Here is a 72,089-nt window from a genome sequence, read left to right on the forward strand (position 1 = left end):
CACACCAAAATTCTTCCAAAGAAGCAGAGAGATTCTAATCAAGGGGAGAGATTTAATGGTTGCCAGCATGTGATGGCATTTTTCTGCCTTTGAGGACCAATGAATTCATCTTCAGGCTGTAAAGGTAAGTGGGTCTTATTTCCTGTAGTTCCATATGAGAGTGTTAACAGCCTTGATAGGGAGGCCAGAGGTCCCCAAGCAGCAGGAGGAAATAAACTGCAAGCGCAGAAGTTTTCCCGTTTCTATTGACTACACCTGGTTCCACCTGAACTTAACTTTTCTCAAACCTTGAGCTAACCAATGCGTTTTTCTTACGGAAATGTTTTCCTTAAGCTTTGTTAATGAAGCTCTGTATTTGCTTTGGAATCTGCCTTTCTTCAAATCAGATTCTGCCTAAGACTAACATTTTTCCTTTTCTCAAACCTTGGGCTCATGATGGCTCAACAAACCAGCATTCATGTCAAATGTTTTATGGCCAGAGATGACACACCTTGTGCCATCCTATCTCAAAAATGCATACTGTGAGAGAGTAGACTCGTGAAACTCCCTCAGCCTTGAGGTATCTCTTTTATCTGATTACCAGCTCGCTAACAGACATAAAACACCTTGCTAAAAACTACCAAGCAGGCATTCTTTCTGTCCTCTTCTGATGTCTATGTCAGAATCTTTCCCCATCTCTACTACACTTTAATAAAAGTTTGCTATACAAAAGCTCTGAGCAGTCAAGTCTGTCTCTGGCCCCAGATCGAATTCCTCTCCTCTGGAGGCCACAAATCCTGGTGTAGCACATGACTTGCAACCGCAAGCTTTCACATAGAGAAAAGTTTCTTTAGATACTCTGGGAGTACGGAGAATGCAAATGAATGGGATTGGAGGAATCAACCTGACTGACTTCAGGCTCTACTACAAAGCCACAGTCATCAAGACAGTATGGTACTGGCACAAAGACAGAAATATAGATAAACGGAACAAAATAGAAAGCCCAGAGATAAATTCACACACCTATCAACAAAGGAGGCAAGAATATACAATGGAGAAAAGTCAATCTCTTTAACAAGTGGTGCTGGGAAAACTGGTCAACCACTTGTAAAAGGAAGAAACTAGAACACTTTCTAACACCATACACAAAAATAAACTCAAAATGGATTAAAGATCTAAACATAAGACCAGAAACTATAAAACTCTTAGAGGAGAACATAGGCAAAACACTCTCTGACAGAAATCATGACAGGATCCTCTATGACCCACCTCTAAGAGTACTGGAAATAAAAGCAAAAATAAACAAATGGGACCTAATTAAAATTAAAAGCTTCTGCACAACAAAGGAAACTATAAGCAAGGTGAAAAGATAGCATTCGGAATGGGAGAAAATAATAGCAAATGAAGCAACTGACAAACAACCAATCTCAAAAATATACAAGCAACTCGTGCAGCCCAATTCCAGAAAAATAAACGACCCAATCAAAAAATGGGCCAAAGAACTAAACAAACATTTCTCCAAAGAAGACATACGGATGGCTAACAAACACATGAAAAGATGCTCAACATCACTCATTATCGGAGAAATGCAAATCAAAACCACAATGAGGTACCATTTTACGCCATTCAGAATGGCTGCTATCCAAAAGTCTAGAAGCAATAAATGCTGGAGAGGGTGTGGAGAAAAGGGAACCCTCTTACACTGTTGGTGGGAATGCAAACTAGTACAGCCACTATGGAGAACAGTGTGGAGATTCCTTAAAAAACTGGAAATAGAACTGCCTTATGACCCAGCAATCCCACTGCTGGGCATACACACCAAGGAAACCAGAATTGAAAGAGACACGTGTACCCCAAAGTTCATCGCAGCACTGTTTATAATAGCCAGGACATGGAAACAACCTAGATGTCCATCAGCAGATGAATGGATAAGAAAGCTGTGGTACATATACACAATGGAGTATTGCTCAGCCATTAAAAAGAATACATTTGAATCAGTTCTAATGAGGTGGATGAAACTGGAGCCTATTATACAGAGGGAAGTAAGCCAGAAAGAAAAACACCAATACAGTATGCTAACACATATATATGGAATTTAGAAAGATGGCAATGATAACCCAGTATGCGAGACAGCAAAAGAGACAGAGATGTATAGAACAGTCTTTTGGACTCTGTGGGAGAGGGCGAGGGTGGGATAATTTGGGAGAATGGCATTAGAACATGTATAATATCATATAAGAAATGAATTGCCAGTTTAGGTTTGATACAGGATACAGGATGCTTGGTGCTGGTGCACTGGGATGACCCAGAGAGATGGTATGGGGAGGGAGGTCAGAGGGGGGTTCAGGATTGGGAACATGTGTACACCCGTGGCAGATTCATGTTGATGTATGGCAAAACCAATACAATATTGTAAAGTAAAAAAAATAAAAATAAAATAAAATCTGAAAAAAAAAAAAAGAATTCTATGGGCTAATTTTAAAAATCTCTATCTTTAATTCTGTCCTATTGACTCTCCTATAAAACCTAATTAGATAATTTTCCATTTGATATTCTCCCCAAATCTTATGTGCCTTGTTGTCATCTCATTTTGATGCCTAATGAGTAGGATTGGGCTCATACTTATCAGCTGGTCTTCTTGCGGTCTGCAAAGCCATCTCTAGGGTGAAAAATCACAGGTAACAGTCCCAGTAAGGAGAATGAGTGTAACTTTCTTCTAAAAGAACCAAAAGCAGTAGCCTGGGTTACATTTGCTTTGGATTAGTTCTTGTTTTCAGCCTCTAAGACAATGATGTCTTATGATAAACAAATATATAATAACAGCAATTTTAAAAAATAAAAAAAAAAAACCCAAAAAACAAAACAAAACAAGAAGTAGTCTATCCAGTGTGCTAAAAGCCTTGGAAATGACCCAAATGACAACACAAATTAGATTATTAAAATTGCTTCTTCTTTTGCATTTTAATTAGTGTGACCTACTGAGCCAAGGGAACATTTCATGCACGGATGGGCTTGATAAAAGGACAGAAATGGTATGGACCTAACAGAAACAGAAGATAGTAAGAAGAGGTGGCAAGAATACACAGAAGAACTGTGCAAAAAAGATCTTCATGACCCAGATATTCATGATGGTATGAACACTCATCTAGAGCCAGACATCCTGGAATGTGAAGTCAAGTGGGACTTAGAAAGCATCACTACGAACAAAGCTAGTGGAGGTGATGGAATTCCAGTGGAGCTATTTCAAATCCTGAAAGATGATGCTGTGAAAGTGCTGCACTCAATATGCCAGCAAATCTAGAAAACTCAGCAATGGCCACAGGACTGGAAAAGGTCAGTTTTCATTCCAATCCCAAAGAAAGGCAATGCCAAAGAATGCTCAAACTACCACACAATTGCACTCATCTCACACGCTAGTAAAGTAATGCTCAAAATTCTCCAAGCCAGGGTTCAGCAATATATGAACCGTGAACTTGCAGATGTTCAAGCTGGTTTTAGAAAAGGCAGAGGAACCAGAGATCAAATTGCCAACATCTGCTGGGTCATGGAAAAAGCAAGAGAGTTCCAGAAATACATCTATTTCTGTTTTATTGACTATGCCAAAGCCTTTGACTGTGTGGATCACAATAAACTGTGGGGAATTCTGAGAGAGATGGGAATACCAAACCACTTGACCTGCCTCTTGAGAAACCTGAATGCAGGTCAGGAAGCAACAGTTAGAACTGGACATGGAACAACAGAATGGTTCCAAATAGGAAAAGGAGTACATCAAGGCTGTATATTGTCACCCTGCTTATTTAACTTACATGCAGAGTACATCATGAGAAATGCTGGACTGGAAGAAACCCAAGCTGAAAACAAGATTGCTGGGAGAAGTATCAATAACCTCAGATATGCAGATGACACCATCCTTATGGCAGAAAGTGAAGAGGAACTATAAAGCTTCTTGATGAAAGTGAAAGAGGAGAGTGAAAAAATTGGCTTAAAGCTCAACATTCAGAAAACTAAGATCATGGCATCTGGTCCCATCACTTCATGGGAAGTAGATGGGGAAACAGTGGAAGACTTTGTTTTTTGGGGCTCCCAAATCACTGCAGATGGTGATAACAGCCATGAAATTAAAAGACACTCCTTGGAAGGAAAGTTATGACCAACCTAGTTAGCATATTAAAAAGCAGAGACATTACTTTGCCAACAAAGGTCTGTCTAGTCAAGGCTATGGTTTTTCCAGTGGTCATGTATGGATGTGAGAGTTGGACTGTGAAGAAAGCTGAATGCTGAAGAATTGATGCATTTGAACTGTGGTGTTGGAGAAGACTCTTGAGGGTCCCTTGGACTGCAAGGAGATCCAACCAGTCCATCCTAACGGAGATCGGTCCTGGGTGTTCATTGGAAGGACTGATGCTAAAGCTGAAACTCCAGTATTTTGGCCACCTCATGCGAAGAGTTGACTCATTGGAAAAGACCCCGATGCTGGGAGGGATTGGGGACAGAAGGAGAAGGGGAAGACATAGGATGAGATGGCTGGATGGCATCACTGATTCGGTGGACATGAGTTTCAGTGAACTCTGGGAGTTGGTGATGGACAGGGAGGCCTGGCGTCCTGTGATTCATGGGATTGCAGAGTCAGACACGACTGAACGACTGAACTGAACTGAATGAGCCTATTAGAAGCATTTGAAAAGGCAGACTGAGTAAGGTATATGAACATCCAATAAAGTCACAAGGTCAGACTGCATTTGCCTTTGTTTTGGCATCCTTTGTCTGTCAATCTCAGTTTTACTACCAACTACTTGGGTGGGGGAGTTCATCTTCCCCTTTTTGTTTGTAAAATTCCACTCTTCAATTCCAGAGTTACCCAAATTCACGTTAGCTAAGTCAGTCAAATTACTGCATGCCTTCTCACAATGAAGATGAGTTTTATCTGGGTCAAATGTTCACCCATGAGATATCTTTAGATGATTGCTGAGGCATATGAGCTAGGGGCAAATGTTCTTTCCACTGGATTAGAATTTAAAAATAAGCAATGTAGCCCTATAGGTTGTTGTAGCCATGTTGCCCTCATGTGAATACTAAGCATGGTTTTAACATCTAGACCAGAGAAGGCAATGGCACCCCACTCCATACTCTTGCCTGGAAAATCCCATGGGCGGAGGAGCCTGGTGTGCTGCAGTTCATGGGTTCGCTAAGAGTCAGACACAACTGAGCAACTTCACTTTCACTTTCATGCATTGGAGAAGGAAATGGCAACCCACTCCAGTGTCCTTGCCTGGAAAATTCCAGGGACAGGGGGGCCTGGTTGGCTTCCATCTATGCGGTTGCATAGAGTCGGACACGACTGAAGCGACTTAGCAGCAGTAGCAGCAACATCTAGACAGCAGATTCAAGAAATAAGGAGGAAGAAAGATTTCTGGGAAAATCATTGAATCAATTCTCACCTGATTTTCCTATGAATATTTTAATTATGTAAGATAACCAATCCTTTCTTGCTTAAGCCACTTTGGATTATGTTTTCTGTTACTTGTAAGCCAGTAAGGCCTAAATATTCAGATCTAAATGGCCACTATTCATGCTGAAAGGGACTGAGGGATGATGCTCCCCACAGTTTATTTCTAGAAGGCATAAATGTTGGGCATTGACTTGGCACCATTCTGGTGGTAGAAGTATATCTAGCCTCTGGGTCTTTTTCCTTTCCTACCTTTAAATGAATAACTAGATCCATCAAGAGGAGATAAGACACATTCAAGGAAGTCACTTAATCTTTTGAATTTATTCTTATTCAAATATGCCAGTTCTGCTGTCAGTTTTTAACTTTTATATTTTAAAATAAAATTACAACTGGCTTTTCAACTAAGACCTATAAACAGGGGCTTCTCTGGTGGCTCAGTGGTGAAAGAGTCCAGTTGCCGGAAGACATGGGTTCCATCTCTGATCGGGGAGGATCCCACATAGTGGAGCAACTAAGCCCGTGTGCAACAAAACTACTGAGCCTATGCTCTAGAGCCTGGGAACCTCGATTACTGAGCCCACGTGCCACAACTGCTGAAGCCTTCATGCCCTAGAGCTCATGCTCTGCAACAAGAGAAGCCACCACAGTGAGAAGCTTGCACACCACAGTGAAGAGTTGTCGCACTTGCCGCAACTAAAGAAAAGCCTGTGGAGCAATGAAGACCCAGTACAGCCCAAAACAAATAAATAAAAATGAAAACACACAAACAAAAGACACATAAACAAACAAAAATAAGAGTCACCATAACAAGCCCTTGGCTTATCAATCTGAGTTGAAATATATATAACATCCTTTGTGGCTGTGTGATGGGCCTGGGATAACCCTGGCCTCTGTTACCTGGTACCCGACTCCAGTTCTCTTTTGCCTGGAAAATCCCATGGATTGAGGAGCCTGGTAGGCTTCAGTCCATGGGGTTGCTAAGAATCAGAAATGACTGAGCGACTTCACTTTCACTTTTCACTTTCGTGCATTGGAGAAGGAAATGGCAACTCACTCCAGTGTTCTTGCCCGGAGAATCCCAGGGACAGGGGAGCCTGGTGGGCTGTCGCCTATGGGGTTGCACAGAGTCGGACACGACTGAAGCGACTTAGCAGCAGCAGCAGCAGCTGTTACCTGGTTAGTGGTTCCATGTTGCCTATTAGCATCAGACAACCTGACTTTGACCCAAACTCCTGCATGAGTTCTAATCGGCCTAACCTCTGAGATCTAGGGACAGAGCCACATCCCATTTTTCCTGGAGTCAGTTTCTGTTCAAGGAGACTTCTCCCCAGGGTTGATTCTAAGTCATATCTCTGGTCACCCTTTCTGTCTACTCCTCACTGAACTCTCTCTTTCTCTTTTGGACTTTAAATGTGGCCTGAACTCTGTTCATCATATAAACTCAGCTTCTGATCCCTTCTGCCTCATTAAAGGACATCTATGGATTTATGGTGTTTTTCCACTCAAATGACTCCTGGGACGCCTCTGACTATGTTCCTTGGGATGACTGGAATATTTCTTTTTAGGAAATAAAAAGTAAATAAGAACTTTTTTTAAGAAATAAAAACTGCTATGCTTAGTTTCTCAGTCATGTATGACTCTTTGTGACCCCATGGACTATAGCCCACCAGGCTTCTCTGTCCATGGAGATTCTCCAGGCAAGAATACTGGAGTGGGTTGCTGTGCCCTCCTCCAGAGGATATTCCCAACCCAGGGACTGAATCCAGGTCTCCCACATTGCAGGTGGATTCTTTACTATTTGAGCCACCAGGGAAGCCCAAAGAAATAGAGCAATTAGCCTATTTGCTCAGAAGACTTTAGCTAGTACTGAGGTCCTGAGGGCTTAACTAAATTTACAGACTTAAGAAAAAGTAATTATGAGGCAATATTTAAAAACCTGTAGGATTTATGTCAGAAGTATGCACTTCTAGACTAGTCCTAGGAAAATTAGATGATCTGGCAACAATAATTTCCTATTTCATATTTCATAACTATAAGAGCCTGTGCCACAGTCCCTAGCATCCCTGTTATATTGCTTCCAGTTCTGTCATGGATTTAACTTTTATGCCTGTCCAGTATTTCTATTTGAGTTTGGAACCTCTTCCCAAGTTTGACCTTTCTAACTCTGCTCTCATCTAAATTATGTATTATGAGTGTCTTTATTCTCAAGAAATATGTGCTTTTAATAAAAATATAGTTGATTTACAATGTTGTATTATTTTCAGGTGACAGTACTGTGATTCTTTTATTCTTTTTCAAATTCTTTTCCCTTATAAGGTTATTACAAGTTATGACTACAGTTCCCTTCAGTTCAGTTCATTTCAACCACTCATGTCCGACTGTTTGCGACCCCATGAATCGCAGCACGCCAAGCCTCCCTGTCCATCACCATCTCCCGGAGTTCACTCAGATTTATGTCCATCGAGTCAGTGATGCCATCCAGCCATCTCATCCTTGGTTGTCCCCTTCTCCTCCTGCCCCCAGTCCCTCCCAGTGGGTCTATTACTATTTTGTAAATACATTTATTTGAATCTTTTTTGTTTTACTTTTGCTAAATTCCACATATAAGGATGTGCTCAGTGCTCAGTCACTTCAGTCGTGTCTGACTCTCTGCGACCCCATGGACCACGGCCCGCCAGGCTCCTCTGTCCATGGGATTCTCCAGGCAAGAATACTGGAGTGGGTTGCATTTCCTTCTCCAGTGATAAAGTATGAAGTGAGTGAGGTGAAGTCTCTCAGTCGTGTCTGACTCTTTGCAATCCCATGGACTGTAGCCTACCAGGCTCCTCCGTCCATGAGATTTTCCAGGCAAGAGTACTGGAGTGGGTTGCCACTTCCTTCTCCACATATAAGTGATATCATATGATATTTGTTTTTTTCTGTCTGGCTTATAAATGAGATATGCTTTTGAAGTTGCATGTACAATTTCCATTGTGAATATATTCATTTTACTTATTCTTAGCCTGTTGTTTATTAAAGAGATGCAAATATCAGACCATCTTACCTTCCTCCTAAGAAACCTATATGCAGGTCAAGAAGCACCTGTTAATGGACTGGTTCAAAATTGGGAAAGGGGTATGTCAAGTGTGTATATTATCACCCTGTGTTTTAAACTTATATGCAGAGTAATTCATGTGACATGCCAAACTGGATATATTACAAGCTCAAATCAAGATTTCTGGGAGAAATAACAACCTCAGATATGGGCTATGAGTCTATCATTATCCAGAAGGCTGGCCTGATCTTGTTTACCTGGTGGCTTGGCAGGATTCCAAGAGAAATAGTGTAAGGTCTCTGGAGACAGGCTCAAAAGTGGCACAGTGTCACTTCTGCTCTGTATTCTTGACTAAAATAAGTACAAGTTATCACCTTGCAAACGGATGTGGATGCAGGGAGGCCATATTTGTAAACAATCTACCCAATATCCTTCTGTGAGCAGGCAGAGCCCACTATATAGAAATTTAACTCCTCTTCTTGTGGGTACAACCTGTCCAGGCACTCACTGAGTGAGTCAGTGGCAACATGGTGATCACACTGATACTTTATGGTGAACAGTGTTGGATTCATGATTTTTGAAGATTTACCTTCGGGACCAGGGGCCAGGCTTGATCACTCAAGAGCCTTTGTATAGCAGAGTTTTATTAAAGTGAGAAAGGGACAGAGAAAGTTTCTGACACAGACATCAGAAGGGGGACAGAGAGTGCCTCCCTTGCTAGAGTTAGGTTTTTAATTAGTTATTACAATAAGTCAAAAGAATGTCTCAAGTTTATAATTCAGTTCAGTTCAGTCGCTCAGTCATGTCCGACTCTTTGCGACCCCATGAATCGCAGCATGCCAGGACTCCCTGTCTATCACCATCTCCTGGAGTTCACTCAGATTCACGTCAATCAGGTCCGTGATGCCATCCAGCCATCTCATCCTATGTCGTCACCTTCTCCTCCTGCCCCCAATCCCTCCCAGCATCGCAGTCTCTTCCAATAAGTCAACTCTTCGCATGAGGTGGCCAAAGTACTGGAGTTTCAGCTTTAGCATCATTCCTTCCAAAGAAATCCCAGGGCTGATCTCCTTCAGAATGGACTGGTTGGATCTCCTTGCAGTCCAAGGAACTCTCAAGAGTCTTCTCCAACACCACAGTTCAAAAGCATCAATTCTTCAGTGCTCAGCCTTCTTCACAGTCCAACTCTCACATCCATACATGACCACAGGCAAAACCATAGCCTTGACTAGACGGACCTTAGTTGGCAAAGTAATGTCTCTGCTTTTCAATATGCTGTCTAGGTTGGTCATAACTTTTCTTCCAAGGAGTAAGCATCTTTTAATTTCATGGCTGCAGTCACCATATACAGTGATTTTGGAGCCCAAATATTTATTTTGGAGCCAAAATAAAGTCAGCCACTCTTTTCACTGTTTCCCCATTTATTTCCCATGAAGTGATGGGACCAGATGCCATGATCTTAGTTTTCTGAATGTTGAGCTTTAAGCCAACTTTTTCACTCTCCTCTTTCACTTTCATCAAGAGGCTTTTTAGCTCCTCTTCACTTTCTGCCATAAGGGTGGTGTCATCTGCATATCTGAGGTTGATATTTCTCCTGGCAATCTTGATTCCAGCTTGTGTTTCTTCCAGTCCAGCATTTCTCATGATGTACTCTGCATAGAAGTTAAATAAGCATGGTGACAATATACAGCCTTGAGGTACTCCTTTTCCTACTTGGAACCAGTCTGTTGTTCCATGTCCAGTTCTAACTGTTGCTTTCTGACCTGCATACAGATTTCTCAAGAGGCAGGTCAGGTGGTCTGGTATTCCCATGTCTTTCAGAATTTTCCACAGTTTATTGTGATCCACACAGTCAAAGGCTTTGGCATGGTCCATAAAGCAGAAATAGATGTATTTCTCAAACTATCTTGCTTTTTCCATGATCCAGTGGATGTTGACAATTTGATCTCTGGTTTCTCTGCCTTTTCTAATTCCAGCTTGAACATCAGGGAGTTCACGGTTCACGTATTGCTGAAGCCTGTCTTGGAGAATTTTAAGCATCTTTACTAGCATGTAAGATGAGTGCAATTGTGTGGTAGTTTGAGCATTCTTTGGCATTGCCTTTTCTTTGGGATTGGAATGAAAACTGACCTTTTCCAGTCCTGTGGCCACTGCTGAGTTTTCTAGATTTGCTGGCATATTGAGTGCAGCACTTTCACAGAATCATCTTTCAGGATTTGAAATAGCTCCACTGGAATTCCATCACCTCCACTAGCTTTGTTCGTAGTGATGCTTTCTAAGGCCCACTTGACTTCACATTCCAGGATGTCTGGCTCTAGGTGAGTGATCACACCATCGTGGTTATCTGGGTCGTGAAGATCTTTTTTGTACAGTTCTTCTGTGTATTCTTGCCACCTCTTCTTAATATCTTCTGTTTCTGTTAGGTCCATACCATTTCTGTCCTTTATCGAGCCCATCTTTGCATGGAATGTTCCCTTGGTATCTCTAATAATCTTGAAGAGGTCTCTAATCTTTCCCATTGTGTTGTTTTCCTCTATTTCTTTGCATTGATCACTAAGGAAGGCTTTCTTATATCTTCTTGCTATTCTTTGGAACTCTACATTCATTCAGATGCTATATCTTTCCTTTTCTCCTTTGTTTTTTGCCTAAATATTAGCAGGAACCAGTATCCATCTATCTATCATCATCATCTATTAATATGTGTCTATCATCTATCTAATATACCATAGAAGATCTTCACTGACACATTGTAATCACCCAAAGTCCATAGTTTACACTAGAATTCATTCTTGGTGCTGTACATTCTATAAGTTTGGACATGTATCTTTTTAACATCAGACAGACTATTTTCACTGCCCTAAAAATTCTCTAAGGTTTGCCTACTCATCTGGATTTTGATCATTCTAAGTATGTAGTGATATTTCATTGTCAATTTTACTTGAATTTCCCTGGTGCCTTTTGATGTGGAGCATATTTTCTTACCCCTGGGTTGGGAAGATTCTCCTGGAGGAGGACCTGGCAACCCACTCCAGTATTCTTGCCTGGAGAATCCCATGGATAGAGAAGCCTGGCAGGCTATCATCCATAGGCTTACACAGAGTCAGAAACAACTGAAGCGAGTTAGCACTTGCATATATTTTCTTATGTTATCTGCCATCTTTATATCCTCTGTTTTGAGGTGTTTATTGTGATCTTTCCCTCCCTTTTTAATTGGATTGTTTTCTTACTGTTGAATTTTAAGTGCTCTTTGTACATTTTAAATAACTGTCTTTTATCAAATATGTATTTTGCAAATATTTCCTCCAGGTCTGTGACTTACATCCCAATTTTCTTGATATTGTCTTTTACAGAGCAGAAGTTTTTGATTTTAATGATGTCTAACTTAATAATGTGAAGAGGAACTAAAAAGCCTCTTGATGAAAGTGAAAGTGGAGAGTCAAAAGTTGGCTTAAAGCTCAACATTCAGAAAACGAAGATCATGGCATCTGGTTCCATCACTGTATGGGAAATAGATGGGGAAACGGTGGAAACAGTGTCAGACTTTATTTTTTTGGGCTCCAAAATCACTGCTGATGGTGACTGCAGCCATGAAATTAAAAGATGCTTACTCCTTGGAAGAAAAGTTATGACCAACCTAGATAGCATGTTGAAAAGCAGATACATTACTTTGCCAAAAAAAGTTCATCTAGTCAAGGCTATGGTTTTTCCAGTGGTCATGTAAGGATGTGAGAGTTGGACTGTGAAGAAGGCTGAGTGCCGAAGAACTGATGCGTTTGAACTGTGGTGTTGGAGAAGACTCTTGAGAGTCCCTTGGCCTGCAAGGAGATCCAACCAGTCCATCCTGAACTGAACTTATTATATTCATTGATTAGCTCTAACAATTTTCTGGTGGAGTCTTTAGGGTTTTCTATATAGAGGATCAGTCATCTGTAAACAGTGAGAGTTTTACTTCTTCTTTTCCAGTTTCAGTTCAGTTCAGTTCATTTCAGTCACTCAGTCATGTCCGACTCTTTGCAACCCCATGAATCGCAGCACTCCAGGCCTCCCTGTCCATCACCAACTGCCGGAGTTCACTCAGACTCATGTCCATCGAGTCCATGATGCCATCCAGCCATCTCATCCTCGGTTATCCCCTTCTCCTCCTGCCCCCAATCCCTCCCAGCATCAGGGTCTTTTCCAGTGAGTCAACTCTTCTCATGATGTGGCCAAAGTACTGGAGTTTCAGCTTTAGCATCATTCCTTCCAAAGAAATCTCAGGGTTGATCTCCTTCAGAATGGACTGGTTGGATCTCCTTGCAGTCCAAGGGACTCTCAAGAGTCTTCTCCAACACCACAGTTCAAAAGCATCAATTCTTCAGTGCTCAGCCTTCTTCACAGTCCAACTCTCACATCCATACATGACCACAGGAAAAACCATAGCCTTGACTAGATGGACCTTAGTCGGCAAAGTAATGTCTCTGCTTTTGAATATGCTATCTAGGTTGGTCATAACTTTTCTTCCAAGGAGTAAGCATCTTTTAATTTCATGGCTGCAATCACCATCTGCAGTCATTTTGTAGCCCCAAATAATAAAGTCTGACACTGTTTCTACTGTTTCCCCATCTATTTCCCATGAAGTGATGGGACCGGATGCCATGATCTTCGTTTTCTGAATGTTGAGCTTTAAGCCAACTTTTTCACTCTCCTCTTTCACTTTCATCAAGAGGCTTTTTAGCTCCTCTTCATTTTCTACCATAAGGGTGGTGTTATCTGCATATCTGAGGTTATTGATATTTCTCCCGGCAGTCTTGATTCCAGCTTGTGTTTCTTGCAGTCCAGCGTTTCTCATGATGTACTCTGCCTATAAGTTAAATAAGCAGGGTGACAATATACAGCCTTGACGTACTCCTTTTCTTATTTGGAAGAAGTCTGTTGTTCTATGTCCAGTTCTAACTGTTGCTTTCTGACCTGCATACAGATTTCTCAAGAGGCAGGTTAGGTTGTCTGGTATTCCCATGTCTTTCAGAATTTTCCACAGTTTATTGTGATCCACACAGTCAAAGGCTTTGGCATAGTCAATAAAGCAGAAATAGATGTTTTTCTGGAACTCTCTTGCTTTTTCCATGATCCAGTGGATGTTGACAATTTGATCTCTGGTTCCTCTGCCTTTTCTAAAACCAGCTTGAACATCAGGGAGTTCATGGTTCATGTATTGCCTAAACCTGGCTTGGAGAATTTTCCTTTTATTTCTTTTTCTGCTCTGATTGCTATTGGTGAAACTTCCAAAACTATGTAGAATAGTAGTCATGAAAGTGAGCACCCTTGTCTTGTTCCTGACTTTAGGGGAAATGCTTTCAATTTTTCACCACTGAGGATAATGTTTGCTGTGGGTTTGTCATATATAGCTTTTATTATGTTGAGGTATGTTCTTTCTATTCCTGCTTTGTGGAGAGTTTTTATCATAAATGGATGTTGAATTTTGTCAAAGGCCTTCTCTGCATCTATTGAGATAATCATATGGTTTTTATTTTTCAATTTGTTAATGTGGTGTATTACATTGATTGATTTGTGGAATTTGAAGAATCCTTGCATCCTTGGGATAAAGCCCACTTGGTCATGATGTATGATCTTTTTAATGTGTTGTTCGATTCTGATTGCTAGAATTTTGTTAAGGATTTTTGCATCTATGTTCATCAGTGATATTGGCCTGTAGTTTTCTTTTTTTGTGGCATCTTTGTCATGTTTTGGTATTAGGGTGATGGTGGCCTCAAAGAATGAGTTTGGAAGTTTCCCTTCCTCTGCAATTTTCTGGAAGAGTTTGAGTAGGATAGGTGTTAGCTCTTCTCTAAATTTTTGGTAGAATTCAGCTGTGAAGCTGTCTGGACCTGGGCTTTTGTTTCCTGGAAGGTTTCTGATTACAGTTTCAATTTCCGTGCTTGTGATAGGTCTGTTAAGATTTTCTATTTCTTCCTGGTTCAGTTTTGTAAAGTTGTTCTTTTAAAGAATTTGTCCGTTTCTTCCAAGTTGTCCATTTTATTGGCATATAATTGCTGCTAGTAGTCTCTTATGATCCTTTGCATTTCTGTGTTGTCTGTTGTAATCTCTCCATTTTCATTTCTAATGTTATTGATTTGATTTTTCTCCCTTTGTTTCTTGATCAGTCTGGCTAATATAGTAAGTCTTGAAGTTGGGTAGTGTCAGTCATCCAAATTTGTTCCTCTCTTTCAATATTGCATTGGCTGTTTTGAGTCTATGCCTCTCTCTATAAACTTAAGAAACAGTTTAATTACTGTAAAATAACTTACTGGGATTTTGATCAGGACTTGATAATGTAATATTTCTACTCTTGAACATGGAACATGACCCCGCTTATAGTTTTTCTTTGATTCTGTTCATCAAAGCTTTGTAGTTTTCTTCATACAGATATTGTACTTATTTTTGTTGAATTTATTCCTACTTCATTTTGGAAGGTGTTAATGTAAATAATATTGTGTTTTTAATCTTAAATTCCAGTTGCTCATTGTTGATATATAGGAAAACAGTCAAATTTTGTAGAACATTTTTTTAAATTTTAAAATTAATTTTGTAAAAATATGTTGTTGTTTAAAACGGAATTAAATTGGAAATCAATCACAGAAAGAAGTTTGGGAAACTCACAAGCATGTGGAAATTAACCAACATTCTGAAGTAAACAATGAATCAAAGAAGAAATCACAGGGCAAATTAAGACTAGTTTGAGATGAATGAAAATGAAGATGCAACATACCAAATATTGAGATGCAGCTAAAGTAATACTTAGAAGGAAATTCATAGTTATAAAATGCCTGTATTAGGAAAGAATAAAGATCTAAAATCAATAACTTAACCTTTAAGGCACTGGGAAAAAGAGAAGAACAAACTAAACCTAAACAAGAAAAAGAAAAGGAATAATAATGATTAGAGTGGAAAGTGAAAGTGAAGTCGCTCAGTCGTGTCGGACTCTTTGCGACCCCATGGACTGTAGCCTATCAGGCTCCTCCATCCTTGGGATTTTCCAGGCAAGAATACTGGAATGGGTTGCCATTTCCTTCTCCAGGAGATCCCAGGGATTGAACCTGGGTCTCCCGTATTGTAGGCAAACGCTTTACCGTCTGAGCCACCAGGGAATGATGAATAGAGTGGAAATGAATGAAATGAAAGCCTGAAAAACAGTAAGAAAAATCAACAAAACCAAAATTATTTTTTAAAAAATCAACAAAATAGGCAAAATTTAGCTATTGACCAGGAAAAAAAGGGAAGACTCAAATTACTAATGTCAGAAATTAAAAAAGAGACATTATTACTGACTGTCTTAGCTCAGGCTGCTATAATAATAAATTATTGTGTACTGGGTGGCTTATCAAATGTCAACATTTACTTCTTACTGTTCTAAAGGCTGGGAAGTCTGAGGCCAGGGACTCATGTGACCAGGTTTTGGTGAGAGTACTTCAGTGGGCTGCCGATGACTGACTTCTTACATCCTCATCTGGTGGAAAGAGACTGTGCTAGCTCTCTGGCCTTTCTTATAAGGGCACTAATCCCATTCATGAGGGTGTTTCCTTCTTCATCTAATTACCAAAAGCCCTACTTCCAAGTATCATCACATCAAGGATTGGATTTCAAGTGAATTTTGCTGGGACACAATATTCAGCTTTAAACACCTGTCATAAATTAAAAAAATAAAATAAAAATGGTAAAGGAATACTGTGAACAGCTGTATGCCAATAAGTTAGATAACTTAGAGAAACTGCAATCTGTAGAAAGACACAAATTATCAAAATTAAGTCAAGAAACAGAATGTCTGAATAGGCCTATAATAAAGTAAAGAGATTGAATTTGTAGTTTAAAAAAATACAAAGAGAAAAATGATTTCACTGGTGAATTCTACTGGACATTTGTAGAATAATTAATACTGTTTGTGTGTGTGTGTGCAAATTCTTCCAAGAAATAAAAGAGGAACATATGATTAATACAACCTACTTTTTCAGTTCCCAGGCCTACACTTCAGTCCTGCGTTTATGATGCATCCCTTGCACCTGGGCTTTCTAACACCACTTCAGTTTTTCCTTGGAATCCTTAACTGAACTGCCAGTGGAGAAATCTAATGAGGTAAAGCCCAAAATTCTAGAGATATTCCTGACTTTTCCTGTCTTGGACCTCAGAGAACAGACCTGGTTGAGCTCAAATGCTATCCCTCTTTATCAATTCCACTGGTTAAGAAATGATTTAACCAAGCAGGAAACACAGGGACTAGGCTCTACTCTGTCATGCCTCTGATTGTGTTTAAGCCAATCAACAGGGTACAGACTCCCTCAGAACACGTGACAACTGATTCTGTGTCAATTTCCATCCAGAATCTGTCTGGTAGCACCAGGTCAAAGGATGGGGTACCACAAGGGTGTGTGAACACCTGTCTAGATTTAGCCTTTTCCAGGAAAATGACCCATCTTCAAGAGGTTCTTGACCTCAACATGCAGGACATTTCAGTGGCTGTTTCTGGCTTTATGGTCTATATCGAAGCTTCTTGGAGTATATTAAATCATAGGAAGGACTTATAACAATGTCTAGGATGTAAAAACCCTCAGTAAATATTAACCACTGTTGTTCATTGCTTTCATGATGCCTGGTGCTTAATGGAGACTCAGTTCAGTTCAGTTCAGTTCAGTTGCTCAGTCGTGTCCAATTCTTTGCGACCCCATGAATCACAGCACGCCAGGCCTCCCTATCCATCACCAACGCCCGGAGTTCAAACAAACTCATGTCCATCGAGTCAGTGATGCCATCCAGCCATCTCATCTTCTGTTGTCCTCTTCTCCTCCTGCCCCCAATCCCTCCCAACATCAAAGTCTTTTCCAATGAGTCAATTCATCACATGAGGTGGTCAAAATACTGGAGTTTCAGCTTCAGCATCATTCCCTCCAAAGAAATTCCAGGGCTGATCTCCTTCAGAATAGACTGGTTGGATCGCCTTGCAGTCCAAGGGACTCTCAAAAGTCTTCTCCAACACCACAGTTCAAAAGCATCAATTCTTCAGCACTCAGCCTTCTTCATAGTCCAACTCTCACATCCATACATGACTACTGGAAAAACCATAGCCTTGACTAGATGGACCTTAGTTGGCAAAGTAATGTCTCTGCTTTTCAATATGCTATCTAGTTTGGTCATAACTTTTCTTCCAAAGAGTAAGAATCTTTTAATTTCATGGCTGCAATCACCATCTGCAGTCATTTTGGAGCCCCCCAAAATAAAGTCTGACACTGTTTCCACTGCTTCCCCATCTATTTCCCATGAAGTGGTGGGACCGGATGCCATGATCTTTGTTTTCTGAATGTTGAGCTTTAAGCCAACTTTTTCACTCTCCTCTTCCACTTTCATCAAAAGGCTTTTTTGTTCCTCTTCACTTTCTGCCATAAGTGTGGTGTCATCTGCATATCTGAGGTTATTGATATTTCTCCCGGCAGTCTTGATTCCAGCTTGTGTTTCTTCCAGTTCAGCGTTTCTCATGATGTACTGTACATATAAGTTAAATAAGCAGGGTGACAATATAGAGCCTTGACATACTCCTTTTCCTATTTGGAAGAAGTCTGTTGTTCCATGTCCAGTTCTAACTGTTGCTTCCTGACCTGCATACAGATTTCTCAAGAGGCTGGTCAGGTGGTCTGGTATTCCCATCTCTTTCAGAATTTTCCACAGTTTATTGTGATCCACATAGTCAAAGGCTTTGGCATAGTCAATAAGGCAGAAATAGATATTTTTCTGGAACTCTCTTGCTTTTTCCATGATTCAGTGGATGTTGGCAATTTGATCTCTGGTTCCTCTGCCTTTTCTAAAACCAGCTTGAACATCAGGAAGTTCACGGTTCACCTATTGCTGAAGCATGGCTTGGAGAATTTTGAGCATTACTTTACTAGCATGTGGGATGAGTGCAATTGTGCAGTAGTTTGAGCATTCTTTGGCATTGCCTTTCTTTGGGATTGGAATGAAAACTGACCTTTTCCAGTCCTTTGGCCACTGCTGAGTTCTCCAAATTCACTGGCATATGGAGTGCAGCACTTTCACAGCATCATCTTCCAGGATTTGAAACAGCTCAACTGGAATTCCATCACCTCCACTAGCTTTGTTCGTAGTGATGCTTTCTAAGGCCCACTTGACTTCACATTCCAGGATGTCTGGCTCTAGATGAGTGATCACACCATCGTGATTATCCGGGTCATGAAGATCGTTTTTGTACAGTTCTTCTGTGTATTCTTGCCACCTCTTCTTAATATCTTCTGCTTCTGTTAGGTCCAGACCATTTCTGTCCTTTATCGAGCCCATCTTTGCATGAAATGTTCCCTTGGTATCTCTAATTTTCTTGAAGAGATCTCTAGTCTCAGTCAATGACAATTTATTATTAACAGTAATTCATGCTAACCTTCATATCCCATAGAATTTACATTATATCAAGAAGAAAATAATTCTGTGGGCTGTTAGTAATCTGAAAGGCATGAAACAAATGCAAGGGGAAAAATTCCTGGAAATGGCTGAGTGCGTGATTTTCAAAGAATTATAAGAAAAAATAGTATAGACATGCATGAAAGTATTTGACTAATTGATTGTTACAAAAGGTCAGACAACACAATACCTTTAGTGGTACCTGACCTTAGCCCTGCTGTGGAATTAAAGATTCTTAATAACAACTAATGTGTGTGTGTGTGTGCATGCGTGTGCGTGCATGTGCTTAGTCCCTCAGTCATGTTCGACTCTGTCATGGACTGTAGTTTGCCAGGCTCCTCTGTCCATGAAAATTTCCAGGCAAGAACACTGGAGTAGGTTGCAATTTCCTACTCCAGGATATCTTCCTGACTTAAGGATGGAACCCATTTCTTGGATTCTTTACCACTGAACCACCTGGGAGGCCCACAGTTTCTATATAAGCACGGATTTATCATATGTTGATAGACATTCTAGGATATGTACTTTGAGACAATTCACAATCATTATTCCTTACATTTTCTTTCTCATATCTTGTTAGACTTGAGAAGATTGTTTTTGAACTTGAAATCTACATAAAAAGAATAAGATTCCCACCGATTTTTAGTCAGTCAGTCAGTTTAGTCCCTCAGTTATGTCCGACTCTTTGTGACCCCATGAACCGCAGCACCCCAGGCCTCCCTGTCCATAACTCCCAGAGTCCACCCAAACCCATGTCCATTGAGTCGGTGATGCCACCCAACCATCTCATCCTCTGTCATCCCCTTCTCCTCCTGCCCTCAATCTTTCCCAGAATCATGGTCTTTACAAATGGGTCAGCTCTTCGCATCATGTGGCCAAAGTATTGGAGTTTCAGCTTTAACATTAGTCCTTCCAATGAACACTCAGAACTGATCTCCTTTAGGATGGACTGGTTGGATCTCCTTGCAGTCCAAGGGACTCTCAAGAGTCTTCTCCATCACCTCAGGTCAAAAGCATCAATTCTTCAGTGCTCAGCTTTCTTCACAGTCCAACTCTCACATCCATACATGACCACAAGAAAAACAATAGCCTTGACTAGACAGACCTTTGTTGGCAAAGTAATGTCTCTGCTTTTCAATATGCTATCTAGGTTGGTCATAACTTTCCTTCCAAGGAGTATGTGTCTTAATTTCATGGCTGCAATCACAATCTGCAGTGATTTGGAGCCCCCCAAAATAGTCTGACACTGTTTGCCCTGTTTCCCCATCTATTTCCCATGAAGTGATGGGACCAGATGCCATGATCTTTGTTTTCTGAATGTTGAGCTTTAAGCCAACTTTTTCACTCTCCTCTTTCACTTTCATTAAGAGGCTCTTTAGTTCCTCTTCACTTTCTGCCATAAGGGTGGTGTCATCTGCATATCTGAGGTTATTGATGTTTCTCCCGGCAATCTTGATTCCAGCTTGTGCTTCTCCCAGCCCAGTATTTCTCATAATGTACTCTGCATATAAGTTAAATAAGCAGGGTGACAATATACAGCCTTGACATAATCCTTTTCCTATTTGGAACCAGTCTGTTGTTCCATGTCCAGTTCTAACTGTTGCTTCCTAACCTGCATACAGGTTTCTCAAGAGGCAGTTCAGGTGGTCTGGTATTCCCATCTCTTTCAGAAGTTTCCACAGTTGTGATCCACACAGTCAAAGGCTTTGGCATAGTCAATAAAGCAGAAAGAGATGTTTTTCTGGAACTCGCTTACTTTTTAGATGATCCAGCAGATGTTGGCAATTTGATCTCTGGTTCCTCTGCCTTTTCTAAAACCAGCTTGAACATCTGGAAGTTTACAGTTCATGTATTGCTGAAGCCTGGCTTGGAGAATTTTGAGCATTAATTTACCAGCGTGTGAGATGAGTCCAATTGTGTGGTAGTTTGCACATTCTTTGGCATTGCCTTTCTTTGGGATTGGAATGAAAAGTGACCTTTTTCCAATCCTGTGGCCACTGCTGAGTTTTCCATATTTGTGGGCATATTGAGTGCAGCACTTTCACAACATAATCTTTTAGGATTTGAAATAGCTCAACTGGAATTCCATCACTTCCACTAGCTTTGTTAATAGTGATGCTTTCTAAGGCCCACTTGACTTCACATTCCAAGATATCTGGCTCTAGGTGAATGATCACACCATCATGATTATCTTGTTCGTGAAGGTCTTTTTTGTACAGTTCTTCTGTGTTTTTTTGTCACCTCTTAATATTTTCTGCTTCTGTTAGGTCCATACTATTTCTGTCCTTTATTGAGCCTATCTTTGCATGAAATATTCCCTTGGTATCTCTAATTTTCTTGAAGAGACCTCTAATCTTTCCCATTGTGTTGTTTTCCTCTATTTCTTTGCATTGATCACTGAGGAAGGCTTTCTTATCTCTCCTTGGTATTGTTTGGAACTCTGCATTCAAATGGGTATAACTTTTTCTTTTCTCCTTTGCTTTTTGCTTCCCTTTTCTTTTCACAGCTTTGTAAGGCCTCCTCAGACAGCCCTCTTGCTTTTTTGCATTTCTTTTTCTTGAGGATGGTCTTGATCCCTGTCTCCTGTACAATGTCAGGAACCTCTGTCCATAGTTCATCAGGCACTCTGTCTATCAGATCTAGTCCCTTAAATCTATTTTTCACTTTCACTGTATAGGCATAAGGGATTTGCCCACACTGCAGCATAAGAGGAAAAAGCTAAAGGCGGATTTTGTGGTGGTAGAAAAAGCTAAAGGAAGACTGAGAGGACTGAGACCAGAACCAGGGATTTCAAGAACACTTGTGAGGAAACCAAGATCTCACCCGGGTATCTTCCCAATCCAGGGATTGAACCCAGGTCTCCTGCATTGCAGACAGATTCTTTACCAGCTGAGCCACAAGAGAAGCCCCCATTGTTTTTAATGTACCCTAAATACTCCAGGCAAAGTCAAAGTCAGCCAAAGGTAAAGAATATTTTATAAAAATACCTCCAAATGAGTTTGTTCTCTCTCACCTCTGCCCCCCACCTGTCTGGTGGGATCTTGGTTTCCTCACAAGTGTTCTTGAAATCCCTGGCTCAGGTCTCAGTCCTCTCAGTTCCCCACCATCACCAAATAAATCTTCCCTTAGCTTTTTCCTCTCATGCTCCAGTGTGGTGTGGTGGCTTCCTCCAAGCCCTGTCCTTCTCCCCAGGAGCTATTGCTACCTCAGTGGTGCCAATCCCTATCCAAAACCACCAACACTTACCCAGGGTGTCCTGTAACCATAGAAACTATTGCTACTCATGTAGTCTTTATGGCCCATGGAGATCATAGGCAAAAAAGTCTGTACTTGCTCACTAGTTTATTCAACCTTCCCTTTCCATGAATCAGACATGAGTCTACAGAGGTTCTGGAACAATCCTGGGAATGACCTGCTCTTCTCATAAGCAGAACAGAGCGCCTCCACCCCTCACAGCCTGGGTCCTGCCCTTGAACCACACTGCCCCTCCTCCTTGCCTCCCTCCCCTTTGTCATAGCACACTTCAGATGTTCCAGCAGCCCAAATGCAACAGCAAACACACCTTGGGGCAAGTCTCAGACACCGGTTGTCACTAATGAAGTACAACTGGTAACTGATTTTTAAAATCAAACAGATCATTTTCTTTGAAGAAGTGAGCACCTTAAAAAGAAGGTGATATAGTTCTTATTTCCAGAAGACCCCTCACAATTTGTTAACAAAGATTTCCAAATAGCCCCATGGGTAAGTGTTACACCAGACATGAGTCCTGAAGTCACTCTGTATTTGAATCTTATCTCTGCCATTTAATTAGTTGTATATGGGACTTCGCAGCACTGATTAAGTCTGGATGTTGGTCAAAACCCAGTTTGGTGATGTATTCTCTGCTCTTTACATTTCTCTTCTTTAATGTTAGTATGTTGAAAGTAAGATAGATAATTCTCTAATAAATATCTGTGTTATTTATTTATATATAATGAGTGGCTTATTTTGTTAACAAATCCTTTGAACCTGAGATGAAAGTGAAAACTTTCAGCAAAACAGAATCTCCATACTGTACGGACTGTCTCAGTACAAAATGACTGATCAGTTTACATTCCTACCAACAGTGCAGAAGGGTTCCCTTTTCTCCACATGCTCTCCAGCATGTATTGTTTGTAGATTTTTTTTTGACGATGGACATTCTGATTGGTGTGAAGTGATACCTCATTGTAGTTTTAACTTGCATTTCTCTGATAATGAGTGATATTGAGCATCTTTTCATGTATCTATTTGTCATCCATATGTATTCTTTGGAGAAATGCCTGTTAAGGTCTTCTCCTCATTTAAACAAATTTATTTATTTTTAATTGAAGGCTAATTACTTTACAGTACTGTGTTGGTTTCTGCCAGATATCAACATGAATCAGCCATAGGTACTCATATGTCCCCTCCCTCTCTCACCTCCCTCCCCATCCCACCCACATAGGTTGTTACAGAACTCCAGTTTGATTTCCCTGAGTCATACAGCAAATTCTCACTGGCTATCTATTTTACAAATGGTAGTGTATATTCGATGTTACTCTGTCCATACATCCCACCCTCTCCTTCTATCTCACTGTGTCCATAAATCTCTTCTCTATGCCTGTGTCTCCATTGCTATCCTGCAAATAATTTCATTAGTACCATCTTTCTGGATTCTATACATATGAATTAGTATATGATATTTGTTTTTCTTTCTGACTTACTTCACTCTGTATAATAGACTCTAGGTTCATCCACCTCATTAGAACTGACTCAAATGCATTCCTTTTTATAGCTGAGTAATATTCCATTGTATGTATGTACCACAGCTTCTTTATCCATTCATCTGTCAATGGACATCTAGGTTGCTGCCATGTCCTAGTTGTTGTAAAAAGTGCTGCAATGAACACCGGGGTTTTGGTGTTTTGGTTTCCTCTCAGGGTATATGCCCAGCAGTGGGATTGCTGGGTCATGTGGTGGCTTTATTCCTAGTTTTCAAAGGAATCGCCACACTGTTCTCCATAGCGGCTGCACATTCCTACCAACAGTGCAAGAGGGTCCCCTTTTCTCCACACCCTCTCCAGCATTTATTGTTGGTAGGCTTTTTGATAATGGCCATTCTGACAGGTGTGAGGTGATATCTAATTGTAGTTTTGAGCTGAATTTCTCTAATAATGAGCAATGCTGAGCATCTTTTCATGTGTTTGTTAGCCATCTGTATGTCTTCTTTGGAGAAATGTGTGCTTAGGTCTTTTCCCCACTTTTTGACTGAGTTGTTTGTTTTTCTGGTATTGACTTGTATGAACTGCTTGTATATTTTGGAAGTTAATCCTTTGTCAGTGGTTTCCTTTGCTATTATTTTCTCCCATTTTGAGTGTATCCTTTCACTTTGTTTATAGTTTCCTTTGCTGTGCAAAAGATTTTAAGTTTAATTAGGTCCCATTTGTTTATTTTTGTTTTTATTTCCATTACTCTAGGAGGTGGGTCAGAGAAGAACTTGCTGTGATTTATGTCATAGAGTGTTCTGGTTATATTTTCCTATAAGAGCTTTATGGTTTTTGGCCTTACATTTAACCCTTAATCCATTTTGAGTTTATTTTTGTATACAGTGTTAGGAATGTTCTAATTTCATTCTTTTACACATAGTTTCCGAGTTTTCCCAGCACCACTTATTGAACAGACTGTCTTTTCTCCATTGCATATTCTTGCCTCCTTTATAAAAGATAAGGTGTCCATAGGTGTGTGGGTTTATCTCTGTACTTTCTATCTTGTCCCATTGGTCTATATTTCTGTTTTTGTGCCAGTATCATATTGTCTTAATGACTGTAGCTTTGTAGTATAATTTGAAGTCAGGAATCAATCTTCCTGATTTGGGTATTTGGGGTCTTTTGTGTTTGCATAAAAATTGTGAAATTTTTGTTCTAGCTCTGTGAAAAATGCCTTTGGTAATTTGGTAGGCATTGAATCTTTAGATTGCTTTGGGTAGTATAGTCATTTCAACAATATTCATTCTTATACTCCAGGGACATGGTATATCTCCCCATCTGTTTGTGTCATCTTTGATTTCTTTCATCAGTGTCTTATGGTTTTCTGCATATACAGGTTTTTGTCTCTTTAGTTAGTTTTATCCTACATATTTTATTCTTTTTATTTCAATGAGATTGTTTCCTTAATTTTTCTTTCTAATTTCTCATTAGTGTATATGACTGCAAGGGATATCAGTGTATTAATTTTATATATTGTGATTTTACTAAATTCATTCATTCATTCATTAGTTCTAATAGGTTTTTGGTGGCATTTTTAGAGTTTTCTAAATGTATAGAATCATTTCATTCACAAACAGTGAGAGTGTTATTTCTTTTCCAATCTGGATTACTTTTATTTATTTTTCTTCTCTGATTGCCATGGCTAGGATTGCAAAATACTCTAGCTGTGAGAGTGGGCACCTTTGTCTTGTTCCTGATCTTAGAAGAAATACTTTCAGCTTTTCACTTTTGAGAATGTTTGTTTTGGGTTTGTCATATACAGCCTTTATTATGTTGAGGTAGGTTCCTTCTATACTGATTTTCTGGGAAGTATTTTTTTTTTTATATCATAAATGAGTGTTGAATTTTGTCAAAAGCTTTCTCTGCATCTATTGAGATGATCATACGTTTTTTATCTTTCAATTTGCTAATATGGTATATCACATTGATTGATTTGCATATGTTGAAGAATCTTTGGATCCCTAGGCTTAATCCCACCTGATTATGGTATATAATTCTTTAAATGTGCTGTTGGATTCTGTTTGGTAGAACTTTGTTGAACATTTTTGCACCTGTATTCTCAGTGACATTGGCCTATAATTTTCTTTTTTGTGATATTTTTATCTGTTTTGGTATTACGGTGATGGTGGCTTTGGAGAATGAGATTGGGAGTTTTTCTCCCTCTACAATATTTTGGAACAGTTTGAGTGGGATTGGTGTTAGCTCTTCTCTGAATTTTGAATAGAACTTGCCTGAATTTTGAATAAAATTCACCTAGACTCTGTCCTTGTACTTCTGTTGGTTGGAAGATTTTTGATCACAGTTTGAATTTCAGTACTTGTGATTGATCTGTTCATATTTTCTACTTCTTCCTGATTCAGTACTGGAAGGTTGTACTTTCCTGAGAATTTTTCCATTTCTTCCAGGTTATCTACTTATTTGGCATATGGTTGCTCATAGTAATCTCTTTCTTTTGTATTTCTGTGTCTCTATTGTAATTTCTCCTTTTTCATTTCTAATTTTATTGATTTTAGTCTTCTCCCCTTTTTTCTTGGTTAGTCTGGCTAATGGCTTGCCTTTTTTGTTTATCCTCATAGAACCAGCTTTTAGTTTACTGATCTTTGCTACTATTACTTTCATTTGTTTTTCATTTATTACTGCTCTGATCTTTGTGATTTCTTTCCTTCTACTGACTTTGTGGGGTTTGTCTTTTTTTTTTTTTTTCTAGTTACTTTAGGTTTAAGTTAGGTTGTTTATTTCATGTTTTTCTCATTTCTTTAGGTAGGTTTGTATTGGTGCAAACTTCCCTCTTGGCACAACTTTACTGAATCCCATAGGTTTTGAGTTGTGTTTTCATTGTCATTTTTTGTAGGTATTTTCAAATTTCCTCTTTGATTTCTTCAGTGACTTCTTGAGCATTTAGAAGTATGTGGTTTAGCCTTCATATGTTTGTGTTTTTCACAGTTTTTTTTTTTTCCCCTGTAATCGATATCTAATCTTATAGCATTGTGGTAAAAAATCATGCCTGATCAGTTCAGTTCAGTCACTCAGTCGTGTCCGACTCTTTGTGACCCCATGAATCGCAGCACAGCAGGCCTCCCTGTTCATCACCATCTCCCGGAGTTCACTCAGACTCATGTCCATCGAGTCCGTGATGCCATCCAGCCATCTCATCCTCTGTCGTCCCCTTCTCCTCCTGCCCCCAATCATACCTGATACAGTTTCAATATTTTTAAATTTACCAACGCTTGATTTGTGACCCAAGATGTGATCTATATTGGAGAATGTTCCATGTGCACTTGAAAGAAAAAAAGTGTATTCTGCCATTTTTGGATGTAATGTTCTATAGATATCAATTAGGCATGTCTTGTCCAATGCGCCATTTTAGGTTTGTTTTTCTTATTAGTTTTTTGGCTGCATGAACTGTCCATTGGTGTGAGTGGGTTGTTAACTACCTCCACTGTTATTGTGTTACTGTTGATTCCTCCTTTTATCGTTGTTATCATTTGCCTCATGTATTGAACTGCTCCTATGTTGGGGGCATATATATTTATAATCATTTTATCTTCTTCTTGGATTGATCCCTGAATCATTGTGTAGTATCCTTCCTTGTCTCTTGTAATGATCTTTATTTTAAAGTCTATTTCATCTAATATTATCATTGCTACTCCTTCTTTCTTTTGATTTCCATTTGCATGGAATATCTTCTTTCAGTCCCTCACTTTCTGTCTGTATATGTCTCTAGGTCTGAAGTAGATTTCTTGTATACAGCATATATAGAGGGTCTTGTTTTTCTATCCATTCAGCCAGTCTGTATCTTTTTGGTTGGGACATTTAATCCATTTACATATTAAGGTAATTATTGATGTGTGCACTTACTTTATTTTTTGGTGTTTGTTTTGTCTTTTCTTTCTCTTGTGTTTCCTGACTAGGGAAGTTCTTTTAATATTTATTGTAGAGCTGGTTTGGTGGTGCTGGATTCTCTTAACTTTGGCTTATCTGTAGAGCTTCTGATTTCTCCATCAAATCTAAATGAGATCCTTGCTGAGTAGAGTAATCTTGATTGTAGGTTTTTCCCCTTTTATCTCTGTAAGTATATCCTGCCATTTCCTTCTAGCTTGCAGAGTTTCTGCTGAAATAGCAACTGTTAACATCATGGGGATTCCCTTATATGTTACTTGTTGCTTTTCCCTTGCTGCTTTTAATAATTTTCTTTGTGTTTAGTTTTTGTTAGCTTGATTAATATGAGTCTCAGTGTATTTCTCTTTGGGTTTACCCTGTGTGGGACTCTGGGCTTCTTTGATATTCGTGGCTATTTCCTTTCCCAAATTAGGTAATTTTTCATGTATAATCTCCTCAAATATTTTCTCATACACTTTCTTTTTCTCTTCTTCTTCCGTGACTCTTATAATTTAAATGTTCATGCACTTCATGTTGTTTCAGAGGTCTCTGAAACTGTCCTTATTTCGTTTTTTTTTCTCTATGCTTCTCTGCTTCAGTTATTTTCAACCATTCTATCTTCCACCTCACTTATCCATTCTTCTGCCTCAGTTATTCAGCTATTGGCTCCCTCTAGTGAATTTTCAGAAAACGAAGATCATGGCATCCGGTCCCATCACTTCATGGGAAATAGATGGGGAAACAGTGGAAACAGTGTCAGACTTTATTATTTGGGATTCCAAAATCACTGCAGATGGTGACTGCAGCCATGAAATTAAAAGATGCTTACTCCTTGGAAGAAAAGTTATGACCAACCTAGATAGCATATTCAAAAGCAGAGACATTACTTTGCCGACTAAGGTCCGTCTAGTCAAGGCTATGGTTTTTCCTGTGGTCATGTATCGATGTGAGAGTTCGACTGTGAAGGCTGAGCGCCAAAGAATTGATGATTTTGAACTGTGGTGTTGGAGAAGACTCTTGAGCGTCCCTTGGAGTGCAAGGAGATCCAACCAGTCCATTCTGAAGGAGATCAGCCTGGGTGTTCTTTGGAAAGAATGATGCTAAAGATGAAACTCCAGTACTTTGGCCACCTGATGTGAAAAGTTGACTCATTGGAAAAGACTCTGATGCTGGGAGGGATTGGGAGCAGGAGGAGAAGGGGACGACAGAGGATGAGATGGCTGGATGGCATCACTGACTCAATGGACGTGAGTCTGAATGAACTCTGGGAGTTAGTGATGGACAGGGAGGCCTGGCATGCTGCAACTCATGGGGTCGCAAAGAGTCGGACACGACTGAGTGACTGAACTGAACTGAGTGTATTTTTAAATTTTAGTTATTATGTTGTTCATTGTTGATTGTCTGTTCTTTATTCTAGGTCCTTGTTAATATTTCTTGTATCTTCTCAATCAGAGCTCGCATTCTACTTATCTGTATCACTATTTATTTCTGAGGTTTTGAATCACCTTTGCTATCATTATTCTGAATTCTCTTTCAGGTAGACTGCCTATTTCCTCTTCATTTGTTTAGTCTGGTGGGTTTTTATCATGCTCCTTCATCTGCTGAATGTTTCTCTGTCTTTTCATTTTGTTTCCTTTACTGTGTTTTGGGTCTCTTTTTCAGATGCTGCAAGGTTGTAGTTCTTCTTACTTTTGAAGTCTACCCCCAGTGTGTGTGATTGGACAGCACTTTGTGAAGATTTCTTGGTGAGGGGGGATTAGTTCTTTGTCAGGGTACATTTAACAGGAGAATTCCTGCATGCTGTTTTCTATTTCTCAAGGATTCTCTCTTCCATTATCAGTTCCTATTCCAAGAATGAGTAAAGCTGCATGCAGTTCTCAGGACTGAGGTCATGGGATGAGACATGCAGTGACTCTTTTCAGTGTCAGAGACCTTGTATGTATTAGACTATCCATATTGTGGCTATTGATAAAATTTCACCCTGTGTAATAGCTGAGTAATCATCTTACTAAAGATATATAAGCCTGCATTTCTGCTAATAAAGCACCTTTGTTCCATCAGAGCTTGGGTCCCCATGTCTTTCTTTCTTTGCTTCTTTCTCTCTATCTCAGTGTCCTTGGCTGATTCTTTGGAGCACAGAGACCCATCTGGCTCACTCTCCTGCCCGGGCTTCTAAGACTCTCTCGAGAAGGTGCCCTGTGTCTTCACCCACCTCAAGACGGCACCCAGTGCCTTCGTGAGAGATGCAAGTCCTGTGTTGAGGGCATTATTGGTTTTCTGCGTAAACCAGGGAGTATCAGCCTCTCTCTCTCTCTCTTTCACTTTCTTATCGTTGCCTCCAGATCGCCAGGTCCTGGTCCATTAAAGGACTCCAACTGGTGGCCCCCCCGAACAAGGACTCTGGTATATGTGGCATTTCAGTCAGAGGGACTTGGGACCTATTGAGGTCGGTAAGTACTAAGACATGGGTCAAATGGCTGGAAAGCCTCATCATTTCTCTACTTTACTTCACCGTTTGTTTAAAGTTCAGGGACTTTTGTTTTCACAAATGAATAGAGGCTTGCTCTCAAAAAGTAGTTAAATGTAATCCTTGGTTCCCTGATAAAGGCAGTTTTGATTTATAAATTTGGCACCAGGTCAAAGAAAATGTTGAATGAGCTGCCAAGCAAGGAAAAAAAATATTCCAACTGATTTCTGGCCATTTCAAGGTAAATTCTAGCCCTCCTAATATTGAACAACAGACAGAACACTTATTGCATGAATATGAATTAGATGATGAAACTTTACAAAAGGCCCAATTAGAACAACATAAAATATTTCGTAATTTTCTTACTAGCCCTGCCCCGGCTGCTCCATATGCTCCTCCTCTGCCAACAGGCACAACTCCAAAGGTCTCTCCTTTGTTGGAACCTAATGAAAGTTATGCTAATTTTTTGCTAGATTAGAAACTGCTATTTCTCATACTGTAATCATAGAAGAAACCAAGAAACAGCTAGAGAAATTACTTGCTTATGAGAATGCAAATCAGGAATATCAAAGAGCTATCGCTGCAATTCGTGAGACTGGGACTATTATTGATTATTTGAAAGCTTGTCACAATCTAGGATCAGAAACTCAAAAGATGCAAATGCTAGCTAAAACAATGCTACTGCCTTTAAAAAGGGTAATGAAAGATGCTTTACATGTGGAGATAAAAACCACTTAAAAGGGGACTGCTCTAAGAAAGCTAATAAAAAACCTTCAAGAATTTGCCTTCACTACTGTAGAGGAATGCATTGGGCCAAAGATTGTAAATTTAAATTTGATATTGATGGAAAACCTATTCCAGGGAACTTCAAACAAGGGAACCCCCAGGTCCCCTACAACAAAAACCAGGGGCAAATTCTATCCTTCCCCTCAAACCCTCAACATCCGGCAATGTTACTGTTAATATACCAGCCCTAGGTGATTTTTTCCTTTACCCTTAAGTAGTCTCTTCTAGAGTACCTACCAAACTTTTTGGACTCCTGCCCCCACAAACCTTCAATCTTTCATTTGGCCGATCTAGTTTGGCTTCTAAAAGAATTACTGTTCACCCTGGAATAATTGATTCAAATTATAAAGGAGAGATTCAAATTATGATGTCATCTCAGATTCTATGGAAATTCAAAAAGGGGGACAAAATTGCTCAATTACTTCTTTTGCTTTACATTTCTATTTACTCCTCTAATAATGTATGGACAGGCAGATTCAGCAGTACAGATCAAAAACAATCCTTATGGATATCATTGGTATCTGAATATGCCTGACCAAATATAAATATCAAAATTAATAATAAAAGATTTTCTGGTCTCCTCGACACTGGATCTAGTATTACTATTTCCAAACACTTATGGCCTATACACCTGGCCTATACAAAAGGTCTCTTGCCAAATTGCAGGAATTTCTCAAACCAAAGTACAAAAAATTTATCAAAATGTTTAGATCTACCCATAGGAAGGACCAAAAGGCCAACTTACAACGTTAAGACCTTATGTGATAAATGCACTGCTTAATCTAATAGAAAGAGACTTATTTATACAATGGCAAACTCAGATATACATCCCACATTTTTCCTAAGGGCCACTGCTCATTTAACAAACAAAGCAATTATTAAAATAACTTGGAAGAATGACGAGCCTATTTGGACAGAGCAATGGCCCCTTATGAAAGATAAATTTCAGGCTACTAAAGAACTTATAGACACACAATTAGAATACAAACATATCAGGGAATCTTACTCTCCTTAGAACTCTCCAATTTTTTTTATAAAAAAGAATTCTAACAAATGGTGTCTCTTAACAGACCTTAGAAAAGTCAATGCATTTATAAAACCTATGGGTTCATTACAACTAGAGATCCCTTCATCTATTACTATTCCTCAAAATTGGCACATTATTATTACTGATTTACAAGATTGCTTTTTAAATATACATTTATACCCTTTAGACCGGGAGAAATTAACTTTCTCTCTCCCTTATCCTAATCATATCGGGCCTCATAAAAGATTTCAATAGACTATATTACCTCAAAATATGCCTAACAATCCTAATATTTGTCAAAAATTTTGTAGCCAAATTTTACATCCAATGTGACAGCAATTCCCTCATGCATATATCATTAATAATATACTGTACTATAAAAAGGAGAAATGATATTTTTGACACTGAATGGCCATGATATTCTTTGACTTCAGAGAAAACTAATTAAAATAAAATCTGTTTTGAAATTGCAAAACCAGTTCTGACACACGCAGTTAGGAAAAGGTTAACTTGTTAAAATACTGTTTTGGAGCTCCAATTCTGCCTGAGAAACAAAACAAGCCTAAGAAAAAACCTAAAGTTAACTCTTATCATGTCCTTGAGATACACAACCCACTCTATCTGGGACTGCAGCCATAAACAAAATTGGTGAAAAAAAAATTTTTTTAACGGGAAAGATATTTCAAACGGAAAACTATGCCTACCTATCTATGTCTCAATGTATGTATTTGTTTTTGGATAATCCCAAAGAAAGGCAATGCCAAAGAATGCTCAAACTACCACACCATTGCACTCATTTCACACGCTAGTAAAGTAATGCTCAAAATTCTCCAAGTCAGGCTTCAGCATTACATGAACCGTGAACTTCCAAATGTTCAAGCTGGTTTTAGAAAAGGCAGAAGAATCAGAGGTCAAAGTGTCAACATCCGCTGGATCATAGAAAAAACAACAGAGTTCCAGAAAAACATCTCTTTCTGCTTTATTGACTATGCCAAAGCCTTTGACTGTGTGGATCACAATAAGCTGTGGAAAAATCTGAAAGAGATGGGAATACCAGAGCACCTGACCTGCCTCTTGAGAAACCTATATGCAGATCAGGAAGCAACAGTTAGAACAGGACATGGTACAACAGACTGGTTCCAAATAGGAAAAGGAGTATGTCAAGGCTGTATATTGTCACCCTGCTTATTTAACTTACATGCAGAGTCCATCATGAGAAACGCTGGGCTGGAAGAAGCACAAGCTGGAATCAAGATTGCCAGGAGAAATATCAATAAACTCAGATATGCAGGTGACACCACTGCTATGGCAGAAAGTGAAGAGGAACTAAAAAGCCTCTTGATGAAAGTGAAAGAGGAGAGTGAAAAAATTGGCTTAAAACTCAACATTCAGAAAACGAAGATCATGGCATCTCGTCCATCACTTCATGGGAAATAGATGGGGAAACAGTGGAAACAGTGTCAGACTTTATTTTTGGGGGCTCCAAAATGACTGCAGATGGTGACTGCAGCCATGAAATTAAAAGACGCTTACTCCTTGGAAGAAAAGTTATGACCAACCTAGATAGCATATTCAAAAGCAGAGACATTACTTAGCCAACAAAAGTCCGTCTAGTCAAGACTATGGTTTTTCCTGTGGTCATGTATGGATGTGAGAGTTGGCCTGTGAAGAAAGCTGAGCGCTGAAGAATTGATGCTTTTGACCTGAAGTGTTGGAGAAGACTCTTGAGAGTCCCTTGGTCTGCAAGGAGACCCAATCAGTCCATCCTGAAGGAGATCAGTCCTGGGTGTTCTTTGGAAGAAATGATGCTAAAGCTGAAACTCCAGTACTTTGGCCACCAGATGCGAAGAGCTGACTCACTGGAAAAGACCCTGATGCTGGGAGGGATTGGGGGTGGGAAGAAAAGGGACGACAGAGGATGAGATGGCTGACTCATCACTGACTTGATGGACGTGAGTTTGAGTGAACTCTGGGAGTTGGTGATGGATGGGGACGCCTGGCATGCTGCGATTCATGGGGTTGCAAAGATTCAGACATGACTGAGCGACTGAACTGAATTGAACTGAATATGAAGTTAATGAGCTCTATTTAAATTTAGGTTCACGTGAACTGAAAAATATTCAATATTAAATATAATGTTTATTTAAATATAAATATAATTTAAATATAATTGTTTGCTAATCTAATTAATACATGTCTTAAATCATCAACACTATGGAATACTTTTCTTATGCTTAGGGTTAAGGTAAACTAAATTTGTCAACAAAAGGGTAACTCTATATATATGATGAAAACTTTTGGATAAACTTTATTAAAAATAATTATGTTTTTAATAGGATAATCTAATATTATAATCTAAAGTAATCTCAGGATTGGGGTAACTTAAGTTTCTGGAGTTATACTAAACTAAATAATAAAAGTTTATTAAATAGCTAAGTCATTTCCAAATGAAATAAGATTTTAAAACATTAATTACTGAACATTAACTTCCTCTTACAAAAAGTTTTTCTTATAGAAAAACTAAAGAGATTTTAGATTATTAATAAATATATAGATTATAATATATAATATGATATAATAAATATATTCACCAATCTATAAAATAGTAACATACAAGACACTTCATAGTTGCTAAAGAAAAATAAAATGTATACTTTTAATTAAAGGATATAAGATATGGCAAATAAAATGATGAATACAAAAATACAAAAAAGGTTTATGACAAATGAAAGATAATTTTATGACAAACGGGTTTAACTCATTACCCTGAACTTTCTTCCTCTTCCGTCTTACTTGTCTCTATCAATACAAATTCTTTTATATGGGCCATGCCTCTCCAAGGTGAAACTACACAACATGTTATAACCTACCTATCAAGTTACTTTGCAATAATGAGAACACCTTATTCTATAAAAACAGACAATGGCCCTGCTTATATGTCTAAGCAAATTCAAGCAATTTTTACATTCATTCTCTATTAAACAGATTACAAACATTCCTTACAATCCACAAACACAAGACATAATTAAACAAACACATTACACACTCTAACTGCAAATAAAAAATTAAATAAGAGGATATATACAGGAACACTTTTATCTTCCTTATCCAGAACAAACTTTACCAGATTCTAATGCAATATAGTCTTTAAGCCTATAACTATTATTAATATAGCTTTATTTATGTTTCCAATCTGTAAAATTCTTAAAACAAAATAACATCAACATCAATGCCTATTTTGCAATATAAAACAAAAACAACATAAAAAAGACACCATTTGCCAAATAAGTTATTTGTTCCTAAGAGTATCAAAAGTGCAAAATATTCACCTTTTCAGGTCTGTCTTGAAAATATACTCATCTTCCTTGACACACTGAACAGAGAGATTCAACAGCTACCAGGCTGCATTTCTTTTCCAAGGACAGGGTCAAATATATTTAGATATGAGCAACATTTCATTTATCAAGTTGTTCTGCATCAACTTTTCAATAATTTCACTTAGGAAAAAATGTTTGAATGTTTGCTCCTAATCCTTTGCCCCAAATAACACAAACCACTTAAAACACAGTCAGATCCCATTTCTTTTTATATCAGGAAAAATGTATATACTGAATGAAGAGAAAGTCAAACCATTAATTCAAAACCACAGCCAAATACCAGTCCCAAACAGATTTCTAGATGATTTTTTTTCTTTTGGGCTGAAATATTTCCTAAGAATGTTTTCATCATTGTCACTTTCCTTTCTTTCTATAACTATTGTTAATATAGCTTTATTTATTTTAAATTTTTTTAACTTACTGCAAGGAGATAATTTGACAAGAGCTGAAAAACATTTTGAAACATTAAAGGACACCTCCCTTCCTTTGCCCATTTGATATCAAGACGGGTTAACTAATCTATGGAAATCTAAGAAACTAATCTTACAGGGAAAGGGATACGCTTATATTTCTCCAGATGGATCCAACGAACTCATATAACTTCCTCTTCAGAAGAATCAACCTAAGGGAGACCCCAACATTCAGACTAGAAACGATACAACAAAAACCTCAGGAGGAAGGAATTCCAATACAAGCCATGGCGACTTTAAAAATTTCCAAAAAACACCACACACAACATCATCGACCTTATGACTTCCTTACTTGGGGACAGATAAAAACCCTTACTAATCAAACTGAAAATCTGATTTCTCAGCAGGGAATGCCTTGGAATCCTGAAAGTATTTTTCTTTGCTATGCTTGCTTTGTTTGCTTTTGCTTCCCCTGCTCAGGCTGACTTGATTGATCACACTTAATGGGCTTATGTACCTAACCCCCCTTTTTTATTGTAGGTTATAGAATGGACAGATATAGGACCAATCGTATCCACTAATGACTCAACACATAAGCCCCCACCTTGGAATTTGGAGGGGTCCTCTCATCCTGAAAAAGAAGAAAAACTAATTAATATCTCTCTAGGTTATGAAGTCCTTCCTTTGTATATGGGCCCAACAGAATTATGCATAAATGTTAGCCGACAAATTTGGGCTTTAGCCCTAGCATCTAAAAGAGGACTTTTGGACACTGCTTGGATTATTTACTGCCTTTCTTTGTCCATGAACCATGTTTATACTACTGAAACTTTAGGGAAGAATTAGGGAAAGAACAAAGAACACTATGCAAAGGGTTTACTAATAAGAACTTTAAATATATTCTTATTCATTGGGACAAATGTCAGGCCAAATCAGGAAAATTAGCGTTAATGGCTAATCATAAAATTGCTGTTTGGGGACCCCATAATATATGATTATCTAACTGCTCAAATGATATTAACAACACTATATGTGACTATAAATTACTCAAATAACATAGAAGGTTACTAATACTACAATGGAACATTACCGTGACAGAGGACTTCTTGGCTGACTTGACAGTGGGATGACTCCCCCTCATCCTCGAATCGTCCTTTATAAAGAGATTGGGACTAAACAATGAGACATCTGGAAACTTGCTGCGAGCACCGAGGAACTTAGGACTTGGACTGGACAGTTCACAGGGACCAATCGTAGTCATAGAAACTATTTCTTTCGTTATAATTATTTTTTATACAAGCTTATACAATTTATACAATCATATTGTATACAAGCCTATGTTCCACTTCCTTTTGTTGTAGCTATAGGAAATTAACAATTCAATAAGACTTTACGTTCTGTAACTTGCATATATTGTAAATTATATACTTGTCTTAACTCCTCTGTTTCCTTGAGAAATGACTCCCTTTTGATTCTTCGATCTCGACATAGTCTGTGGTTACCAATAAATCTCCAGCAGCCCTGGGAAGAAGGTCCCATGGCTGGACTTGCTTCCTGGTTATGCATTAAATTGCTCCGGTGATCTAAATGATTCATTGGATGGCTGATTTTTGGCATTTTGGGATTAATAGCTATTTGCACCACTGCTGCTATCACTGGTGTTGCTTTACAAACCTCAATTCAAACACATAATTTTATTCAAAAGTGGACTAAAGATGCCCATACTATGCAGGCCACTCAGGCTCAGATAGATGAGGATATTCAAGATGAAATACAGGAACTAAAAACAGCCATTAAATGGGTTGGAGATCAATTAATAGATGTACAAAAACAGGTGATGCTAAAATATGATTGGAATTCTACTCAATTTTGTGTTACTCCTGTTCATTTCAATAATAGTGCCTACAAGTGAGAACAAATCAAATTTCACTAACAAAACATACGTGATAATGCCTCTGAATGTACAATTATTACAAAAAGAAATTTTTGAAACCTTTTCTAAATATCTGTCCTCTTCCACCAATTTTAAAACTTTAGCTGAACAACTAGCTGATCAATTATTTGCACTAAACCCATGCAGACGGTTTCAAAGCATTACTCACAGCATCGGGTCTGGAATTGTAATTTTGTTGATTGTCTTAACAGTTATAGTTGTCATCTACCGTTGCCTTCATGCCAAGATTGTTAAAACTAAACAAACTCTAATGGTCAGAATTCTTTTTACAAATATTATAAATAAATAAGGGGGAATTGTCAGGGAGTGTTTAACAGGAGGATTTCTACGTGCTGTTTCTCACAAGTCCTTTGTTTCTTCTAAGTGGAACAGCAGGCTGCTCCCAAGAACTGAGGTCATTGTGTGAGACAGGCTTGAATTTCCTTTAGTAAACATTCTCTATATGACAAACTCAATTAATCAAGACCTTTTTTGCAAATATAATAACTAAGGGGAGATTGTCAGGGAACATTTAACAGGAGGATTCCTGCATGCTGTTTTCTATTTCTCAAAGATTCTCTGTTCCTTATCAGTTCTTATTCCAAGAATGAGTAAGTAAAGCTGCATGCAGTTCTCAGGACTGAGGTCATGGGATGAGACATGCAGTGAATCTTTTCAGCGTCAGAGACCTTGTATGTATTAGACTATCCATATTGTGGCTATTGATAAAATATCATCCTGTACATTATACAGGATGTAATAACTGAGTAATCATCTTACTAAAGATATATACTCCGGGAATTGATGATGGACAGGGAGGTCTGGCGAGCTGCAATTCATGGGGTCGCAAAGAGTCGAACACGACTGAGCAACTGAAGTTAACTGAACTGAAAGATATATAAGCCTGTATTTCTGCTAATAAAGCACCTTTGTTCCATCAGAGCTTGGGTCCACGTGTCTTTCTTTCCTTCCTTCTTTCTCTCTCTCTCTACTTGGCTGATTCTTTGGAGCACAGAGACCCGTCTGGATCACTCTCCTGCCCGGGCTTCTAAGACTCTCTCGAGAAGGCGCCCTGTGCCTTCACCCGCCTAGAGAGGGCACCCAGTGCCTTCGTGAGAGACGCAAGTACTGTGTTGAGGGCTTTACTGGTTTTCTGCGTAAACCAGGGAGTATCAGCCTCTCTCTCTCTCTCTTTCACTTTCTTATCGTTGCCTCCAGACCGCCAGATCCTGGTCCATTAAAGGACCCCAACAGTTCTTGTGTTTTGGTGGGTGAAGTTGTATCTTTTATCTCTAAAGGGCAGTGCTGTCCCTAGTGGTGTATTATGACATGTTTGTGAGCTTAGTATGACTTTGGGCAGCTTATCTGCTAATGTGTAGGGTTATGTTCCTATTTTGCTAGTTGTTTGGAATGGGGCATTCAGCACTAGAGCTTGCTGTCCTCTGGGTGGGGCTAGATCTAATGTTGAAATGGAAGCCTTTGTGAGAGCTCTTACTGATTGGTATTCCATGGGGTCAGGACTTCTCTAGTGGTCCAACATCCTGGACTCAGGTTTCCCACCTTGGATGTTCAAGCTTGACCCCTTGCTGGAGCACCAAGATACCATAAGCTGCACAGAAGAAAAAAAGAGGAAAAGAAATGGGGAATCAAGCCAACATACAAACAAACAGACAAAACCCCAACACAAATGGTAAAGCAACACTAACCAGATAGGAACAAACAAAGAAACTCAAAACTCACACTAATGAAGAGAATAAAAAAGGAAAGAATGAAGAGAGGAACCAAAAAGAAGAGAGAAATCAAACCAATAAACAAACCCATAAATGAAAACAAATGCTAAAAATTAGAGTAGCAAAAATACAAAGCCAAAAACATGGAAAAAATTGTAATACAACAAAAATTTGTTGTAGAAATAGGAAAAAATAAAATGAATTTATTTAAAAATAAAAGCATTAAAAAGGAAAAGGAAATAAAAATAAATATTAAAGGATTAATGAAAAGGAATAACAATAGAACAAAATGACAAAGGAAAAAACATAAAAATATATATATATATATATATATATATATATATATATATATAATGTATTCTAATCACTGCAGATGGTGACTGCAGCCATGAAATTAAAAGATGCTTACTCCTTGGAAGAAAAGTTATGACCAACCTAGATAGCATATTGAAAAGCATAAACATTACTTTGCCAACAAAGTTCCGTTTAGTCAAGGCTAAGGTTTTTTCAGTGGTCATGTATGGTTGCGAGAGCTGGACTGTGAGGAAAGCTGAGCACCAAAGAATTGATGCTTTTGAACTGTGGTGTTGGAGAAGACTCTTGAGTCCCTTGGTCTGCAAGGAGATCCAACCAGTCCATTCTGAAGGCGATCAGCCCTGGGATTTCTTTGGAAGGAATGATGCTAAAGCTGAAGCTCCAGTACTTTGGCCACCTCATACAAAGAGTTGACTCTTTGGAGAAGACTTTGATGCTGGGAGGGATTGGGGTCAGGAGGAGAAGGGGACGACCGAGGATGAGATGGCTGGATGGCATCATTGACTCGATGGACGCAACTCTGAGTGAACTCCGGGAGTTGGTGATGGACAGGGAGGCCTGGCGTGCTGCGATTCATGGGGTCACAAAGAGTCGGACACGACTGAGTGACTGAACTGAACTGAACTGAACTGAACGTAACGTAACCTGCAGAGAGAGAGAGAAACAGTGGTAGTAAGAAGCATGGGGCTTCCCTGGTGGCTCAACGGTAAATAATTCACCTGCCAATGCAGGAAACTTGGGTTCAATCCCTGAGTTAGGAATATATCCTGGAGAAGGAAATGGCAACCCACTCTAGTATTCTTGCTTGAAAAATTCCATGAATAGAGGAGCATGGCGGGATCGTGGGGTTGGAAAAGAGTCATAAATGACTTAGCAACTAAACAACAAAGTAAGAAGAATATTATCCTGTGATGACAGTTGTCCTCACCACATAGTGAGCTACAGCCAATCTGCCTAACTCAGAAAGTCCTCTAATATATTTAGGAATGTCTCTGGGCCTGGTGTGGGCACTGTGGGGTCAGCTCCTACTGGCCTTACTCCAGCTTGTTCTTTCTTCCAAAGTCCACAGTTGCCCCCAAAGTCCACAGTCTCAGGTTAATTTTCAGGGATTTAATTCACTGCATCTGTGGCTGCAGGAGTGAATTCCCTTCCTCTTCTTTGTTCACACAGCCTCTGGTCTTCAGTTTTTGTTTTGGCCCCACCTCTGCTTCCAGGCTGCCTTCCAGTGTCTGTTCCTTGCACAGATAAGAGGTGGTGAGGGCTGAGGCTTATTAGGGCTCACTTGCTCAGTTGGACTGGGGAGAGAGGGGTATAGCAGCCACAGTTTGGGTATTTGGGGAGTGCCTGTGGTGGTAGAGACCTGTAGGAAGTTGCTACATTCTGAGGCACGTCATACACTTTCCCAGGGGAATTGGCCCCAGGTTGAGGGTCCCTTAGAAGTGTCAAAATTCATTGCCAGGAAGTTTTTAGCAGTGACTTGCATCTGCTCACAGCTTGGTGGCCACTGCAGTGGTCATCATGCCCATCTCTGGGGTCTTGGACCACAGCCCCATCTCACCCCCTGTCTCTGGCACTTGTGCCAGCCTTGACAGCGGCAGGTCCACAAGCATGCCCACCTCTGGGATTGCAGATTGCAGCCAGCTTGTTCCATCCATGGCACTCAAGGAGCTGTGTCCTGTTGTCTGCGAGTACACAGAATCTCCATGACAACGATCTCTTCCCTCTCTGGCTGACCCAGGCTTTTCCCTGGACCCCCTCAGCTGTGTTGTACTAGCCTCCTCAGAGTATCTTCAATGCAGTTAACACCAGGCCTCTCCTTGGGGTCCAACCCCCAAAGCCTGAGCCTTGGCACCTAGTCCCCTCTTGTCATGGCAGGTGTGCAAATAGCTTCTCAGTTGGGAAGTACTGGTCAGCACTGGTCTCTGTGCTGACTCTGTTTGTCTTCCATGCACTTGTTGCTGTGCTCCCTTCTAAGGTTCTGAAGCTCCTCACCATCTCTGCCTGTAAGAGGTTTCCAAGTGTGATGAAACTTTTCCTCTTTCACAACTCCCTCCCAGAGGGTCAGGGCCTGTACTATGTTGTCTCTTTTTTGTCTTGTTGCTTTTTCCCTACCACTTTATGTGGAGTTTAGCTTGCCTTTTTGGAAGTCTGAGGTCTTCTGCCAGTGTTTAGTAGGTATTCTGTAGGAGCTGTTCCACGTGCAGATGTATTTTTGATGTATTTGTGGGGAGGAAGATGATCCCCACGTCTTATTCCTCCACCATCTTCAACCTCTCTCAAGGAGGTTTTAATATTTTTGTAAATTCAAAGGAAAGACAGAAAAGAAGATATCTCAGGCCAAAGTGTATGACCTGAAAATAACATTCAATAATAAGAATATTAATATTTATGACAAAAAAATCTATTTTCCTTAGGCAAAGGATGGGAAGAGGGATATAACTAGTTGAGGTGGGACAAATAAGCTAACTGCTGCCACTTTCCTCTTTTAGGAGGTACACTTAGGGTTGCCAGAGGTAGCAAAGAAAAATAAAGGATACCAAGTGAAGTTTATATTTCAGAAAAGCAACTAATAATTTGTTAAAATGGGTAGTGACCAAATATTGCATGAGCATCCTGTATTTTGCCTGGCAATCCTAAATCCAATTATAAAACCTTCTACCTCTTCTCTTGAGATCCTGGCACCATCAAGCTTTCTGCTCTGGACATTTTACCAGACATTTTGGTAATGAGTTTGTCTGTCTGTGTCAGAAGATCAGCAGTTACCCTGAATTACAGAGCTCATATATCAAGGCTGCTCTGTTTAATCAGTGAGGAGATGCTGGCTTGAAGGCTTCTGCCTGGCTCAGACCTTGAGAATTATCCTAATCCATTGCCCTTAAATATGCAGCTCAGAATATATGTGCCTTTGAGGCTGAAGCTAGCCCCCAAAACACTTGGTAAATGATGGTAGTTATTGTGATCCATATCAGGGTGGATCTGCTGATCACTTGGCATCATCTGCTCTAGCTCCACTGTGTGAGGAGTCTTGACGGAAATGCCTGTGCATCACAGCTGGGGCTCTGGGGAGTAGGATTTGTGGCAGTTACTTGATAATGTATGTTTGAGAAGGATTCCCTGTTGGCTCAGTGGTAAAGAATCCACCTGCAACACAGAAGAGGCAGGTTTTATTCCTGGGTCAGGAAGATCCCCTAGGGAAGGAAATGGCAACCCACTCCAATATTCTTGTTTGGAAAGTCCCATTAACAGAGGAGCCTGATGGGCTACAGTCCATGGGGTCACAAAAGAATCCGACATGATTAGAGATTAAAGAACAACAATGCATTTGAGATCTCTAGATCTCTAGATCACAATAAACTGTGGAAAATTCTGAAGGAGATGGGAATACCAGACCACCTGACCTGCCTCTTGAGAAACCTATATGCAGGTCAGAAAGCAACAGTTAGAAATGGACATGGAACAACAGACGGTTCCAAATAGGAAAAGGAGTGTGTCAAGGCTGTATATCATCGCCCTGCTTATTTAACTTCTATGCAGAGTCCATCATGAGAAACCCTGGGCTGGAAGAAGCACAAGCTGGAATCAAGATTGCTGGTAGAAATATCAATAACCTCAGATATGCAGATGACAGCACCCTTATGGCAGAAAGTGAAGAGGAACTAAAAAGCCTCTTGATGAAAGTGAAAGAGGAGAGTGAAAAAGTTGGCTTAAAGCTCAACATTCAGAAAACGAAGATCATGGCATCTGGTCCCACCACTTCATGGGAAATAGATGGGGAAACAGTGGGAACAGTGTCAGACTTTATTTTGTGGGGCTCCAAAATCACTGCAGATGGTGACTGTAGCCATGAAATTAAGACGCTTACACCTTGGAAGAAAAGTTATGACCAACCTAGATAGCATATTGAAAAGCAGAGACATTACTTTGCCAACAAAGGTCCATCTAGTCAGTTCAGTTCAGTTCAGTCGCTCAGTCATGTCCGACTCTTTGTGACCCCATGAATCGCAGCACGTCAGGCCTCCCTGTCCATCAGCATCTCCCAGAGTTCACTCAGACTCACGTCCATCGAGTTCGTCAAGGCTATGGTTTTTCCAGTGGTCATGTATGGATGTGAGAGTTGGACTGTGACAAAAGCTGAGCACCGAAGAATTGAGGCTTTTGAACTGTGGTGTTGGAGAAGACTCTTGAGAGTCCCTTGGACTGCAAGGAGATTCAACCAGTCCATTCTAAAGGAGATCAGTCCTGGGTGTTCGTTGGAAGGACTGATGTTGAAGCTGAAACTCTAATACTTTGGCCACCTCATGCGAAGAATTAACTCATTGGAAAAGACCCTGATGCTGGGAGGGATTGGGGGCAGGAGGAGAAGGGGAAGACAGAGCATGAGATGGCTGGATGGCATCACTGACTCGATGGACATGAGTTTGAGTAAACTCCGGGAGTTGGTGATGGATGGGGAGGCCTGGCGTACTGTGATTCATGGGGTTGCAAAGAGTCAGACATGACTGAGAGATTGAACTGAACTGAACTGATGCATTTGAGAAGCTGCATTGCTTTGTGATAATTATGAAATCATGAGTAAACTATGTTTCCTTCTTTACATTAATAGACACAGGGACATGTAGAAGTTTCAATGACATATTAATGATCTCTCAAGGAAACTCCTTTTCCCAGGCAGCTGGGGTGTTTGGGGACTGGGCAAGCTCAGTATGGCAGCTGCTTATCTTTTCAGAATGAACACAATAGTCTGGAGCTTCCTAGGGCTTCTTAAGAGGCCACCTGCCTTCCTTCCCTTAGTCTCTCCTGACTTAGTGGGGAAGCTGGAATTATTTATAGAACTCATTGACTGAAGTTTGCAAAAGTCAGTAATAAAACTAGACATTTGTAGAAATTCTTGCAGGATTCCTTCATGCATTTTTTCTCTTTGTTCCAGTATCCTTGCCTGGAGAATCCCCATTGACAGAGGAGCCTGACGCGTTACAGTCCATGGAATTGCAAAGAGTCAGACACAACTGAGCGACTAAGCACAGCACAGCATAAAGGAACAAAGAGGAAAAAATGCATGAAGGAAACCAGGTATCCCACATTGCAGGTGGATTCTTTACCATCTGAGCTACCAAGGGAAGCCCTTGTTCCTTCATAGCAATCACTAAAATCTCCATTTCACAGAAGAACAAGTGCTAGTGCTTCCTTATAGTAGTTAAATTTCCAGGATTAGAATCGAGATCACCTGACCATTGACAAGAGCACATTATATCTTACTTCCTTTTTAAGTTAAATTTTTTTTAAAATTTATTTTTAATTAGAGTATAATTGATTTAAAATATTATGTTGGTTTCTGCTGTATGAAAACATGAATCAGCCATGTGTATACATATATCCCTTCCCTCGTGAGCCTCCCTCGTACTCACCCCCACACCTCTAGGTCATTAGAGCACTGAGCCAAGCTACCCGTGCTGCACAGCAGCTTTCTGCTATCTATATTACACATGATAGTGTATATATGTCAATGCTACTCTCTCAGTTCTTCCCCCCATCTCCTTCCCCACTGTGTCCACAAGTGATTCTCTATGTCTGCATCTCTATTCCTGCCCTACATATCTGACTTCCTTCTGCAGTTACCTTCTAGGAGAGGCAAGTTACTTCATTAGCACTTGCAGACAATTTCATGGTTCCAGAAGAAGGTATAATTCCCACTTCACCCCTAATTTCAATTAAGATACCATGGAACTCAGAAAATAGTACAAATTGTTTACCCTCTGTAATGAGTTAAACAATTACCAGTATACCACTGTTAACCCTACAGGACAGCACTTCTCCGTCAATTTATATGGTCATTATTTTCTAAAATAATTTTTCTTTACTGTACCTGCACTGTTTAGTATGGAAACACTAAGCATGTGTGTTTTCTGAGCTTTTGAAATGTGGCTGGTTTGGGCTGAGATGTTCTGTGCATGTAAAACATACACCAAACATTCAAGACTTAGTAGGAAAAATATATCTCATTAATCTTTTAAAAACTATTGATTACATGTTGAAATGATAATATCTTGGATATGTTTGGTTTAATACAATGCATTGTATGGCAGTTTGAACCTTCTTGAACCAGGGTTTCCCTGGTGGTTCATACAGTAAATAATCCTCCTGCAGTGCTGGAACCCGGGTTTGATTCCTGGGTCAGTAAGATCCTCTGCAGAAGGGGATGGCAACCCACTCCAGTATTCTTGCCTGGAGAATTCCATGGAAAGAGAAGCCTGACAGGTTATAGTCCATGGGATTGCAAAAAGTCGGACATGACTGAGCAACTAACACTTTCACTTTCACTTTGAACATTCTTTGGCATTGTCCTACTTGGGGACTGGAATGAAAACTGATTTTTTCCTGTCCTATGGCCACTTCTATGTCTTCCAAATTTGCTGACATATTAAGTGCAGCAGTTTCACAGTCTCATCTTTTAGGATTTGAAATAGCTCAGCTGGAATTCCATCACCTCCAGTAGCTTTGTTCCTAGAAATGCTTCCTAAAGCCCACTTGACTTCAAACTCCAGGATGTCTGGCTCTAGGTGAGTGACCACACCTTCATGGTTATCCATAGTCATAAAACCTTTTTTATATTGTTGTTCTCTGTATTCTTGCCACCTATTCTTAATCTCTTCTGTTTCTATTAGGTCCTTATCATTTCTGTCCTTTATTGTGCCCATCTTTGCATGAAATTTCCCCTTGATATCTCCAGTTTTCTTCAAAAGATCTCTAGTGTTTTCCATTCTATTGTTTTCCTCTATTTATTATTGTTCTTTTAAGAAGGCCTTCTTATCTCTCCTTGCTATTCTCTAGAATTCTGCATTCAGTTGGATATATCTTCCCCTTTCTCCTTTGCCTTTTGCTTCTCTTCTTTCCTCAGCTATTTGTAAAGCCCCTCAGGCAATCACTTCACCTTCTTACATTTCTTTTTCTTTGGGATGGTTTTGATCACTGCTTCCTGTACAATGTCATGAACTTCAGTTTATAGTTCTTCAGGCACTCTGAAGATCTAATCTTCAGGCACTACTAGATCTAATGACTTGAATCTATTGGTCACCTCCATTGTATAATCATGAGGGATTTGATTTAGGTCATACCTGAATGGCCTAGTGGTTTTCCCAGCTTTCTTCAATTTAACCCTGAATTTTGCAATGAGAAGCTCATAATCTGAGCCATGGTCAGCTCCAGGGCTTGTTTTTGCTGACTGTATAGAACTTCTCCATCTTCAGTTGCAAGGAGTATAATCAATCTGATTCCGGTATTGACCATTTGGTGATGTTCATTTGTAGAGTCATCTCTTATATTGTTGGAAAAGGGTGTTTGCTATGACCAATATATTCTCTTGACAAAACTCTGTTAGTCTTTGCCCTGCTTCATCTTATATTCCATGGCCAAATTTGCCTATTATTCCAGATCTCTCTTGACTTCCAACTTTTGCATTCTAGTCCCTTATGATGAAAAGGATTTTTTTTTTTTTTTGGTGTTAGTTCTAGAAGGTGTTGTAGGTCTTCCTAGAAGCAGATGAATTCAGCTTTTGGCATCAGTGGTTGGGGAATAGACTTGGATTACTGTGATGTTGAATAGTTTTTCTTGCAAATGAACCCAGATCTTTCTGTCATTTTGAGGTTGCACCCAAGTACTGCATTTTGAGCTCTTTTGTTGACTATGAGGGCTACTGAATTTCTTCTAAGGGATTCTTGCCCACAGTAGTAGATATTAAATTTGCCTATTCCCACTCATTTTAGCTCACTGATACCTAAGATGTTTGAATTTCATGGCCACAGTCACCATCCACAGTGATTTTGGAGTGCAAGAGTCTCCTGCTTGACCATAACCAATTTACCTTGATTCATAAACCTAACATTCCTATGCAATATTATTCTTTGCCTTATCTGACTTTACTTTCATTGCCAGACACATCCTCAACTGAGTGTCATTTCCACTTTGGCCTAGCCTCTTCGTTCTTTCTGGAGCTATTATTAATTGCCCTCTGCTCTTGCAGATGGACAAATCTGGTTTGGAAAAGACAAGAAACCAGAGATCAAATTGCCATCGTTCATTGGATCGTAGAAAAAACAAGGGAATTGCAGAAAAACATCTACTTCTGCGTCATTGACAATAAGAAAGTCTTTGACTGTGTGGGTCACTGCAAACTGTGGAAAATTCTTCAAAAGATGGGAATACCAGATCATCTTGCCTGTCTCTTGAGAAACCTGTGTGTGGGTCAGGATGCAAAAGTTAGAACCGGACATGGGACAACTGACTGGTTCAAAATTGGGAAAGGAGTACAACAAGACTGTATATTGTCATACTGCTTATTTAACTTATATGCAGAGTGTATCCAGTACTCTTGCCTGGAAAATCCCATGGATGGAGGAGCCTGGTGGGCTGCAGTCCATGGGGTTGCGACAGCGATTTCACTTTCACTTTTCCATTTTTATGCATTGGAGGAGGAAATGGCAACCCGCTCCAGTGTTCTTGCCTGGAGAATCCCAGGGATGGGGGAGCCTGGTGGGCTGCCGTCTATGGGGTCGCACAGAGTCCGACACGACTGAAGCGACTCAGCAGCGGCAGCAGAGTGTGTCATGTGAAATGCCAGGCTGGATGAATCACAAGCTGGACTCAAGATTACCAGGAGAAATATCAGTAACCTCAGATGAGCAGATGACACCAACTTTATGGCAGAAAGTGAAGAGGAACTAAATAGCCTCTTGGGGAAATAGAGGAGATTGAAAAAATTGGTTTAAAACTCCACATTCAGAAAACTAAGATCATGACAACTGGTCCCATCACTTCATGGCAAATAGAAGGAGTATAAGTGGAATCATTGACAGATTTTTTTTTCTTGCACTCCAAAATCACTATGGATGGTGACTGCAACCATGAAATTCAAAGATGCTTGCTCCTTGGTAATAGAGCTATGACAAACCTAGGCAGCATGTTAAAAAGCAGAGACATTACTTTACCAACAAAAGTCCATACAGTCAAAGCTATGGTTTTTCTAGTAGTCATATATGGATGTGAGAGTTGGATCATAAAAAATCTAAGCGCCAAAGAATTGATGCTTTTGAATTGTGATGCCAGAATAGAGTCCCTTGGATAGCAAGGAGGTCAAATCAGTCAATCCTAAAGAAAATCAACCCCAAATATTCACTGGACGAACTGATCCTAAAACTGAAACTCCAATACTTTGGCCACCTGATGCCAAGAGCTGACTGATTGGAAAAGAGCCTGATGCTGGGAAAGATTGAAGGCAAAAGGAGAAGAGATCAGCAGAGGATGAGATGGTTGGATAATATTGTTGACTCAATGGACATGACATTGATCAAACTCTGGGAGATAGCAGAGGACAGAGGAACCTGGTGTACTGCAGTCTATGTTGTCACAAAGAATTGGACATGACTTAATCCAGTCCCATCACTTCATGGGAAATAGACGGGGAAACAGTGGAAACAGTGTCAGACTATTTTTCTGGGCTCCAAAATCACTGCAGATGGTGACTGCAGCCGTGAAATTAAAAGAAGCTTACTCCTTGGAGGAAAAGTTATGACCAACCTAGATAGTATATTCAAAAGCAGAGACATTACTTTGCCGACTAAGGTCTGTCTAGTCAAGGCTATGGTTTTTCCAGTGGTCATGTATGGATGTGAGAGTTGGACTGTGAAGAAGGCTGAGCGCTGAAGAATTGATGCATTTGAACTGTGGTGTTGGAGAAGACTCTTGAGAGTCCCTTGGACTGCAAGGAGATCCAGCCAGTCCATTCTGAAGGAGATCAACCCTGGGATTTCTTTGGAAGGAATGATGCTAAAGCTGAAGCTCCAGTACTTTGGCCACCTCATGAGAAGAGTTGACTCATTGGAAAAGACTCTGATGCTGGGAGGGATTGGGGGCAGGAGGAGAAGGGGACTACTGAGGATGAGATGGCTGGATGGCATCACAGACTTGATGGATGTGAGTCTGAGTGAACTCCGGGAAATGGTGATGGACAGGGAGGCCTGGCATGCTGCGATTCATGGGGTCGCAAAGAGTCAGACACGACTGAGCGACTGAACTGAACTGAACTGAACTAATGACTGAACAACAACAACAGCATTATGCGTTATTAGCAGTATATAAATCTTCACACACACACATTATTGTGTATGTGAAGCATGACTTTCACCCTTTATTTTTTGCATTTGTTACTGTGATGACTAGAAAATGTCAGAGGGTATTCATGATTCACATTATATGTAGGATGGGCAGCATTTCTGATCTGTAAGCTCCTTGAGGACAGGAGCCATGCTCCTTGGTAACTAGTGAAGTGTGCTATACAGCAGGTGCTTGATAAATGCATGTTGGCCAAATGCCTAGAAGAAGATAAGCAAAAAGAATAACTCTATAGGGGATGATTGAGTGGGATCTTATCCTCCATAGACCTGCACAACAATTAGAACTAAAGGGATGAGAAGTAATATACATAGACCCAGTTCTTCACTAGGGACAGAAAATCATCTTTAGGATTCCTGGTGGAGGGCACTTGCATTTGCAGGAAAATGTTTGGTGACTGCAAACCTAATGCCTTAAAAGGTCATCTACCCCTAGCAGGGCCTTTATTTGCTCCAAGGATCCCTACTGCATAGTCTTGGGCACATGCATCCACAGAATCCCAGCAGCTGCTTCATGGGTGAGAGTGGCTCCATGTTTTAACTCTCTCCTCTTCCCTGTTGGCTCCATTGTTGGCCTGTTTCTGGGATCCTTCCTCTTCAACCAGCTATGGGTAGCTTAGTGATGTTTTTGCATATCATCTAGGATTTTGAATGAATTCTTTACCAGGCGCCACTGCTTCCTTAGTTGCTCCCTCATCATCACACATCCAAGTTCTCAAACAAAGAAAGGACTCAGTTTCACCCTCATATGATTTTTGTGGGTAAAGGTCACTGGCTTGGAGCACCATCCAGAGTTTATGCTGCTTTTAGACAGGGGAACTGAGATGGTATCAGTTTACCTTCTCCGTTGCTGGAGATATTATCCAGGGGGAATCTTCTTAGCTTTAATTCTCATAATTGCCCTATGAGACAGGTAGTATTTTTTAAACTGAAGTATTATTAATTCACAATGTTGTGTTAATTTCTGCTGTACAGCAAAGTGATTCAGTTATATATATGTGTGCTGCTGCTAAGTCGCTTCAGTCATGTCCAACTCTGTGAGACCCCATAGACGGCAGCCCACCAGGCTCCCCTGTCCCTGGGATTCTCCAGGCAAGAACACTGGAGTGGGTTGCCATTTCCTTCTCCAATGCATGGAAGCGAAAAGTGAAAGTGAAGTCGCTCAGTCATGTCTGACTCTTAGCAACCCCATGGACTGTAGCCCACCAAGCTCATTCATCCATGGGATTTTCCAGGCAAGAGTACTGGAGTGGGGTGCCATTGCCTTCTCCACATATATATATATATATATGTGTGTGTGTGTGTGTGTGTGTGTGTGTGTATATAATTTTTTTAAATTTTTTTCCATTATAGTTTATCACAAGATATTGAGTATAGTTCCCTGTGCTATTCAGTATGACCTTCTTATTCAAGTAGTGTTATTAATTCCATTTATACTGATATAAGAACTAAGCCCTGACAAAATTAAATAACTTACCAAAGCTCATTCAGAAAGAATGACACAGTGGGAATTTGACACAAGTTTAGTCTGATTCCAAAGCCTAAATTACTAGTCATGTTGCTATGATGTTTTGTAATCAGTTAATTCTGCATTCTGAAGTTCACATTCTCTTCCTGCCTTTCTTCACAAGTCTTTCCTTGCTTTCTTGGGATCATCTTTAAAGAGTTTGAAGAAAGCAGTACCTTCTTCCTTGGCCTAATTAATTTATTTCAGACTGATCAATTTTCCTCTCTTCTGCTTTTCCTCATCCAGTATATTGAGTGGGTATGCTGCTACCATCCCATTTCCCTTGTCCAAACAGCATGAACTATCAGACCAATCCTATCACTCACACCTTCACTGGGAGTTGGTCATACTTCCATTTTAGAAAGAAGAGTATATGAGAAAATAACAACTTACAGCTCTTAAAAAGAATTTTTACATATACTCATCTTATTTGAGTTTCACAATAATCTTGAGAGGTAGTCTTGATGTTTTCAGATATTGCAATGATTGCAGACAAGAAATTAAGTGACTTATCCAAAGTTATACATGTGATGAATGAAATAATTAAAATTTTGAGTCTAGACCATCCCATGCAAAGTCCTTCTTTTTCCCACTTAAATGCACTAATACATGATGTTTATACATACTGGCACATTAGCCATGGGACTTGGTTTCCTGAGTTCCTGTACTAGAGTTCCTTGGAAAGTCTGAGATTATTTTGATAGTAAGATTCACTCTTTCAGAAATATTGCAAAGACATTGCCATTTATTTTTAAAGAAACAAGTTTTGAGAGACTAATTGCATCTTTTAAAAAAGACTTAACTTTAGTTGAGAAACTTTCTTGGATGGTTGAAAAGAAAGACAAGAGACTGAAGGAAACCATTATAAACACCTGATGAACCAACTCACAGCCCTGGGAGAGCATTTAGTAAAGTCCCTGATGTGCAGTAGGCTTTCAGTAAGTGTTCATTTCAATAAGTGAACTCATGTAGCCTTAGAAAGGTAGAATAGAGCACACTAAACTTCTTTCCCTGTGTCCAGAGCAATCAGAGCCTGAAAAACTGAGGTCACTTCTCAACATTTAGGAATATTGAATATTTAATGACTTAACTAAGGCCAGAGCTCAGATATATGTATCTGGGCCAGCCCTGGCTTTGGTTACCACCTATACCTTACCAGAGTCCCTTAGAAAGGTCTTTACAGAGAATGGGTGAATAATTGTTCTGATAATCAGGTTCCACGGTAACCAGACACAATTAGGATGGTGATGGTGGTGAAGTTATAGCCAGTATATTTCCCCATCACTTCCAATAACAAGACTGCTTCACTGTTCCTGGGGAGAGGACTAGGGCATGTCCAACAGCAAACAGGTTTCCAACTGAAATGAAGCAGCTTCATAAAGTTTCCTATAAGATCCCCACTGAATTATATTGATCAGCCCTCTAAGAAGTGTTCAGTGCTCTGTTTAGCAGCTCTCAGCCATATCATCACTGTGCAGCTAAATGAACTAGCATTTTTCTGGCTGTCAGGTGAGTTTTCACAACTTAAGTTAGTTTACTGCTTTGCAGCTCACCAAGTGCTTAGCATAATCATTATATTTCCTCCATATATGACTCCTGGGATGTACTTATGATCCCACCTTACAGATGAAGCAGAGAATGAGCCTCAGAAAGTGGAAACATCCTATTCAAATCAGGAAACTGGTAGTGAAGGGGATGGGACAAAAGAAAGGTTTTTTTCAACCTCAAAACTCTATCCCTCCTACCCCACTGCATGGAGCACAACCTCTTGTCTGTCCTTCCAGCTTTTTTTCTTGCTGCTCCTCAGAGCCATCCTAATCTGTGCTGTTACATTCATGGGGAACTGTGTGCCTGGTCTCTGAACATCATTCTTCTTCTCTAATTGCTGCCTATTTTTCTTCTTCAGGAATCTTGTTTAACTTCTGCCCCTTCTGGAAAGTGTCTCAGTCAGTTCAGTTGTGTCCAACTTATTGTGACTGCATGGACCACAACATGCCAGGCCTCCCTATCCATCACCAACTCCAGGAGTTTATTCAAACTCATGCCCATTGAGTCGGTGATGCCATCCAACCATCTCATCCTCTGTTGTCCCCTTCGCCTCTTGCCTTCAGTCTTTCCCAGCATCAGGGTCTTTTCAAGTGAAAGTGTCTACTCATCTTTAGAACTAGATAAAGCATTACCCTTCTCCATGAGCGATTCCTTGAACATCTCTGCTTGGCTGAAAAAGAACTGTCATTCTAAGGAATGGTTTTTATCACTTTTCCCATTTGTCTCTCCACTAGGCTATCAATCATTGAGGGTAGGGCTTGCTTCTCTTTGCTTCTGTATTGCCAGGACCTAGCTCAGTGTCCAAAACTGGGTAGAAATATAATAAACAACTTTTGAAATGATAGGCCTACAAGTATTCCTTTTTAATTTTAAATTTATTTTATTGAAGTATAGTTAATTTGTAATGTTGAGTTAACTTCTGTACAGAAAAGTGGTTCACACATATATCTTTTTTCATATTCTTTTCCATTATAGTTTCCATTATGGCAGGATATTGAATATAGTTCTCTGTGCTATACAGTAAGACCTTATTGTTTATTCCTTCTCTATTAATAGTTTGCTTCTGCTAACTCCAAACTTCCAATCCATTCCTCCCCCTTGACAACCACAAGTCTATTTTTTGTTTCTGGGCCCACATGTACTTCTAATGGTTAAATGCAATTCTATTCCATTTGGCTTATGAACGTGTCACTCCTTCCCATGAATTGACATATCATTGCAGAGGATGTTTGGCCTCTCTTGAGGTGAGGTCTTCCAACTGACCAGTGTTCAAGTAGCTCATGAGGTACATTTTAATTTTCATGTGAGAGCCAGAATGAGAGTCCTTTTTTTTTCAGTGGCAAAAATTATTGGTATTTATTATTAATTTCTACTCTTTAGTCTTTATAGCTCCTATTAGCTTACTTTTCTATAAATTTTTTCTTAACAATTACTGTGTACAGGTCCAATTTATAACTTTACTACTCAGAGAAATTTGAAAAACAACTTGTTCTAGGCTCAAGAAGGCTGGACACTTTGCAGCTTTCTCATCTCTTTAGAGCAGTGCTAAAAAATAATTTCTTGTCTCAGCAAACACAATTTCTCAGTCACTGTGAATCCCACACTTGTCCTTCTCAGTGAACGTAATGGTCTAAGATGACACTAATTTTCCTAAATGGAAAAAAGAGATTGTAGGCATTTCCGTTAGGTTTTGACAGCTTTGTTTTGTCTGAAGCTTTCATAGTTCTACTCCCTCATATATGGTGGTAAAAATATTATGTGTTTTTAAGTAAAAGAGTGTCTTTAAAATTATTTGCTAAGAATCAGACTATAGGGTGCTTACATATGCAAAAAGTATCTTCATTGGTATCTGTGGGAGACACTGTGAGTTACTTTCCCTTAGTCCTGGCTAACAGAACTCCAGTTTTTTAATATATACATTCTTTCTCATTATGGTTTATCACAGGACACTGAATATAGTTCCCTGTGTTATACAGTAGTACCTGTTGCTTATCCATTCTATATAATACTTTGCATCCTAAAATATGCTGCTGCTGCTGCCTCGCTTCAGTCGTGTCCGACTCTGTGCGACCCCATAGACGGCAGCCCACCAGGCTCCCCCGTCCCTGGGATTCTCCAGGCAAGAACACTGGAGTGGGTTGCCATTTCCTTCTCCAATGCATGAAAGTGAAAAGTGAAAATGAAGTCGCTCAGTCGTGTCCGACTCTTAGCGACCCCGTGGACTGCAGCCTGCCAGGCTCCTTCATCCATGGGATTTTCCAGGCAAGAGTACTGGAGTGGGGTGCCATCGCCTTCTGCGAAAATATGCTATATTTTAACTATATATAATTATATATATTTAACTATATAATTATTTAACTATAAATAATTATATTTCAACTATAATCCTAAACTCAGAATCCATCCCTCCTCCAGTCCCTTCTCCTTTGGCAACCACAAGTTTGTTCTCTGTCTGTGAGTGGGGTTTCTGGGTCACATGATAGCTCTATTTTTAGTTTATGAGGAACTGCCATACTGTTCTTCATAGTGGTGGCACCAATTTATATTCCCATCAACAGTATAGGAGGGTTAACAGAACCTCAGTTTAGTTTCCAGCAGCAGAGTGTCCAGCCTTGATAGAATGCTTGTGATTAGTGCAGTGTATCGTGGTTCTCCTTTCTCTGCCTCCCTGGCCTAGAGGTAAACTTGTCAGTGAGTTAATGGGAAGGTTTTCTAATTAGACTGCTCTCATCCCTATCACTTCTTGCCTTGGGACCTTAAGGTGACAAGCATAAGCTTAAAGAACCAAATCATTAGAAAGGTGGAAGAAAGCATAGTCATTGCTGGATCCTTGAGGACACTTCTGAGTTTCTGAACCAGCCATAGGCTTCTCACCTCTGGGCATGTTAAGTAAATGACAAATACCTGGAAAGTTTAAGCCACCATGAGACTTTTCATTCAGTTCAGTTCAGTTCAGTCGCTCAGTCGTGTCCGACTCTTTGCGACCCCATGAATTGCAGCACTAGTAGTCTAATTTCCACATCCAGGGACCCTATCTGCTTGCAAGGACCCATCTCTTCCTAGATTATGAGGTGCTCCTCTAAAATATATTGCTTTTTTCCCTCTGGCTGACATTAAGTTTTGAGAAACACAGGTATATAATAATCACTAACACTGACTGTGTGGATCACAATAAACTGTGGAAAATTCTGAAAGAGATGGGAATACCAGACAACCTGACCTGCCTCTTGAGAAACCTATATGCAGGTCAGGAAGCAACAGTTAGAACTGGACATGGAACAACAGACTGGATCCAAATAGGAAAAGGAGTATGTCAAGGCTGTATATTGTCACTCTGCTTATTTAATTTCTAGGCAGAGTACACCATGAGGAACGCTGGGCTGGAAGAAGCACAGACTGGAATCAAGATTGCCGGGAGAAATATCAATAACCTCAGATATGCAGGTGACACCACTTTTATGGCAGAAAATGAAGAGGAACTAAGAAGCCTCCTGATGAAAGTGAAAGAGGAGAGTGAAAAAGTTGGCTTAAAGCTCAGCATTCAGAAAACGAAGATCATGGCATCTGGTCCCATCACTTCATGGGAAATAGATGGGGAAACAGTGGGAACAGTGTCAGACTTTATTTTGGGGGGCTCCCAAATCACTGCAGATGGTGACTGCAGCCATGAAATTAAAAGACACTTACTCCTTGGAAGGAAAGTTATGACCAACCTAGATAGCATATTCAAAAGCAGAGACATTACCTTGCCAACAAAGGTTCGTCTAGTCAAGGCTATGGTTTTTCCAGTGGTCATGTATGGATGTGAGAGTTGGACTGTGAAGAAAGCTGAGTGCCGAAGAATTGATGCTTTTGAACTGTGGTGTTGGAGAAGACTCTTGAGAGTCCTTTGGACTGCAAGGAGATCCAACTAGTCCATCCTAAAGGAGATCAGTCCTGGGTGTTGGAAAGACTGGGGATTGGAAGGACTGATGTTGAAGCTGAAGCTCCAGTACTTTGGCCACCTGATGTGAAGAGCTGACTCATTTGAAAAGATCCTGATGCTGGGATAGACTGAGGGCACGAGGAGAATGGGACGACAGAGGATGAGATGGTTGGATGATATCACCAACTCAACAGACATGGGTTTGGGTGGACTCCGGGAGTTGGTGATAGACAGGGAGGCCTGGTGTGCTGTGGTTCATGGGTTTGCAAAGAATCAGACAGGACTGAGCAACTGAACTGAATATAAAACAAACCCTTCATATTAAATATGAAATATATTGCTAAACTTTATTGCTTTATTCCCTCTGGCTAAGTATGTGCCACGCATATCTTTATAAATTCAGCTTGCATTAATCTTCATTTGATCTGTATTCTATACTCCACCATCTAGGATTGTCTCCTCATTTTGTTTTAATATTTCCAGGCAACAGCAGATGAACCTATCCCAGCAAATATAATGAATGCTTTGTTCTACTTTTCTGATTGCATAACTATCTCCTTCATCTAGGTCAGTGCTACCCAATAGAAATATAACAAGAGCTCCATGTGTAATTTAAAATATCCTAAAAGGAGAAAATACATGTAGATTACAGTACAGTAATGTCTTAGGAAATGCAATGGTTAGAGTGAAATGTACTCTTACCAAAAGTGTGTTAAACAGAAAAAAAAATTGTATTGCTTCAGTTTAAAAATTGATATTAGTTAATATTAGTTTGTTGTATTTCAAGCACTCAAATAGCTATATGTGAATACTCTTTTGGCTAGCTCTAAACCACCTAAAAAGCCTCTTGATGAAAGTGAAAGAGGAGAGTGAAAAAGTTGGCTTAAACCTCAACATTCAGAAAATGAAGATCATGGCATCCGGTCCCATCACTTCATGGAAAATAGATGGGGAAACAGTGTCAGACTTTATTTTGGGGGGCTCCAAAATCACTGCAGATGGTGACTGCAGCCATGAAATTAAAAGACGCTTACTCCTTGGAAGAAAAGTTATGACCAACCTAGATAGTATATTCAAAAGCAGAGACATCACTTTGCCAACTAAGGTCCGTCTAGTCAAGGCTATGGTTTTTCCAGTGGTCATGTATGGATGTAAGAGTTGGACTGTGAAGAAGGCTGAGCGCCGAAGAATTGATGCTTTTGAACTGTGGTGTTGGAGAAGACTCTTGAGAGTCCCTTGGACTGCAAGGAGATCCAACCAGTCCATTCTGAAGGAGATCAGCCCTGGGATTTCTTTGGAAGGTATGATGCTAAAGCTGAAGCTCCAGTACTTTGGCCACCTCATGCGAAGAGTTGACTCATTGGAAAAGACTCTGATGCTGGGAGGGATTGGGGGCAGGAGGAGAAGGGGACGACCGAGGATGAGATGGCTGAATGGCATCACTGACTCGATGGACGTGAGTCCGAGTGAACTCCGGGAGTTGGCGATGGATAGGGAGGCCTGGCGTGCTGCAATTCATGGGGTTGCAAAGAGTCGGACACGACTGAGTGACTGAACTGAACTGAACTGAAACCTCTTGAGGGCAGAAACTGTGTTCCATGCAGGTCTCCCCTTGGTTTGTTTCCTAGAATACTTCCCAGGTCCCCCAAGACTGAGTTAAGTGCTCCTCTTATGTGCTCCTACAGCCCTCTGCAGTAACTTGTCAGGCAGTGCTTACCTCCCACATTGCAATTGCTTATTTACCTGTCTGGAGGCTCCTTACAGCAAGAACTCTTTCTTTCTCCTTCTTTCTTCTTTTTCTTTTCTTTTGATGTGCAAGACTCTTTTATTTTTATTTTTTTTTAATATAAATTAAATTTCCATCATGGCTTATTACAGGATATTGCATATCCTGTGCTATACAGGAGAATCTTGTTGTTTATCCATTTTGTATATACTAGTTTGCATCTGTTAATCCCAAACTCTCAAATCATCCCTCCCCTTGACAACCACAATTCTGTTCTCCATGTCTAAATCTGTTCCTGTTTTCTAGATAAGTTCATTTGAGTCCTATTTTAGATTCTATGTAAAAGTGATATCATATGGTATTTGTCTTTATTTTTCTGACTTACTTCACTTAGTATGATCATCTCGAGGTCCATCCATTATTTCATTCATTTTAAGGCTGAGTAATATTTCATTGTAAATATGTACCACATCTACCTTATCCATTCATCTGTTGGTGGACACTTACATTGTTTCCATGTCTTGGCTATTGTGAATATTGCTACTATGAACATAAGGGTGCAAGTACTTTTCTGAATTATGGTTTCATCCAGATATATGCCCAGGAGTGGGATTGCTGGATTATATGACAACTCAAAATAGTTTTTTGAGGAACCTCTACACTATTCTTTATAATGGATTCACCAATTTACATTCCCACCAACAGTGTAGGAGAGTTCCCTTTTCTCCACACACTCTAGACAAGAACTGCTTCTAGTTTGCAATTACATGCTCTGTGCTTAGTATGTGGCCAGACATACTTAGTATGCGGCCAGGCATAATGAATAGACATTCATTAAATATTTATTGCTTTTTTGATGAATTATTAAATTCACCAAAATAAGTTGTTTGGGGAAATTTTATCAGAATAAGGATTTCTTGAAGGTAGAGGTCATGATTTATTTATCTCTTTAGTCTCTTTACCTAGCATAAAGCTTAACACATAATAGGCACTCAGTAAATGTTTGTTGAATGACTACTGAACCCTGTCAAAACTCTAGGCTTTCCAGCCCTTCTATCTTCACAGCTGTGACTGACTGAAGCCTCAGTTTCTTCCTCAGGATTTGAGACTTTGAATCACCTTATGAAGACTTGTATCTGACCCTCTGAGCTGGAGTCTGCCTTGTATCCTCTGTCTGGTTCTGAGGGCTGCCTTGGACTTGTCAAACTCCCTCTGCCTCTATCATCCTCTGTATGACCAAAGGAAATGGCCTCCTGGCTTTTTGAGTCCAGTCTACCTTTGGATTGCTTCATCTTGGATTATGCCTTCCTTTGATTTACATGTTATGGTGTCCTGGTGTAGACTGATTTCTAGCCCATAACCATGGTTCCATGTACACTACCAGGCTAGATTACCTCCAAAGTTGACCTAACTTTAGTTGTTTGGGTTTTGCAATGACAGAACACACCTCCAGGGGGAACATTCATTCACCCTAGATATGAATCATTATTTTGACAGCATTCCAGTAGATGGCAGTAAAGTGTTTTAAGCAAAACTTGTCTTTTTTCTAGTTTGCAGTGTCGCCAGACAAGCCAGGATCTGGGCTACCAGTGGGGTAGCCTGCAATTCTAGCAGGAGCTTCTAGTTGCGGTTTCTCGTCTGTCTGCTTTTTCCTTTATCCTGGTAATTAATTGTACTTGGCCAGGTATACTGCAGATGTTATAAATAGGAAAACCTTAAGCTTGGAGAATGAGACATATTTCTTTTGGAAAATTTCCTATTGCCAAGTATCACAGGATAGCACAACATGGACCCTCCCCAGCCCTGCCCTGATTCTGGCACTCTGATCTCGTTCTCTCACTTCCTATAATTCATCTGTAGACAACACTTGTGTTCTATCATAAGTCTGATTAAAGTTCTTTGCATGGAACACTATGGCCCTGGAGATGTCAGAATATTCTATGCTGATATTTTTTTAAGAGAAAACTTTCTAAAAAGTATCGATAAGAAAGAATACCATTTGCAGCAATATGGTTGGACCTAAAGATTAACATACTAACTGAAGTAAGCCAGAGAGAGAAGTGTTGTATGATATCACTTTTATGTGGAATTTAAAAAAATGATACAGGTGAACTTGTATATCAAGCAGAATTAAACCTACAGACATAGAAAGCAAACTTATGCTTACCAACGGGGGAAGGGGGGGATAAATTAGGAGTTTGGGATTAATATATACACACAACTATATACAAAATGGATAAACAAAGATCTACTGTATAGCACAGGAAACTCTACTCAATATTTAGCAGTAACCTATAGTGGAACAAATCCGAAAAAGAACATATATATCTGAATAACTTTGCTGTATACCTGAAACTAACATAGCGTTGTAAATCAATAGTATATCAATTTTAAAAATAAGTAAGTAAAGGCATCAAAAGGAAAGAACAAAGAAATGAAATGGAACTAATTACTGGTTCCAAGAGAAGGAAGGTTCCCAAATATTTGTGATGCTAATTTTCCTTTTAGGCCCAATCCTCTGGAGTGTGGAGTCATATCTAACTGTAAGAAATCTATAAAGCTGTGAGCATCTCTGTGTGTGATGGAACAGAAGGAGGCACAGAACCTTCCAATTATTGGCTCTCATGGTGCAGTTTTGAGTGCATTTGGGAAGGAGAATTTAACCCCTGCAGGGCTAGACTCCATCCCTCCACTCAGCAGGCTCCAGAGATAAGAGCACGTCACAACATGAGGCATGTGGTCAGTTCTATCCTGTTTCAGGAGACAACTTCAGACTCATGAATCTCCTTATCCCCAGTTCCCCTGGGAATGTATTCCTGCTTAGGAGAGCAGAACCAGTCATTACCTTGTTTGGTTCTTCCAGGGTTGGATGGTTCTGGGTTATATCTTAGTAGTTTGTGGGCCAATTTGATATTTGTGACAAAAGACCATCACCCATTGTTTGGGAGAACTCCCCACTGACCTAGCAGAGTGCAGATTTTCTCAGTTTTCTTTCCAAAAGCTGTGTAACAGATATGGATAAGATTAAAGGGAACTTCTCTCATTGTTGTGAAACATTGCTGAGGATAATAAAGAGAATTAGATGGGTGGAAAAGAAAACTGAGGTCTAGCTTTTGGTCCTACCTTTCAGGCAGTTACTTAGCTTTGGGAAATTCATCCTTTCTGAATGCTACTTCTTTTACATTAAATGTAAATTTGAAAGAGAGGAAGTTTCCAGAATTCTCTGATTTGGGTGCTGTAAACCAGCAGGCTTTTCCAGTAGAAATACTGAATCTTTACGAGCAAGAATGGCAAGTGCCTGGAATGTTGCTGCTACTTTGCCCAAAATCAATCACACTACTCCAGACTTCCCTAGTGGTTCACTGGTTAAGAATCCACCTGCCAACGCAGGACACATGGGTTTGATCCCTATTCCAGGAAGATCCTACACGCTGCAAAGCAACCAAGCTTTGCACCACAACTACTGAGCCCACAGGCCCATAGCCCGTGCTCCACAACAAAAGAACCCACCAAAATGAGAAACCCATGCACCACAACTAGAGAGTAGCTCCTTCTCACTGCAACTAGACAATGCCCATGTGCAGCAATGAAGAGTCCATGACCCACAACAAAAACCTAGTGCAGCCAAAAAAATAAAAAAAATAAAAAATAAATTACACTACTATTTCCGCTACCAATTAACTGGAGCTGGCTTTCAAGATAGCCATCCCAGACTGTGAGTTCAATGCTCTACCTCTCATCATGCTGGAATTTCCATTTCCCTAAAACCTCCTAAGGATGCTTAGTTGTTCATGACAAGAGCAGTCTCAACAGACTCATCAGCATAAACTCCCATTCCCAGCTTAGGCATATATCAAGGAAAGAATGCCTGAATGTGAAAACAAATGAACAACAATAAAGATAGAGGCTACATATATCAATATAAATGAGTAACATTTGATTTGTGCTCTATTAAGTAGGAGAAATAGGGAATTTTTTAAAAAGATCTATAATCTAGTTTGGTAAAGTAACCTCACATCTCCAAGTAAAGGGAAAAAATCTTTAACTGATGATATATTAACAATTCTGTGTGGCTGATGTGATTTATTTGCCTTAGTATAAATTGATGCACAGTAGATTCTGCTGTGTACATTCTCCAGGAGCAAGAACCACTACATCCAAGGTCTTACATCCTTTATTCTTTAATATGAATCCTTTGCATTTTATTTAGATGCAATATTGTACAGGTCATAACATTGTACAGGAGGTGGTGACCAAAAACATCCCAAAGAAAAAGAAATACAAGAAGGCAAAGTGGTTGTCTGAGAAAAGAAGAGAAGCAAAAGGCAAGGGAGAAAGGGAAAGATACACTCAACTGAATGCACAGTTCCAGAGACTAGAAAAGAGAGATAAGTGAACAATGCAAAGAAATAAAAGAAAACAATAGAATGGGAAAGACTAGAGATCTCTTCAAGAAAACTGGAGATAGCAAGCTAACATTTTAGGTAAACACGGGCACTATAAAGGACAGAAACAGCAAGACCCTAACAGAAGCAGAACAGATTAAGAAGAGGTGGCAAAAACACACACAAGGAAAATACAAAAAAAGTCTTAATGACCCAGATAACCATGATGTGTGGTCACTCACCTAGAACCAGACATCCTGGAGTGCATAGTCAAGTGGGCCTTAGGAAGCATTACTACAAACAAAGCTAGTGGAAGTGATAGAATTCCAGAAAAGTGAAAGTGAAGTCGCTCAGTCGTGTACGACTCTTTGCGATCCCATGGACTGTAGCCTATCAGGCTCCTCCATCCATGGGATTTTCCAGGCAAGAGTGCTGGAGTGGATTGCCAATTCCTTCTCCAGGGGACCTTCCCAACTCAGGAATCAAACCCGGTTCTCCCACATTGCAGGCAGACGCTTTACCGTGGGAGCCATCTGATGAGCTATTTAAATCCTAAAAGATGATTCTGTTAAAGTGATGCACTCAATATGCCAGCAAATTTGGAAAACTCGGCAGTGGCCAAAGGGCTGGAAAAGGTAAATTTTCATTCCAATCTCAAGAAAGGCAATGCCAAAAAATGCTTAAACTATCATACAATTGTATTCATTTCACATGCTAGCAAGATAATGCTCAAAATCCTTCAAGGTAGGCTTCAACAGTATGTGAACCAAGAATTCCAGATGTACAAGCTAGGTTTAAGAAAAGGCAGAGGAACCAGAGGTCAAATTGCCAACATCCATTGGATCATAGAAAAAGCAAGGGAATTGCAGAAAATTTCTACTTCTGCTTCATTGACTATACAGAAACTTTGACTATGAGAATCACATCAAATTATGACAAATTCCTAAAGAGATGGATATACCAAGCCACTTTACCTGTCTCCTATGGAACCTGCATGCAGGTAAAGAAGCAACAGTTAGAACGTTACATGGAACAGCAGACTAGTTCAAAATTGGGAAAGGAGTATGACAAGGCTGTATATTGTCACTCTGTTTATTTAACTTATATGCAGATTGCAGCTTGGGGTGCTGCAGTTGATGGGGTCACAAAGAGTCAGAGTATATTATGTAAAATGCTGGGGTGTATGAATCACAAGCTATAATCAAGATTGCTGGGAGAAATATCAACAATCTCAGACATGTAGATGATACCATTCTATTGGCAGAAAGTGAAGAGGAACTAAAGAGTCTGTTGACTCTGGTGCAAAAGAGAATGGAAAAGTTGGCTTAAAATGCAACTTTAAAAAACTAAGATCATGGCATTGGGTCCTATTCAGTTCAGTTCAGTTCAGTCACTCAGTCGTGTCCGACTCTTTGCGACCCCATGAATCGCAGCACGCCAGGCCACCCTGCCCATCATCAACTCCAGAGTTCACTCAGACTCACGTCCATCGCGTCAGTGATGCCATCCAGCCATTTCACCCTGGGTCGTCCCCTTCTCCTCCTGCCTCCAATCCCTCCCGGCATCAGAGTCTTTTCCAAGGAGTCAACTCTTCGCATGAGGTGGCCAAAGTATTGGAATTTCAGCTTTAGCATCATTCCTTCCAAAGAAATCCCAGGGCTGATCTCCTTCAGAATGGACTGGTTGGATCTCCTTGCAGGCCAAGGAACTCTCAAGAGTCTTCTCCAACACCATAGTTCAAATGCATCAATTCTTCAGCACTCAGCCTTCTTCACAGTCCAACTCTCACATCCATACATGACTACTGGAAAAATCATAGCCTTGACTAGACGGAACTTAGTTGGAAAAGTAATATCTCTGCTTTTGAATATGTTATCTAGGTTGGTCATAACTTTTCATCCAAGGAGTAAGCATCTTTTAATTTCATGGCTACAGTCACCATCTGCAGTGATTTTGGAGCCCAGAAAAATAAAGTCTGACACTGTTTCCACTGTTTCCCCATCTATTTCCCATGAAGTGATGGGACCAGATGCCATGATCTTCATTTTCTGAATGTTGAGCTTTAAGCCAACTTTTTCACTCTCCTCTTTCACTTTCATCAAGAGGCTTTTTAGTTCCTCTTCACTTTCTGCCATAAGGGTGCTGTCATCTGCATATCTGAGGTGATTGATATTTCTCCTGGCAATCTTGATTCCAGCTTGTGTTTCTTCCAGTCCAGCGTTTCTCATGATGTACTCTGCATAAAAGTTAAATAAGCAGGGTGACAATATACAGCCTTGACATACTCCTTTTCCTACTTGGAACCAGTCTGTTGTTCCGTGTCCAGTTCTAACTGTTGCTTCCTGACCTGCATACAGATTTCTCAAGAGGCAGGTCAGGTGGTCTGGTATTCCCATCTCTCTCAGAATTTTACACAGTTTATTGTGATCCACACAGTCAAAAGCTTTGGCATAGTCAATAAAGCAGAAATAGATATTTTTCTGGAACTCTCTTGCTTTTTCCATGATCCAGCGGATGTTGGCAATTAGATCTCTGGTTCCTCTGCCTTTTCTAAAACCAGCTTGAACATCTGGAAGTTCATGGTTCACATATTGCTGAAGCCTGGCTTGGAGAATTTTGATCATTTTTTTACTAGCATGTGCTGCTGCTGCTGCTAAGTCACTTCAGACATGTCTGACTCTGTGCTACCCCATAGATGGCAGCCCATCAGGCCTCTCTGTCCCTGGGATTCTCCAGGCAAGAACACTGGAATGGGTTGCCATTTCCTTCTCCAATGCATGAAAGTGAAAAGTGAAAGTGAATTTGCTCAATCGTGTCTGACTCTTAGCGACCCCATGGACTGCAGCCCACCAGGATCCTCCATCCATGGGTTTTTCCAGGCAAGAGTATTGGAGTGGGATGCCATTGCATGTGAGATGAGTGCAATTGTGCGGTAGTTTGAGCATTCTTTGGCATTGCCTTTCCTTGGGATTGGAGTGAAAACTGACCTTTTCCAGTCCTGTGGCCACTGCTGAGTTCTCCAAATTTGCTGGCATATTGAGTGCAGCACTTTCACAGCATCATCCCTCAGGACTTGAAACAGCTCAACTGGAATTCCATCACCTCCACTAGCTTTGTTTGTAGTGATGCTTTCTAAGGCCCATTTGACTTCACATTCCAAGATGTGTGCCTCTAGATGAGTGATCATACCATCGTGATTATCCGGGTCGTGAAGATCTTTTTTGTACAGTTCTTCTGTGTATTCTTGCCACCTCTTCTTAATATCTTCTGCTTCTGTTAGGTCCATACCATTTCTGTCCTTTATCGAGCCCATCTTTGCATGAAGTGTTCCCTTGGTATCTCTAATTTTCTTGAAGAGATCTCTAGTCTTTCCCATTCTGTTCTTTTCCTCTATTTCTTTGTATTGATCGCTGAAGAAGGCTTTCTTATCTCTTCTTGCTATTCTTTGGAACTCTGCACCCAGATGCTTATATCTTTCTTTTTCTCCTTTGCTTTTTGCTTCTTTTCACAGCTATTTGTAAGGTCTTCCATTACTTCATGGCAAATAGATGGGGGGAAAGTGGAAACAGTGACAGATTTTATTTTCTTGAGCTCCAAAATCACCAAGGATGGTGACTGCAAACATGAAATTAAAAAAAGCTTGCTCCTTGGAAGAAAAGCTATGATAAATCTAGACAGTATATTCAAAAGCAGAGACATGCTTTGTCGACAGAGGTCCATATAGTCAAAGCTATGGTTTTTCCAGTAGCCATGGAAAAATTGGATCATAAGAGGGCTGAGTGTGAGTGACAGTGAGTGGCTCAGTCACGTCTGACTCTTTGTGACCCCATGGACGATAGCTATGTCTTTGAGCCTGCTTCTATTTTGTAGATCATAAAATAATCTGTTTTGTAGATAAGTTTCTTTGTGTCATACTGTAGGTTCCACATATCAGTGATATCATACGGTATTTGTCTTTCTTTAACTTACTACAACTGATGCTCAGTTCGAAGGCATCAATTCTTCAGTGCTTAGCCTTTTTAATTGTCCAGCACTCACATCCATATATGACTGCTGGAAAAACCATAGCTTTGACTAAACAGACCTTCTGTAGGCTGTCTAGATTTGGCATTGATTTTCTTCCAAAGAGCAAGCATCTTTTAATTTCATGGCTGCAATCACCATCCAGAGTGATTTTGGAGCCCAAGAAAATAAAGTCTGTCACTGTTTCCATTGTTTCCCCATCTATTTTCCATAAAGTGATGGGACTGGATGTCATGATCTTAGGCTTTTGAATGTTGAGTTTTAAACTAGCCTTTTCACTTTCCTCTTTTATCTTCATCAAGAGGTTCTTTAAGTCCTCTTCCCTTTCTGCCATAAGGGTAGTGTTATCTGCATATCTGAGGTTATTGATATTTCCCCAAGCAATCTTGATTCCAGCTTGTTCCTCAGTTCAGCATTTCAAATGACGTATTCTGCATAGAAGTTAAATAAGCAGGGTGACAATATACAGCCTTGACATACTCCTTTCCCAATTTGGAATTAGTCCATTGTTCCATGTCCAGTTCTAACTGTTTCTCCTTGACCTGCATACAGGTTTTCCAGAAAACAGGTAAGGTAGTCTAGTATTCTTTTTTTTTTGTTAATTTTATTTTTACTTTATTTTACTTTACAATACTGTATTGGTTTTGCCATACATTGACATGAATCTGCCATGGGTGTATACGAACTCCCAATTCTGAATCCCCCTCCCACCTCCCACCCCATATCATTTCTCTGGATCATCCCAGTGCACCAGCCCCAAGCATCCTGTATCTTGTATCGAACATACACTGGCACTTCGTTTCTTACATGATAGTATACATGTTTCAATGCCATTCTACAAAATCATCCCACCCTCTCCCTCTCCCTCTGAGTCCAAAAGTCCATTTTATACATCTGTGTCTCTTATGCTGTCTCACATACAGGGTCATCATTACCATCTTTCTAAATTCCATATATATATGTCAGTATACTGTATTGGTGTTTTTCTTTCTGGCTTACTTCACTCTGTATAATCGGCTCCAGTTTCATCCATCTCATTAGAACTGATTCAAATTTATTCTTTTTAATGGCTGAGTAATACTCCATTGTGTATATTACCACAGCTTTCTTATCCATTCATCTGCTGGTGGACATCGAGGTTGTTTCCATGTCCTGGCTATTATAAACAGTGCTGTGATGAACATTGGGGTACATGTGTCTCTTTCAATTCTGGTTTCCTAGGTGTATATGCCCAGCAGTGGGATTGCTGGGTCATAAGGCAGTTCTATTTGCAATTTTTTAAGGAATCTCCACACTGTTTTCCATAGTGGCTGTACTAGTTTGCATTCCCACCAACAGTGCAAGAGGGTTCCCTTTTCTCCACACCTCTCCAGCATTTATTGCTTGTAGACTTTTGGATCTCAGCCATTCTGACTGGTGTGAAATAGTACCTCATTGTGGTCTTGATTTGCATTTCTCTGATAAAGAGTGATGTTGAGCATCTTTTCATTGTTTGTTAGCCATCCGTATGTCTTCTTTGGAGAAATGCTTATTTAGTTCTTTGGCCCATTTTTTGATTGGGTCGTTTATTTTTCTGGAGTTGAACTGCATAAGTTGCTTGTATATTTTTGAGATTAGTTGTTTGTCAGTTGCTTCATTTGCTATTGTTTTCTCCCATTCAGAAGGTGGTCTTTTCATCTTACTTATAGTTTCCTTTGTTGTGCAGAAGCTTTTAATTTTAATTAGATCCCATCTGTTTATTTTTGCTTTTATTTCCAGTATTCTGGGAGGTGGATCGTAGAGGATCCTGCTGTGATGTATGTCGGAGAGTGTTTTGCCTATGTTCTCCTCTAGGAGTTTTATAGTTTCTGGTCTTACTTTTAGATCTTTAATCCATTTTGAGCTTATTTTTGTATGTGGTGTTAGAAAGTGATCTAGTTTCATTCTTTTACAAGTGGTTGACCAGTTTTCCTAGCACCACTTGTTAAAGAGATTGTCTTTACTCCATTGTATATTCTTGCCTCCTTTGTCGAAGATAAGGTGTCCATAGGTGTGTGGATTTATCTCTGGGCTTTCTATTTTGTTCCATTGATCTATATTTCTCTCTTTGTGCCAGTACCATACTGTCTTAATGACTGTGGCTTTGTAGTAGAGCCTGAAGTCAGGCACGTTGATTCCTCCAGTTCCATTCTTCTTTCTCAAGATTGCTTTGGCTATTCGTGGTTTTTTGTATTTCCATACAAATCTTGAAATTATATGTTCTAGTTCTGTGAAAAATACCGCTGGTAGCTTGATAGGGATTGCATTGAATCTGTAGATTGCTTTGGGTAGTATACTCATTTTCACTATATTGAATCTTCTGATCCATGAACATGGTATATTTCTCCATCTATTAGTGTCCTCTTTGACTTCTTTCATCAGTGTTTTATAGTTTTTGATATATAGGTCTTTAGTTTCTTTAGGTAGGTATATTCCTAAGTATTTTATTCTTTTCGTTGCAATGGAGAATGGAATTGTTTCCTTAATTTCTTTTTCTACTTTCTCATTATTAGTGTATAGGAATGCAAGGGATTTCTGAGTGTTGATTTTATATCCTGCAACTTTACTATATTCATTGATTAGCTCTAGTAATTTTCTGGTGGAGTCTTTAGGATTTTCTATGTAGAGGATCATGTCACCTGCAAACAGTGAGAGTTTTACTTCTTTTCCAGTTTGGATTCCTTTTATTTCTTTTTCTGCTCTGATTGCTGTGGCCAAAACTTCCAGAACTATGTTGAATAGTAGCGGTGAAAGTGGGCACCCTTGTCTTGTTCCTGACTTTAGGGGAAATGCTTTCAATTTTTCACCATTGAGGATAATGTTTGCTGTGGGTTTGTCATAGATAGCTTTTATTATGTTGAGGTATGTTCCTTCTATTCCTGCTTTATGGAGAGTTTTTATCATAAATGGGTGTTGAAATTTGTCAAAGGCCTTCTCTGCATCTATTGAGATAATAATATGGCTTTTATTTTTCCATTTGTTAACGTGGTGAATTACATTGATTGATTTGTGGATATTGAAGAATCCTTGCATCCCTGGGATAAAGCCCACTTGGTCATGGTGTATGATCTTTTTAATGTGTTGTTGGATTCTGATTGCTAGAATTTTGTTGAGGATTTTTGCATCTGTGTTCATCAGTGATATTGACCTGTAGTTTTCTTTATTTGTGGCATCTTTGTCAGGTTTTGGTATTAGGGTGATGGTGGCCTCATAGAATGAGTTTGGAAGTTTACCTTCCTCTGCAATTTTCTGGAAGAGTTTGAGTCGGATAGGTGTTAGCTCTTCTCTAAATTTTTGGTAGCATTCAGCTGTGAAGCCGTCTGGACCTGGGCTTTTGTTTGCTGGAAGATTTCTGATTACAGTTTCAATTTCCATGCTTGTGATAGGTCTGTTAAGATTTTCTATTTCTTCCTGGTTCAGTTTTGGAAAGTTGTACTTTTCTAAGAATTTGCCCATTTCTTCCACGTTGTCCATTTTATTGGCATATAATTGCTGATAGTAGTCTCTTATGATCCTTTGTATTTCTGTGTTGTCTGTTGTGATCTCTCCATTTTCATTTCTAATTTTATTGATTTGATTTTTCTCTCTTTGTTGCTTGATAAGTCTGGCTAATGGTTTGTCAATTTTATTTATCCTTTCAAAGAACCAGCTTTTGGCTTTGTTGATTTTTGCTATGGTCTCTTTTGTTTCTTTTGCATTTATTTCTGCCCTAATTTTTAAGATTTCTTTCCTTCTACTAGCTCTGGGGTTCTCCATTTCTTCCTTTTCTAGTTGATTTAGGTGTAGAGTTAGGTTATTTATTTCACTTTTTTCTTGTTTCTTGAGGTATGCCTGTAATGCTATGAACTTTCCTCTTAGCACTGCTTTTATAGTGTCCCTCAGGTTTTGGGTTGTTGTGTTTTCATTTTCATTTGATTCTATGCATATTTTGATTTCTTTTTTGATTTCTTCTGTGATTTGTTGGTTATTCAGAAGCGTGTTGTTTAGCCTCCATATATTGGAATTTTTAATAGCTTTTCTCCTGTAATTGAGATCTAATCTTAGTGCATTATGGTCAGAAAAGATGCTTGGAATGATTTCGATTTTTTTGAATTTATTTATTTATTTATTTATTAAAATTAATTAATTAATTAATTTATTTTTAATTTTTACTTTACAAATCTGTATTGGTTTTGGCATAGATTGACATGAATCCACCACAGGTGTACATGCGTTCCCAAACATGAACCCCCCTCCCACCCCCCCTCCCCACAACACCTCTCTGGGTCATCCCCATGCATCAGCCCCAAGCGTGCCATATCCTGCATCAGACATAGACTGGCAATTCGATTCTTACATGATATTATACATGTTTCATTGCCATTCTCCCAAATCATCACACCCTCTCCCTCTCCCTCTGAGTCCAAAAGTCCGCTATACACATCTGTGTCTTTTTTGCTGTCCTGCATACAGGGTCATCATTGCCATCTTTCTAAATTCCATATATATGTGTTAGTATACTGTATTGGTGTTTTTCTTTCTGGCTCACTTCACTCTGTATAATCAGCTCCAGTTTCATCCATCTCATCAGAACTGATTCAAATGTATTCTTTTTAATGGCTTAGTAATACTCCATTGTGTATATGTACCACCGCTTTCTTATCCATTCATCTACTGATGGACATCTAGGTTGTTTCCATGTCCTGGCTATTATAAACAGTGCTGCGATGAACATTGGGGTACATGTGTCTCTTTCAATTCTGGTTTCCTCTGTGTGTATGCCCAACAGTGGGATTGCTGGGTCATAAGGCATTTCAATTTGCAATTTTTTAAGGAATATCCACACTGTTCTCCATAGTGGCTGTACTAGTTTGCATTCCCACCAACAGTGAAGGAGGGTTCCCTTCTCTCCACACCCTCTCCAGCATTTATTGCTTGCAGATTTTTGGATCGCAGACATTCTGACTGGTGTGAAGTGGTACCTCATTGTGGTTTTGATTTGCATTTCTCTAATAATGAGTGATGTTGAGCATCTTTTCATGTGTTTGTTAGCCATCCGTATGTCTTCTTTGGAGAAATGCTTATTTAGTTCTTTGGCCCATTTTTTGATTGAGTCGTTTATTTTTCTGAAATTGAGTTTCAGGAGTTGCTTGTCTATTTTTGAGATTAGTTGTTTGTCAGTTGCTTCATTTGCTATTATTTTCTCCCATTCGGAAGGTGGTCTTTTCACTT

The 72,089-nt window shown here is 39.8% G+C and overlaps 1 long non-coding RNA gene across 1 annotated transcript; it reads left to right on the forward strand.

The window, feature by feature from the left end:
* Positions 1 to 27,277: 27,277 nt before the first annotated feature.
* On the forward strand, positions 27,278 to 42,039 carry LOC120860380. The gene is made up of 3 exons (XR_005720314.1): positions 27,278 to 27,383; positions 35,286 to 35,287; positions 42,027 to 42,039. It is a non-coding gene; the product is annotated as an uncharacterized LOC120860380 (long non-coding RNA).
* Positions 42,040 to 72,089: the final 30,050 nt, after the last annotated feature.

This window comes from Oryx dammah, unplaced genomic scaffold, assembly GCF_014754425.2.
Source record: "Oryx dammah isolate SB20612 unplaced genomic scaffold, SCBI_Odam_1.1 HiC_scaffold_11058, whole genome shotgun sequence".
Taxonomy (NCBI): Eukaryota; Metazoa; Chordata; class Mammalia; order Artiodactyla; family Bovidae; genus Oryx; species Oryx dammah.